We start from the raw sequence: 72,089 nt of genomic DNA, 5'->3' as shown, positions 1-72,089 counted from the left end.
ACAACGTGACACACCCAAAAGACCTCTACATTGAAAATGTGACTCCACACTGATCAAGTCTAGCTGTGACAATAACAAACATGTAAAAAGATCTGATTGCTTACACAACCAATGGATAACATACTAATGTAATCAAGGTGTCTACACAAGTGCTGATATAAAATTACATATAATACGTGCAGATTACAATCAATAACATATTTCCTATAATAGAGAGAGAGATAGAGAGAGAGAGAGAGAGAGAGAGAGAGAGAGAGAGAGAGAGAGAGAGGAAAGGACTGAGAGAAACAGAGAGGGAGAGAGAGAGAGAGAGTCAGAGAGAGTCAGAGAGAGTGAGAGTATGCAAAACAGCCATTGCTTTCGCAGTAACATCCGTGCAATTAGATATGGAAGTGAAAACCCCCCAATAATTGAGACTTATTTATGTGTATTCCTCTGGGAAAAAGTCTTCCATGGACCTCTATTCCTCCGAGCATCCGCCGTTATCACCGGTCGCCTGACTGACAGCATCAATTGGAAATTAGCCATGCTACTCGCAATGACATCCAGCACTTGTCATATAAAAATAGTACATAAGCATAATACAATAACATAACATCATAATACAAACAACAAACAACATATCAAATACATGGATTACGTATATGTAAATTATCTTGCTAATAATATTGATACGCAGGGTTAAAAAAACTAAACGGATGTTAGAATCTAATGTTATAACAGTTTAAACTAACCTAACAGGCCGCCTGTGCTACCTTATCTATCAAAGCTTCATTGTATTGTATTTATTTATTCTTTATTGAGTGACTTAAACAAGGTTAATACGGTTAGTCGTCTTCAGTTCGTGTGCTTGTTTTGAATGAGTTCCTGGACACGTAGCAAAACAAAAAAAGAGTCCATCCCAATCACGGGGCTCCTTTTCATGTGGCATTAGTCTGTAGCACACGCATGAGTCCATGGACGTGTCCAGGCGGTCGGGGATCAGCCCTTCGGTTGGCTGCTGTCTGATGTCATCCATCTGTACATTGTCCCCACAATCCACCTTTTTAAAATAGGGAAAAACGCAACACACAAACAAAAAGATTACAATCAACGTTATCACCAAAATTATTCCTGTTTTGGCGGCTAAAGCACCCCATTCCCCTAAAATTTCTTCCAGACTTTTCCACGACCAGTTGTTTCTACCAGCATTCTCTTTTACTTCTTCTCTAAGTTACATAAGTTTAGCCATTACTACCCTGAACGAACCTTTAGGAGCTGTGTTCATGGGAATATATGTACAGCACTGATTACCAAACATGTGACAAACACCTCCCTTACTTGCTAAAAGCCAATCTAAAGCTTGCCTGTTTTGTATTGCCATTCTACTTGTTTCATGTAATTGATCTCCCAGTGCCATGAATCCTTCTACCGTGAAATTTATCATCCTTTGCTGATTATAGTAAATGTAATTAATCCATTGAACATTTTTATTAATAGTAATTTGAGGCAAAATAGACTCAAAATATGCTTTAACTTCATGTTGTGCTTTAAATTCATCTGGAATTCCTCTTGGTTGACCAATAAGATTTAAATAAACTTCTTCATTTAATCCGTAATCTCCTAGACTCCGACGAGACCTAGTTTTACCTGTTTCAATTTGAGCTTATTCTTTTACCCCTTCATACACTAAAGTTATCGGTACTTTCATTCGTACTAATGCACAAAGTCCTACCCACTTAAGTGGTAAGGTGTTCATTAGCATGTCATCACCACACATCCAGTAACTGTCTGCCACTGGATACGTTTGATCTCCTAAAAAGAAAAGTTTGTGAAAAGTCATAGTTATGTTTTCTACAGTCCTCTTCTACAAAATCTGGGTTTTCAAACCAAACGGGCTTTGTAACAAACACTGGTGTTACATTTGCATGCTTAAACCAAGATAATACCCAGGTTACATTACATTTTACAGTGGTGTTTCCTACATTAATTCCTTCATTGTCCTCAAAACCTCCACTAACGAAACATTCGTAGTCTGCATCATAATCTATGTCATAATCAGTAGGTGGAACATTATCTGTAGTACTGATGTTAAATTCTGCACACAATGATTCTAATTTATACCCTTTCCATTTTTTTAAATATTGATTAGAGTTTCTTGAACCATATAAGAGTCTTCAACTCAAACCACACATAGGTAATTTAAAAAATGACACTGCGTCTTCTCTTGAAGTGAACTCACCATTGCTACATTTTTTACGCTGCACAACTGCACATTCTTTTGACGTGTATTTTTCTGGAATAACCATAGGTACTGCTCCTGGAGCAACAGTACAGATTACGCAATCGTTTTTAGTTAACTCCCTGATGGTATACCATTATGATGTATACCATGTGTTATGTAAGGCTCTTTGCCATAAAGGATCACCCCTTGGTCTGGTTCCATGCCATTTAATATCCTGTAATGTATTTATTGGTCTTGGTGTAGCTACTTTTGGATGCCGTTTTTCATAGAACTGATCTAAACCTTCAGAGAAATCTATACATCCTTCCTTTTCAGAGCATTCATTTTGGATCCGGTTCTGTGAATTCTAATATTAGCTTGTTGTCCTGATTTGATGTTACCTCAATCGGAGAAGGTACTGTTGTAATTAATCTCATTAGTGAAGGTTTAGTAGTTTTTAAAACTTCCTTCATGGATTTAATTGTATTTGAAACTACTGCTATTTTAGGTTTAACTGTAGTTGACACTACTGTCTGTGGATTTGCTTTAGTCGTGGCGATTGTTGGAGGTTCAGTTATGCTATTTTCAGGTCGACTCACCGTAGGTTTTATTTGGTCCTATTTGGTCCTGATTTTGTTACTTTTGTAGGTAAAGTCACCTTTCCACTAGGGACGGTAATTTTCTTTGCTTCTACTGTAGTTCTAGTAGCCATAGTCGTTGGGGGATAACAATTTACTTCTTCTGGTAAAGCCTCTTTTTTCGGTAAGTTCCATAAGTCATTTTGTGATTCTGTCAATTTTACACAGTTAATCAACTCTCCCACTCGTTTAAATCTTAAGTGCCATGAGAAATCCACATTAATTGATTTAATTTTGACTAATATCCTGCACAAATTTTCTGCTGTTGGTGTTTTTTGCAATGACCTAAGTGACCACTGCGTTATCACTGCTGTAAGGAATACTAAGTTGCCAAAAGGTAAACCTCGTGTAATATGTAAGAGGAATCTCAAAAAAATTAATGAACAGGGCTTTTGCCATGATTTGTTTAATTGTGATTGGAGTAGAATAGAGCTGATTCCCGATGTGGAGTCAGCCTGGATCTTTTTCCGGGATAGTTTTCTGCAAGTAATAAATAAACACCCCACTAAAGAGATTCAGAGTTAAGGGGTGGGATAATCCCTGGTTTTCCTCTGAGCTTGGAGATATTCTTCATGACCACAATTTAGCTTGGGCCAAAGCAAGAAAAACGAGCTCTTCGTCTGATTGGCTTGTTTTTAGACATCTAAGAAATTAATAGAAGAAGAAATTTTCTTCTTCTATTAAGAAAGCAAAATCTTAAATGACCCCAGAATATTCTGGAAGGCTATAAAATTACTTTCTCCTAACAAAGATAGTATTAATGTTCCTTCTTCTATTATGAAAGAGTCTGTAGTAGTTAATGACAAGCTGGAGATATTGAATCATTTTAATGAGCATTTTATTAAGTTGGGTTCTTTGTTTGACACTGCTTGTCCTTATACTGTGACACCCTGTAGAGATGTACCAGTCACTACAAGTGTCTTCAATCTCGCTCCATTTTCAGTGGCTGATGTTCAAAAAGCCCTAAAAGGACTGGTTCCTGAAAAAACCCCAGGACCTGATCTTATAGAACCCTATTTCTTAAAAATAGCTGCTGATTGTGTAGCACAGCCTCTAATGTACCTTTTTAACCTTACTTTAGAGAGCAACACTATTCCCAAAATCTGAAAATGTGCATTTGTTTGTCCATTACTGAAAGGGGGTGACCCGTCAAACTTAAATAATTATAGACCAATTTCTAATTTGTCTGTTTTGGCCAAAACGCTTGATTCCCTGGTGAGTGATCAGATGAAAGACTTCTTGCATGCACAGGACATTTTATCCCCAGTTCAGTCAGGTTTTAGGAAAAAACATAGTACCATCACAGCTGCAATGAAGGTGATAAATCATATCTCTGTTGCTCGTGACAAGAAGCAGCACTGTGCATCACTTTTTATTGATTTGTTAAAAGCTTTTGACACGGTTGATGATAATGTTTTAAAGATTAGGCTTCTTAAATCAGGGTTTTCAAAGAAAACTGTCTCTCGGTTCTCAAACTATCTTAGTGACAGAACTCAGTGCAATAAGCATGATGGTGTTCAATCTGGTATTTTACCAATCTCTAAAGGGGTTCCACAAGGCTCTGTATTAGGCCCTGTTTTGTTTACTATTTATATAAATTATCTTAATCGGCATGTGTCTAATGCAAACTTTCATTTTTATGCAGATGACTCATTTACTGCTGTGCACCCTCTCTTAAACAAGCCATTGCACACTTACAGAATGCTTTCAATGTGGTCCAAATACTTTGCTACAGCTGAAACTTGTGCTCAATGCAGACAAAACTAAATGTATGCTTTTCACAGACCTTCGGAACAGGCCGCTGAATGTTCCCTCAGTGGTTACTCTTGATGGACGTGAAATACAGACTGTTACAACTTATAAGTATCTTGGTATTGTTATTGATGACTGCCTATCATTTAAGCCTCATGTTCACTGTCTAGTGAGAAAGTTGAGACTAAAATTGGGTTTTTACTTTCGAAATAAGCTGTGCTTTTCTTTTAATGTAAAAAAACGGTTAGTGGCATCCACTTTTTTAACTGTGCTGGATTATGGTGATATATTATATATGCATTCATCTGCTCAATGCCTTCAGATGATTGACGCAGCCCATGACGCATCGTTGAGATTTATTACTAATTGTAAAGCTCGCACCCATCACTGTGAGCTGTATTCTCGTGTAGGGTGGTCTGCTTTGGCTACCAGGAGGCTTTGTCATTGGTATACATTTATATATAAGGCTATTCTTGGTGCGCTTCCATCTTATTTATGTTCACTTCTTATGAAAAAGAGTACTGGTCATTACTCTCTCCGTTCTCAGGCTGTTGTCTTGTTTTCTGTCCCACGTGTCAGTACTGAGCTGGGTAAAAAGGCCTTTGCTTACTCTGCTCCCTCTACATGGAATTTGCTGCAAAACAACTTGAAACTTAGTAAATTGGTTCCTTTGAGTATTTTTAAGCTGAGAATGAGATGCTTTGAGTTAGACTCCCTCACATGTCAATGTTTTAGTATAGATTTAATTGTAAGTGCATATTTGGCTTTCTTGTGTGTGTCTTACGTATGTAATGATGTGATGTAATTTTGATGTCTATCTTGGCCAGGTCTCCCTTGCAAAAGAGATTTTTAATCTTAATGGGTATTATCTGGTTAAATAAAGTATAAATAAAAAAAATAAAAAAATAATATAGTTGAATCTACTTTTCCACTCGAGGTGATGTCTTCAAATTTTAACTCATATGTTTTGTCAATCCGGAAGGCTATTACGTCTGCTTCAATAATCCAACCACAATCTACATTCCAAACAGTCATTTTACAATTAACGTTTTCTTGATTTTGACTTGCTAATTGATGGCTTATACTAGCATGAGAATTACACATCCTTCGTCTGTCACCTTTTTGTAGTAATCTAGAGATAATCACGTTTCTTTCAACCAAGTCATATTTATCACTGTCTGGCTCAACATGTATCCTAATTCGGTCATTAAACATTTGAACTGTAGCAGTTAACTCCTTGTTTCCTATTTGTTCTAACTCACCATTTCCTGATATTACATTGGGGTTTTCTAAATTCTTCATTGTTAACTCATATTTGTAATTGTCCTCGGGCTCCCTATGGGATTCTAATTTGATTTCTACCTCAAAACCATCATCCGTTATGTACAGAATAATTGAGCACTGGTTTATCCCATACTCTGTATACTCCTTTTTTACACTTTTTCCACACAGTTTTTGATCATTGTAATAAATGTTCACCTCAAACTCCGTATCTAATTTTGTACGAAATCCTGTATCGGTTACCGTTGCTTTCCATTTGAATTCAGCATGGGTCTCTCTTTTCTTACGCATCCTTTTTGTTTTTACTCTTAATTGTTCTCTAAGACCTATTTGAGTCATTAACTTTAGTTCAGCTGGCAAAAACACTGGTGTGTACTTGTTCAAACCCATTAACGTTGTGTTGTTCTTATCTTGTTCTACAAGGGTGGATTTCCCTTTATAGACTACAGACTAGACCTCACCTGGACTGTGAACACCACGTCACTGGTGAAGAGGGCACAGAAGCGACTGTACTTTCTGCGGAGGATGAGGAGAGCCCGCCTGCCCCCGCCCATCCTCACGACCTTCTACAGAAGCACCATAGAGAGTATTTTGACCAGCTGTGTCTCTGTGTGGTGTGGAGGCTGCAGTGCCTCCGACTGGAAGAACGTGAGGAGAGTGGTGAGGACAGCAGAAGGGATCATCGGGGCTCCTCTTCCCTCCATTAAAGACATTTCATCGCAGCGCTGTGTGTCTCGAGCCCGTAACATCATCAGGGACCCCTCACACCCCCACCATAGACTATTCTCCCTGCTGCCCTCTAGAAAGAGGTTCCGCAGCATCCGCTGCAGGTCCACCAGGTTCTGCAAAAGCTTTTTCCCTGCTGCCATCAGACTGTTGAACTGCTAAACTGCTGAAGTATAAAAACGGACTGTGTACCACACTCGACTCGCTGATTTGCACATTTGCACATTTGTATCGTATCCTGCAAAATTGCTGCTGCACCTTACCCAGAAACGTACTGCAAAACTGTTTACAATGCAACTGTCTACTTTTAAATCACTGCTGCACCTTACTGCATATTTGTTTACATTTGTTTTACATTGTTTACATTTCAACTGCCTACTGTTCACTGCTGCACTTTATCCGGAAGTCAATTGAAACTTATCCAGTAAGTGACTGCGATTTATCACTGCACTTTATCCTGTACTGTAATTCACTGTCAGGTATCCTGTAGAGTTACTGCAATCTTTCTGAGCTGTGTGAAAACGAAATTTCGTTCTGTATGCACTCTGTGTATACAAAATGACAGTAAAGAAAGTCTAAGTCTAAAGTCCCACAGTTCATGGTTGCATGTCGAACGTCTCGACCCACATTACTTGTTGCTCTCTCCATTCGTGGTTGAGCTGACGTTGGCTGACGCAGTGGTGCTGGCTGCAGGCTGTGAGAGTTCATCTCCGGCCTCACTGTTGTTAGGCTCACCACCTCTGCCAACATCCACAGGTGAAATGTCATTAATACTAGTCTCATTGCTGCAAATCGTCTGTTCACACTTTTTCCCAATGTCTGTCTTCGCACTGTCTGGCTTCACTGTGTCTCTGGCGTGTACTTTAGTACAATGAGTCAAATGAAACCACGTATCACTTCCCTGAACTTGGACGGCGGTTGCGGTTGCTCGTTTGACCTCAAAGGGTCCATCCCATCTCGAGCCGTTCCATTTTCGTCTGAACACCTTCACGTACACCAGGTCTCCTGGTTCGACCGGTCTCTTCACCACCGACAACTTCTGGCTTTTTCCTGCAGATAGATAGCAGTTAGTTGATCCATATATGCTTTCAACTCTGTTTGTAGCTGTTCAAGTACCGGGCCTTTGAATGGAAGCCTCTATTCAGGCACTGGCATTGTTCTGCTTGTTAGCATTTCATGCGGGGTTAAATGTGTGCTGCAACTGCATGCGATAGCTCATTAGCGCAACCGGCAAAGCATCAATCCAGTTTAGTTTAGTAGAAGCACAGATTTTATTCAGCTTAGCTTTCAAAGTTCCATTGATCCTCTCAACAATACCCTGACTCTGAGGGTGATAGACTGCTCCTAAGCGTTGTTTAATTCCTAGCTTTAACAAAACACCTTTCAACACCTTTTGGATAAATGCTGAACCGTTATCTGAGCTGATTTCTGATGGGATGCCAAATCTCGGAATCACCTCTCTTGTCAGAAACTTAATCACTGTATCAGCTCCCAATGTCTTTGATGGGACTGCTTCAACCCATCGGCTAAATCGATCGATCACAACCAGCATGTACCTTTTCCCTTGTACTGGCTTTATCATGTCAACATAATCTATCACAAGATGTTTAAAGGGTCCCTCAGGGACCGGAATGTGACCAATCGGTGATTTTATGCCTTTACGAACATTGTTTTCTGCACATATTTCACATTGGCTCAAGATTTCATCCACCATTCCTTGCATGTAAGGTGACCAATAACCTTGCCTTTTCAACTTCTCCATCACTTTACCTCTACTGCAGTGATCCAAACCATGAGCTTCTGAGATCAACATTGTCAGCAATGCTACTGGTGCAACTAAATGTCCACTTTGTGATCTCCACAAACCACTTTCACTCATTGTCGCACCTCTCTGCACCCAGAGAGCGTGCTCACTTGCACCTGCATCCTGCTGCATCAGAATAATGTCTTCTGGTGTCACCATTGGTTCCAAGGTGACCACTGTTGCCAAGATAGCCATCTGGCACTTAGATGCTAGTTTTGCTGCCTCATCTGCGGCATTGTTCCCCATAATGTTTAAATCATTACCTTTACGATGCGCATTGCATTTTATTATTGCCAATTTTGATGGCATCATCATTGATGTGATCAGTTCTTTTAGCTGTTCTTGATGTAGTACTGGACTGCCGTGTGCTCGTTTGAACCCTCATTGTTTCCAAACAGCAGCAAACAGATAACACACCCCATGGGCATAAGCCGAGTCTGTGTATGTGTTTGCTACTTTTCCTTTTGCTAGTTTGCATGCTTCTGTTAATGCTTTTAGTTCTGCTTTTTGAGCTGAGCATGGTTGCTCGCATTTTTCTGCTTTGACTGTTACAAAATTGTCTCCTGCTTGTTCTACCACGGCATAACCTACATGGTTTCCAAGATGATCTCTGAAACATGACCCGTCAACAAAATAAGTAACTTCAGCATTCATTATCTGAGTTGACTCTAAATCGGGTCTTAGTCTTGTGTATTTCATTGTTTCTGCAAGACACTCGTGTGGTTCTCCTTCACAATCCAGAGGTACCATGTCAGCAGGGTTGTTTGTTGTGCACTTTTGCACAGTTACGTCTGGATATGTTAAAAGTGGCATGTACTGTAAGCATCTTGCCTGAGTCATCACAAATTTTCCTTGATTTATCAGTTCGGTGATTTTGTGGTAGGTCTGTATTATGACCGGGTAACCCATTGTTATGGTTGATGCTTTTTCATAAGCGTAGTAGACTGCTGCTAGACCTTGATAACATGGTGGCCAGCCTTGGGCCACATTGTCTAGTTTAGTGCTGTAATAAGCAATTGCTTGCTTTCGTCGTCCTACGCAGGTTTCTTGCATTAGTACAGCTGACGCGTACATGTTTTTTCTGTTGGCTACATACAGGTAGAATTCTTTATCATAGTCTGGCAATGCCAAAGTTGGTGCCATTTGCATTTCCTGTTTTAGTGTTTCAAAAGCTATTTTTGCTTCAGTTGTCCATTTTAACACTGCTTTCAACAACTGGTTTCCTGCTTCTTTTATGAGTTCTCTAAGCGGTGCTGTTTGTTCCGCATAGTTTTCAATCCAGTCTGCATTGAATACTGTCATTCCCAAAAATGTCATCATTTCGCCGAATGTCCATGGACTTGGAGCTTTGCTGACACCTTCCAGTTTAGAAGGTGAAATGCCAACTGTTCCTTGTGATATTTGTCTCCCTAGGTAATCTACCTGTGGGTGACAATACTGTAGTTTTTGTTTGGAGACCTTGTGTCCTCCCTCTGCTAATCTTTGTAGAACTTTGATTGAGTCCTGATGACAGTCATTTAGTGTGTTTCCACAGATTAACAAATCATCCACATACTGTAACACAGTACCAGTTAAATCGAGTCCTTCCAAATAATTTTTTAGCGCCTGATTAAATATGTGCAGGCTGAGTTTAAACCCTTGAGGCAATCGGGTAAAACTGAGTTTTTTTACCTCTGTAGGTAAATGCAAATAGATGTTGTGACTCTTCTGCTAGCGGAATGCTGAAAAACGCTGAACAGAGATCAATAACGGTAAAAAAACGAGCTTCAGTTGGTATTGAATTTAAAAGAGTGTTTGGATTTGTCACGTCCGATTCTGCGTCTACTATTATCTTGTTTATCTCTCTTAAGTCATGAACAAGAAGAAATTAGTTTTTGTCTGCTTTCATAACTGGAAAAATTGGAGTGTTGCATTGACTTTCTACTTCCACCAGTACACCTGCTTGCATCAATCCATCAATGGTTTTCTGGATGCCTTGTTCTGCTTCTGGTTTTAATGGGTTTGCTGCCGAAAAGGAAACCGTGCATTTGGTTTTATTTGAACTGACACTGGCTCTGCAGATTTTACTAAGCCCACATCTGTGTCATGTTTAGACCATAAGTGCTCAGAGACATGTTTTAGCATGTCCTGCATTAATGGTTAATCTTCAGAGGAACCATCTTCCTCAGACTGATCTTTAAGATCAACAGGCACTCTCACAACTTGCTGTCATTGTCACTTCACATAGGATCTTGATCGTTGTTCCATCACATGATTGTGAAATTAATGGGTTATCTGTGTCTTCCCATGTTGTTTCAGTTGCAAGTTTCATCATTGGTCCCAGATCTTTTGCATGAAATCCTTTATTTACAAACAATGTAATGTGTGGTACTGAGTCTGGAACATTGTACCACTCTGAAATGAAATCATTTGTTTCACATTTAAAGCTGCACCTTGGTTACCAATAACAATGCATTGTGTTTCAAGGTTAACAATTCTGTTTTTTGTAGAACTGTCCCATTTTTCTTCAAACTCCATGCTCTTTGAAATGTCATAGAACATGGTGCAGTGGTAATCTAGAAAAGGTTTTCTGGCTTCTGGAATTTGAGCTTTAGTGTACCGGCCCCAGTTAGTGACTACATCTTCAACTGGGCCTGAAATGTCTCCTAGCCAATAAACTTCAGCTTCATGTGTTTGCATGTACATTTGAAGATCCAGACCTGTTTTGTCAACATACAACCCCTGAGGAGAACACCAAATTTTCAATTTCATCCTGCATAATGCATCTCTTCCCAAAAGGTTAATTGGTGTTTGGTCAGAGACAAGGATGGGTATTCGTATCTCATCAACGTCAGTTGCCAGTCGTACAGGAGCTGTCATTTGTATTAACTGTCTTATTCCCGAGAACCCTACTGTTGAAATGAATTTATCAGACATGGGGAGGTGCTTTGCATAATTTGGATTTACACATGTGTAAGCTACTCCTGTATCGACCAGCACCGGTGTTTCTTTTTCTTCAATTAGAATTTTTAACATAGGTTAATTTTCAGCACCGTCGCTTACGATCGGGCACTGGTTCTCCCCTGTAAGGTTCTCTGGGGCCCCCTGTAACAAAAATTTGGTGGGTTTACAAGACGTCTCGTCTGACCTGGACAGAACCGGCCACGCGATTGCCTTCGGTAGGTGCTGTTGCCTCTTGGGCAATGCTCGGCACGATGTCCAAGTTCATTGCATGTCCAACATGCTCCCATTATTCCATGTGCACCAGGCCTGCCTCTGTTAGTCCAGGCGGGACCTCTTTGTTGTCGCCCGCGAGGTCCGTATGGCTGTGAGTTAAATGCTTGAGGATAGACATTCACCACCGGTTGTTGCAGCTGTGTTGGTTGAGGAGCCGGAAAACTCCTTTGTGCCTGATTTGTCACATCAGGTACAGGTTCTGAAAATCCTTGGGGTGGTGGTGCCACATGTTCAGTCACTTTAATCATTGTGGCCTGAGTCTTTGCTTTGTTTTTTCCTGACAGTTCTCCAAGCTGCATTTGCATTTCGGAGGGCTTCCCACATTGCTGTGCGAAATAAATTGAATCCGATTCCATGTGCTCTCTGTTGGAGCATCCATGCAAAACGTTCCTTCAAGACATTTCCCATGGTATGTGTTCCCATGCACTGTGCAAGGACAGCCTTTAGATCCCCAATAGCCAACATTTTCCCCACATTTAACTCTTCAAACACCTTTATCCACTTACTGGCACCCTCGTTAATGTCTGGCAATTTTGCGACCATTCCGACCAAGTCTTGGTTAGCCCATGGTAAATAGTTTGTGACATTCCCTTTTACTAATATTGGTAATTGTTTATTATTGGTGTCTCTCTCAGGTGAATGCACGTTTGGATGATATCTTAGATTAAAATCACTTCTCCTTCTAGTAGTGGCTTGTGCTCCTGCTCCAGGATCTTGTAATGCGAGTTGGTCTGCTATTAGTGGATTTTCCACTAAGGACTCGCTGGGATTTCCTGGTACAATATTTTGTCTTATGGCTTCCTCTTCAATTTCCTGTTCCAACTCTTCAATTTTGGTGCGATCAATTTCTCTTTTCAAATCTATCCCTTCGTGATCTAGGTTTACCCAAAATGAATCACCCTTTCGCTTTCCAGCGTAGTCAGCATAACAGTCTACCCCACCCATAGGCTTCAAAGTCAACGACCTTCTGACATCATTAGATGTTATCTTTTTTGTTGTGCTACAATGCTTTGGTGCTAAATCATCTGCATAAACAGGGGAACCTGAGTTTATTGGGCCTTCATTATTCTGATGGTTTGCAACTGAAGCAGCAGGTGATCCTGACTTATGCACACACGAATATATGTTTACTGAGGCGGGATCATTTTTATGAGGAGACCCTTCTGCGCTTGTAACACTGATGTGTGAGGCTTTAGTCATAATCTCTTTATGTGCTGTAGAACCCTCTTCAGTTCTATCCCCTTCTCTCATCGCATCTAAGATCAGAGAATCCTTGTTCTTGTACTGGAAATCTCCCATTATGTTGACCGTCTCAGAAAGGCTTGGAAAAATTCCAGCAGTTTTGTCTGCCTTATCATTTACAGATTGCTGTTTCATTTCCATATATTTCTGCTTTAAAGCACGTCTATAAGCCTCTCCTTCTGTTTTAAAGACGTTTAAAATCTTCAGCTCGAGGTCACGTTTCTCCTTTCTTTTTTTAGTATTGCTGTTTGCTTTGTAATCCAGAACTCTGACTTCCATTTGCTCACAGAGAGCCGTCTCAAAACTGCCTTGTTCCGGCCATGGGGAACTTAAACGTTCTGTCCTTTTACTCCATTTCTTTGAAATCTTTTGAATTTTTGACGCAATTTCGGGGTTCTTTAAACCTATGACAACAATTGGAATGTTTGCCATTTTATTCTGTATTAGTTTCGTTAATCCAAATTAAGAAAACAAAAATTAAGAGATTCTGCGGGGTTAACTTCTCTTCGCAGAAAAAAAGGAAAACTCTTGCAGTCTGAACTGCCTTCTCTCAAAGTTTCCTTTGTCTCTCCGCAGGCGGGGGAGAGAATAGAGAGGAGGAGCGCTCCGAGCAGGGTGTGGAAAAGTGTTGGATTTATTATAGTTATTCTACTTTTAATCTATATTCTAGTTATATTATATTTCACTTATAACAACTAAATCACTATGCAATCTTATATTTTACTAATAACATTCTTGATCATTTACAATATTATATTATACTTATTACTGAAGTGTTATTTCTCCTTATATCAGAACACAAGCATGCGAGCAGTTGCAGGTTGCACCCAATTGTATCTTGCAGCTCCTGTGGAAGATAAAGAAGTTACTCCCATAACAATGAATGCTGTTGTTGTGTATTGGTTCCCTGCCTAATAGATTTCAACTGGTTTGTTCCCCTTCCCTCAGCAGTTGAAATCCTGTGTAACTAGGGCGTTCCAATTTTCAATAAAAAGCCTGGCGAGCGGAGACTGGATCAGAGTGGTTTGGAGGATTGTAAACTGAGCAGTCTCCGAGCCCCTCTCCTTGCAAGATCAATTTAACTGATTCTCTGTGTCTTCTTTGTGCAGGTTGCTGAATAAGATGTTTGGTGTTTAAACCTAACAAAAAGCTTTGTGTGTTTGGTTCTCCTTGCCTGAGGAGAACTCTGTGTATGGGTCCTGCTCTGCCTGATGAGCTGTGTGTGTGTGTTTCCTCCTTTGTGTGTAAGATTTTCCTTCGGGTGGGGCTGAGCAGCTTGGCAGCTGCTGACTGACGGCTAAAAAATAACTCAGCCTGCTGTGTTTTCTCTCCCACTGACAGACAAAAAGCAGAGAAGTTCGCAGATCCTATTGCCAAAAGTTTTCGCACCAGCACAATCTCTTGCACAATTATCCAACTTTCACAAAGCACAAAGTTTAAGTATCTGCACCCACATCTTTTCAACAAAACAGCTTAATTAGGTATACACTTTGGTCCACCAAGATTTCTTTACAAAAAATAAAAGTTTCCAAGCACTGTTTACCTCATCAACCTAGAAAATATTACCTCAGACAGTGGAACTTTGAATTAAAATAAAACAGAGCAAAAGCAACCATCCAGTTTCAAACATGTGTTTTAGTCAGACAATAGAGCTCTCATCTTTTATAATCACACATAGATGTCTGTCTCACAACTACAACAATCACTCATTCTTAATCATACTTTCTCAACATTCCCACATTATCACGTTTTTTTTCCCTTTCACTCTCACTCTCCCGGGGAACTTATTTTTTTCCTACTTAATGGTCCAAATGCTCAATGTTCCTGGATTTTAGCTGTGCGCACAGAAAATTTAAAACAAGTTTTTGTGGGACCAAGAGCAAATAAAAAAGTAAAAAATAAACATTTTTACTTCACGTGCTCAGAGCAAGGCCTTATTGCTTCAAATTTGATAGGAGACTCTTTCACCTCGTTTGCCTAAACCTGGAGTACTCAACCAAAACAGACTGCAGTCAACTCTTTAGTTTACATTTCAAAAGGGCTTCCACACGGAATAACCCCAGAAGTGCCTTTTTTCTCTTCAAGCGCTTACACCAACAGGGCCGCGCCCTAAAAGGACTCCGACCAGCCGAACATTTATAAGATCAATCTCTCACATTGATCTTTTTGATTCTAAAAAGTTATATATATTAGAAAAACTTCAGCATAGACCCGTCATGGTCCGATCCATTTTCTATATGCCATCACTTCTAACGTCATATTTGATGGGACATCCGATCAAAGCGGCTGGGAGTACAAATCTCTTCCTTTTAAGTTGTCGCGTGTGCTCAATTTTGGAGGAATGTCATATCATTCCAAATTTTTTGATGTTTAGGACAACTTTTTTTCTGCGCAGAAAAATACCGATAGATGGCAAGACAAAGGAACAACCACTCCATATGTCAAACAATCAAAAAAGCACTCTTCCCAACTCAAATCTCACAGGCGGCAATTTTGTCTTTAACAAGCGGAGAAGAGAAGACAGAGAGCACTACAAAAATGTATTTACACTCACCTCTGTCCTCTCTCCTCCACCACAGCGCGGAGGGGCCAGCTCCGAGCGGGGGAAAGCAGATCTCCCTTTTTCTATCACGTCGAGGTTCACCAATTTATGTTGGAGAATTATTTAACTATAAAACCTTTAAAAGAAAGAAAGAAGACTCGAGAGATGGCGTTCCTTTGTCTTGTCAATGAGAACTCAATTTATTCCATTTCATCTTCGCACGTACAACGGGTGTGAAGCGTTTACATTTCAAAAGGGCTTCCACACGGAATAACCCCAGAAGTGCCTTTTTTCTCTTCAAGCGCTTACACCAACAGGGCCGCGCCCTAAAAGGACTCCGACCAGCCGAACATTTATAAGATCAATCTCTCACATTGATCTTTTTGATTCTAAAAAGTTATATATATTAGAAAAACTTCAGCATAGACCCGTCATGGTCCGATCCATTTTCTATATGCCATCACTTCTAACGTCATATTTGATGGGACATCCGATCAAAGCGGCTGGGAGTACAAATCTCTTCCTTTTAAGTTGTCGCGTGTGCTCAATTTTGGAGGAATGTCATATCATTCCAAATTTTTTGATGTTTAGGACAACTTTTTTTCTGCGCAGAAAAATACCGATAGATGGCAAGACAAAGGAACAACCACTCCATATGTCAAACAATCAAAAAAGCACTCTTCCCAACTCAAATCTCACAGGCGGCAATTTTGTCATTAACAAGCGGAGAAGAGAAGACAGAGAGCACTACAAAAATGTATTTACACTCACCTCTGTCCTCTCTCCTCCACCACAGCGCGGAGGGGCCAGCTCCGAGCGGGGGAAAGCAGATCTCCCTTTTTCTATCACGTCGAGGTTCACCAATTTATGTTGGAGAATTATTTAACTATAAAACCTTTAAAAGAAAGAAAGAAGACTCGAGAGATGGCGTTCCTTTGTCTTGTCAATGAGAACTCAATTTATTCCATTTCATCTTCGCACGTACAACGGGTGTGAAGCGTGAGTTCTAACATTCATTACAATGAGCTGGCCTTTATGGCCAAGGGATGTGTGTGCGTTAAACACAAGAGTCTGTGTGTCTTTATTGGTGTGTGTGTGTGTGTGTGTGTGTGTGTGTGTGTGTGTGTGTGTGTGTGTGTTGCAAGCTAATGACGTCCAAGTCTTGGCAACTGGACTTACAATTCTGGTAAATAACAGTACAAAACAGAGCGATTAATTCTGCTACTTGACAGATCTTGGAACATTACAGCTAAACAATGATATCCAGATGTTTCCTTTTCCTACTGGCCCCAGCAATCCGACAATAATAATAATCATCCAGGTGATCTCCATCCTGCAACAGAGAGATCTGAATTACAGACGTGAAATTGTGTATGGGCGGTTATTTATTAGTGCATGTTTGAATGCCCTGGTTTAACATGCACTTTGTCCTATTTAATGCTATGCATTGTTCTCTTCGGCGGGGCGGAGTTAGGCTCTGTTCCCTGTGAGTAGAGTTTGGTGGACGGCTTAATTTGGTTCGCATGAACCCATTTGTATTCTGGACTTTGCCGGGGCTTTGGGATTCTTATCCGGTAATCTACCGGTGAGAGTTTTCCAACGATTTCGAAAGGACCTGCCCAGCTTGGAAGAAACTTCCTGGACCGACCAGATGGCTGGGTAAAACGGAAATAGAAAACCTTGTCTCCTATCTCGTATTCCCTATGGGACGTTTTCCGATCGTAATAGGCTTTGGCACCTTGCATTCTGGTTCCTAGGTTCTTTTGAGCCCACGCGAAAGTCGTTCGGAGATGGTCTTTTAAATCGGTACTGGTGTGCCGTGCAGGTGGTTGTCAAACTGACGTCTTAGGGCTGGTAGATGAGATGCAGGGGAAAGGTCATTTGTTTCCCTGTCATCATCTCGAAAGTTGTCACCCCTGTGTAGCATTGTGGGGTCAAGCAGATGGCCATTAGGACCAGGGGAAGCTTTATGTCCCAGACCCTGTCATGGCTGTTGACATATTTCTTTAACATGCCGACCACGGCAAAAGAAGGATGAGCGCAGCGCGTCCATCGCTTATAAAACCCTCCATAGTAACGTTATCTTGTTGCTTCGTTGTTAGGGTCGGCGGCCATTTTGGGCCGTGTTGCATAATGGGAGTTGGTGGCCATGTTGACCACATTGCATCATGGGAATTGCAGTCTGTCACGTCCCGAACTGCCGTTACAGTGTTCTTCTCTAATTTAGCTAATATGAAAATGCCCTAGTGTTCACATGTGCCTCACTCAATATGCCTGTTTTTACAAGACGTGTGTATCTCCATGTGTGCCAGATAGTGCTGATGTAGTCCCATTGTTTGGTGTGATAGCACATTTCACATGCTTGTTGCCAGAATTTACATCTGCTTTGGAGCAGCAGCCTCTTGCTGCTCTTCACAACATTCTCCTCGCATTCATCCCTGCCTAGGCTTTGCATTATGAGTCACTGTGGCTGTGCTGTTTGGTAGATATTAAATTTAGAACACAGCTAGGGGCCATGGTGCTCTCACATATTCAACCAGTGTTTTTAGTTTCATGCAGTTTAAAGCTTTGTGTACTGCACAGTCTACTCGGAGTCATTCAGTAAAACACTGCATAACACTAAAGCTAGGTGTGTTGGCTGCATCTCTGATCAGTGCTCTCCTTGTTTGGCCTATAAGCAGACCCAGCTGCAGAAACAAATTACAGGGGGGGCATTAATTTTTTTTAGGGGGGCACACTTTAAAAAGAAAAAAAACTGTATATATATATATATATATATATATATATATACATACTACTGTAACAAACACACAAATAGCAATGGTGTAGTCAGTGTTGCCAAATTAGGCAGGTTTCCAACCAATTAGGCTTTTGAACACATTGAGCTGGAAAAAAATAGCTTATGGGCAGATTGTAAAAAAATTCGGAAGCTTTTCATAACATTTGTTGGGCTTTTAGAAAGAATTACTAACAAAATATATCAAAATAGTCATTTATTTTTTAAATAAGTTGAATCTGACGATCTGACATCATCAATGAATAATAGTTATAATGAATAATATTGTTATAATAAAACAAGAAAAGAATAATGGTTAATCAAGTGTTTTGTCAGTGCAAATGCCCAAGAGGGGTTGAGTTCTACTTATCAACTTAAAAATACAAACTCTCCTAGCTAACCCTCCTAGCTGCCCTAGCTAACCCTCCTAGCTGTCTAGCTAACCCTCCTAGTGTAAATGTTTACTCCAGGTTAGACTTCAGTGCTGACGTTTCAAACTGAAATTTATAGCGCTCCTTCCAGTTCGCTCTCTGCTTCGTTGTCACTTCTTGTAATTATTTGGTAATCAGACCAAATTTCCTTCCCACTCTACCGACACCAACGGTGACCACAGCCGAACCGCGGCGTCGACTGAAGGCTATGACTCAGTGTCCCGCCCCACTCCAGCTGTGATTGGCCAGCATGTTGTCGTCAGTCGTTGATAGGATTGGTTAAATTGTATGATTGACACATCAAAGACAGTACTAAAAGGACAATGGCCACTTCGAGGTTAAAAATAAATAAAGACAGCTTCCAGTCCAGGGCGGGCACAGCTGGCTCACAGGGCGGGCACGGCCCCCCAATGCCCACCCATGCCGCCGGGTCTGCCTATAAGTTTAGGTGATCGGCCTTGTCGTGGTAGGGTTACAGTTGTGCCATACTCTTTCCATTTCCAGATGATGGATTGAGCAGTGTTCTATGAGATGTTCAAAGCGTGAGAAATATTTTTATAGTCTAAGGTTTTTTAGCCCTAGGTGTCTTCCTTGGACTTAATGATGCTGCTCGCTCCCTAATATTCTCTTAATCAACCTCTAAGACTGCCGCAGAGCGGCTGTATTTGTACTGAGATTAGAATAAACATAGGTTAACATAGGTCAATTTAGTCATTAGCAATCATCAGGCAACTTCTAAAGACAATTGGTTCCACTCAGAGAAAAGGGGCAGAATACATTTGCACACCACCCTTTTCAGTTTTTGATTTGTAACCAAAAAAAAGTTTTAAATCCTTTATAATTTTACTTCTACTTCAATTTAATTCAAATGAATTATATTTATATAGCACCAATTCACAAAACTTCATCTCAAGGCACTTTACTCACTCAAATGTTTCCTACCTAAGGAAACCCAGCAGATTGCATGAGTCTTGACAAGCAGCATTCACTCCTCATTAAAGAACGTAGACCCACAGTGAACAGTTGTCTGCATTTTCAATGGCTTTGCAGCAATCCGTCATACTGAGCATGCATGAAGCGACAGTGGAGAGGAAACCCCCCCTATAACAGGGAGGAAAAACCTCCAGCAGAACCAGGCTCAGTGTGAACAGTTATCTGCCTCAACCGACTGGGGGTTAGAGAAGACAGAACAAAGACACACAAAAAAAGCGCAGAAGCACACATTGATCCAGGAGTCCTTTCCATGTTATATGGTAATGAAAGATGATCTGCCACCCTGGATGATGTCACAACTAACAGAACACCCGAGCAAGTGTACCTACTAGGAAGAGAAAAAAGACAGAGAAACATAAAGTGAAAAGTTGGGGAACAATAGATAGAAAAATAGATCTTGATGTCCTCCTGCAGCCTAAGCCTATAGCAGCATAACTTAAGAGTTAGGCCAGGAAAACCTTTGCTACTCTAACTATAAGCTTTGTCATAAAGAAATGTTTTATGCCTAGTCTTAAAAGTAGACAGGGTGTCCAAAATTGGGAGTTGGTTCCACAGGAGAGGAGCCTGATAGCTAAAGGATCTGCCTCCCATTCTACTTTTAGAGACTCTAGGATCCAGACCGGCAGTCTGAGAGCAACGTGCTCGGAACATATGGGGTAATCAGATCTCTATTATGTGATGGAGCTTGATTATTAAGGGTTTTATATGTGAGAGGGAGAACTTTAAAATATATTCTTGATTTAACATCGAGCCAATGAAGGGAAGTTAAATCTGGAGAATTATGACCTCTGTTGTTGATTATCATCAGAAGTTTTGCTGCAGAATTTTGGGTTCAGCTAAAGGCTTCGAACTGCATTTTGTGGACTTCCTGATAGTAAAGAATTACAATAGTCCAGCCTTGAAGTAACAAATGCATGGATTAGTTCTTCAGCGTCACTCCAGACAAAATATTTCTAATTTTGGCGATATTCCAGAGGTGAAAAAAGGAAACCCTGAACACATGTTTACTGTTTAATGCCATCACCAGATTAGGTGATGGCATTAAGTTATATTTCACAATTGTATATCACTTTGTGTGGGTCTTTCTAATAAAATTTCAATAAAATATATTTGTTTGTGGTTGTATTGTGACAGTATGTGGAACATTTAGAGGGGGATGAATACTTTTGCAAGCCACTGTATGTTAAGAAAGCAGAGTCCTCATGGTTCGCTGAATCTTCTAAAATAATAATTAAAAGAATGAACAGAAACTGTCAGGACTTTTCCACTTTAGAGGTACCAGTTGTTAACCAGTGCTGGTCCTACAGCCACTTTCTAACCGGTTCTTTAAACAAACCGGTCTGCTTTTCTAGCACCCTCACTGTTAAATACACTTCATTCTAAATATGTCATCCAGGTATTGGTTGATCCTTTCCGTTTTATTCTATTTTTATGGAGATTTGTAGTGTGTGGAGACAATTTAACCACACAAATACTTTTATTTATCACAGTATCCCAGCAAACGGATTTTCTAATATGACTGCCTTGATTTATTAAAGGAACTATACCTGATCCTGCACAAATTTGAACTGTGAGTATGGAGAACAGTTTAGGTTAAACTATAAGACCCGCCCCAGACAGTTTTTTTTCCCAATGAGAAACCCTTCTCTCCCTTCCGATCTCTCCTCCAAGTTGACATGCACCAGACTTAACACGCACCTCAAGCTTATGCACAATCCTGCGGAGGAAACGAGGCTTTATCGGGGGACATTGTTTTCTTTGACATTAATGGCTATGTCTCAATTAAATGTTATTTTATTATGCGAATGGTCAACACTTACATGCATGCCATGCTGTTCCGTTTACCTATCCTGTAGTGCACATGCTTGAGAAGCAGGCTGATAAGCAATGGCTCCACACCCCATTGTGCCATTGGCAGAGAAAGTTGTCCCAGTTTGCTGTTTATTCCTACTAAAAAAAAGTCTGCACACAAGTCAATAGTCAATTGTTATGTGTTCTGTGGACAAGGAAACATTTGTGACTCCATGTCCCAACAGGCTTTGCAGCTGCTGTCCTGGACTGTGCCTACCATAGACATTATATACATAGACGGCCCATTGGACGCTGCCGGCTGCTAGGCCGATGTGTCTATGGGGCGGCCATCTTGGGTCAGACCACAGATCAGACAGCTGCTGTCAGAATTAATAAGAGGCAGCTCAGATCTCATTTTAATTATATGTTCACAATGCTCATGACCTTTCAGTCATATTGCACATATTTATTCATACCAAAGCGATTTAAACTGAAGTCAAACTGGATGATATATATACTCACAATTATATATTTTGCAGTTACATATTAATATAATAAACACACAAAGTATACACACATATCTCTCTCTCTCATATATATATATATATATATATATATATATATATATATATATATATATATATATATATATATATATATATACGCTTTTTCAGAAGCTGACCGATAGCCGTCCCCCTGCAAGCTGCGTAGTACCACTCCACAACTGTACAAAAAACAGATACTCATCAGTGACCATCTGCCACTTTTTAAGAGTACGTGATGACACTGATCTACAAACTATATACAGACAAGTGAGAGCAGATGTGCCAATAGCAGCATTTATGATATAATACAAACCGCAATATGGAAGAAAAAGAAAGAAATCAACAAAAAACTAAATAATGCATCTTAGAATCAAAGAGATTACAAAATCATAGCAAAAAGAAAAATACCCTGTTATTTTTTCCCCATAAATCATGTTTGTCCAGTAATTTAGGACCATTTTGTTTGTTTTCTTTATATATATATATATATATATATTGTAATGATGCCCACACTGCAGCCGAAGTACCGTCAACAGGGTTTATTGGAAATATGAGCTGCTATTTCCTGAGGCTGCAGCCCACGCCTCTAACAGAACTGCAAGTGTTCAACTCCCGAGCTTGCGGCTAACAACAACACACGCACACGCTTGAACACCACTTCCTTGTCCTAGTCATCGCGCTCCTGATCTCCCCGCCCACATGGCATCATAAACCTATCACATGTGGTGCGGGGGCGAGCAGCGTCAGACAAGGAAAACCCACGACGCTCACATTCAACAATAAGGGTTGTAATGCAACTCATAACAAATGCATAATGATAAGGAACCCTAAAATCTTACTTATGGAAGGAAATTCCCCCGGATGTGGTTTGTAGTGTTCTTTTATTTGCGCACCCATAAGCAGAGTAAAAGTCGGGCATCCTGGGAAGCTCTGGAAGTTTGCTAATTGTCAAAACAAAATCGAAATTATGTATTAAGCTGGACTATCAATCATTTAATTCAATCAATTGGTCCCATGTAGCCCCTAAAAAGGTGACGTTTTCAGTCAGCTAATTTATCTGGAAATCGGGTGAGAATTCACCTGTTATGCCAGAAGCTGGTTGAATATGCTTATTATTATTATTAATTATAATTTGGTATTATAATTTAAATAATAAATCGTTCAACTCAAAATTCCGCTATAACACAATATAGTTCAAATGGTGGTGATGTTAGCTATAAGCTTGTAAGAATTTATACCACTAATGCTTTAGTTAATTTGCTGTTATGAACTCATTTATACTGGAATAAATGATCTGGTCGGACTGTTAACCGACGAGGTTTATCCAGCAGGTTGTGAGAACCCCAATGTAACTGCAATTAGAGTTTAAATCCTTATTCCTTATCACCATCCAATGATATGTCTCTGTATTAATATCAGATGTTAACTCTTCTTACTCACTACTAAAAACTAAAACATGCAAAATATATATGTGGAAATAAAAGAACAAAACAAAAATAAACAATGGATTAAAATGAGCGGTTAGCAGATCTTAACTCAACTCACAGTTGTTTAACACTGCCCTCAAAACACCGGCATTTGACGTATCAGCATTGACAGACAGAACAGCTTCGGGAATCTCACTGGACGCTTTGATGTCTTACCAAAAGCTAGTTCAGCTAAGCTCCCTACAGTTCAGATACACGTCACCCTCCCAAGATGGCTGCTACGATGACGTATGAGGGGAGGTCCTAATGACATAACCACGCTTACGCTGATGGGATAATGCCTCGCTTCGAGAGGGCGCGGCTAACTGGGAGTTTAAACACACCCGCGAATCGAGCTCGGACAAAGAGATTAACTGATAAGAAGAAGCGAAAAGAGAGAGGGGGGAAAGCAGGGAAGAAGATGGAAAAGAACTGAAACAGTGACCCACGGCGGGGTTATTGATGAATCACAAATCAACACAGCAAAATCAATTGTAAAATGCATGCACATACAAAGAAAAACATTCAGCAAAATAATTCCAACTTCGTCGTGGAATAAAAGCATTAACCAACACCTACAAAGTTCTACGCCTGCCCAGGCACTTCTAAACACCCTGTTGGTGAGACAGAAATAAAAGGGGAGACCCCGTTACATTGAGGTGCCTCGGGGCTGGTCCGGAGCGCTCCGAGTAGTGTGGCTTTCTGGACACGTCTTGACGAACGCAGTTGTCCGCAGGCTGCAGCGGGACGGGGAAGAAGCTGCTTCGTTTCTTCCTCCGGGTTCACAGTCGCTTGGCTCGGCCCAGCACAAGCGTAGTCCTCTTTCGATCACTGGGAGATAAGGCGGCTTCCAGTATTTGATCAGAGGGAATTAAAAGTACCTTTTTAAGTCGACCTCCTGTTAAGCAAACAGGGAATAACGTTGCTCCGAGAAATCTCGGTCCAGCGAGAAACTCGAGCACGTGGCGTGGGATTGCCCCAACGAAGTGAAACAGCTGTGTGTCTTCTCGGGTTGGCAGGGCGCCAGGGAAGAAGGCAGATTGTCCTGCGTGGCCGAGTTTTATCAACTTTTACCTAGCAACGTTATCTCTCCACTCCGTTGTTAGGGCGGCGGCCATTTTGGGCCGTGTTGCATGATGGGAGTTGGTGGCCATTTTGACCACATTGCATCATGGGTAATGCGGTCCGTCACGTCCCGAATTAATGCCGTTTTTGTCACGTCCCGTAATGGCATAACACACCGGATTCAGAGTATCTGAAAACATAATGTACCACTGTCCTGAATTGACGTGTATTCTCTCTGAGCGCAGCTTGGTCTGACCTAAGATGGCCGCTCTGCCGGCATGCCTCTCACCCGACGACGGGGCGTCTACGTATATGATGTCTATGGTGACTACCCCAAGCAGTCGTAGCTCCTCCCACACAAAACAAAGGAGAATTCAAAGCCTGCAGCAATGCTCTTTCCCTCCATAACGTCCCTTTGCGTTGCTTTATGAGAACAAATTCTAACTTGGTTTAAAAAAACCTGTTGGCAAGTTGCACATGGCTCATTCCTTCAAGGAAGAAAGCTCTGTTCAGCTTTGGAATCCAGCTGTGCAGAACCAGCCGATTCCCAACTCTATTCCCAATTGAAGACCAGACCCAAAGCAGACCCTGGTATTAGAAAATCCAAAGGAGATTTTCCCGAGGACACAAAGGCATCCTTGTTTTTGTTCCCCAGTCCACTAACTATGGTTTTCATCATTTTTGCTTCTTCAACTGAAGTAAAACTGTGCTGATCTGAGACCAACGGATGACTTGTACCTCAAAATCTGACCTTAGAAACCTTTCCCAGCCAGCAGAAAAAGCAACAAGTAAATTAGTTTTACTTTTCTTTCTAGCTTAGGCAGGATAAAGTAGGTTTTAGAAGTAGGATGGTCCTAAACAGTCACTGTGTGATTGAAATAATAAACTTTTGACTCAGACTACGAGCTGAGTTTTCAAGCAGGGATTGCTTATTTGTTTTTATTTCAGTGTCTGCGTTAATGGTAACTATAGCAACCGGGAGATGTAAACAATTGGTGTAATTTAGTGTTGGGAATATAAGCGCATTTAGTTTTTCTTTCTTTTCAGAAAGAAAAGGGTGCTTTGAAACATAAGCTCATACACAGAATGTCTTTCAGAGATGTAAGGCAATGCAAGTTTCTTTGTTTAGCACAATGCATACAAAAGCTAGTTTTTACATTCAAAGTAAAGGAAGGAACGCTCCCACTGATCTCTATTTATTCACTGGATTGCGCATTGGCCGTATATAATACAAGTCCCTGTGAAGCCACCAGCCGCCATATTGTTACTCCCTATTTTCCCCCAGTAACTAGGGAATATGTGCGCTACAGCATCGAACAACAATGATTTTCTCATGTTCAAGGGGGGCATAAGACTTTTAAAATGTCAAATGCCATATGCTTTTATGTTATGTACTAAAACTGTCAAGTACTGAGAAAGTCATGTGCTGAAATATTTTGCATATTTATTTATATGTGTATAAACAACATTTATAAATATATATATATATAAATAACAATATACAAAAACATAAATGTATGGATACACACACACACACATATAGATATATACACACACACACACACACACTATATATATATATATATATATATATATATATATATATATATATATATACACACACACACACACACACACCTATATATAAATATTTTAGCACATCATTTCCTAGTAGTTGATAGTGTTAGTACATCCACTGACTGTAGAATTACCTCTGAAACGTTTTCACACAGCTAGAAAACTGCTTGTTATTGCAACCAAATCCTATGGGGTTCTGTGAGAGTAGGGAGTAGTAAAATGGCGGCCAGTGGCTTCAGTTTTTCAGGCAAATCAGCAATCCAGTGAATCAATAGAGATCAGTGAACACTCCCTCCAAAAGTAATACAATTACAATTACAATTATAGGACACTTACCAACAGACCAAGGATTATTTGATTTAACATTAAATAACTTCAAAGCATGTAATTACACAATTGTTTTATTGGCATCAGATTTCTCAAGGCTTTAGATGTTAGACTGTAATCTGATATCCATAAGAAACATGAGATGGCCAGCACGACAACTCCTGGCTTCTACAAAACCGTCTCCCAGGATCAAATCTCTTTTTCCACTCCTAAACAGCACTGGAGAGACACAGCTCTCTGTTTGCACACTCTGAAAGGCAACGCAGTGTTTCTGTGCAATCAGACATCTAGGCAGTTAGGGTGAAACTGGCTGTTTGTGATCATTTGCACAGCTTTTTCAGAAGCTGACCGATAGCCGTCCCCCTGCAAGCTGCGTAGTGCCACCCCACAAGTGCCTAAGTGAGCACTATAGATCCTCAATGTGGCAGCCTTTATAAGCCAGCCAAAGGAACGCGCTGAGCACGGCCCCACCGGAGATCTGTGCAGATCTTGCCCAAAGCACCTGTACCCCTAAACAAGAGCTTTCCATGCAACAACTCATTGCTACTTGATGCCCCAGTCACCAGAACAGGACACAAATTGATGAGGTTTGGCAGCGAGAACATGAAAAGTTAGTTTGGGATAAAACAATTTGGATTGTTTACTTCTAATGTGCTTTCACTGTGTTTTTAAGGTTTAAATGAGGTACATGAAGTTTACAGGCTAAGCTACCTGCTAGCGAGTTTAAGAAACAAAGCTATGCTAATGTGTTTTAGGTTCGGTTTTGAAGTTTTTAACAAATGTTATTTCCATGAGGGGTTTTAAACACTGATGGGGACATGGTCTGGGCTACTAGTAAAAGCTAAATAAATGCTAAATAAATTAACTGAATGCTAAAATAATAAATTGCTAACCTGAAAATTGATAGAGGGACCGCAAAACTCACTATTAAAACTCTAACTTGCTGTAGAGGCACAAGACGGAGCTGCTTTTTTACCCCTCAGCGGCAGAACTGCTGACATGTCAGTTTCTCCAAGTTACGTCACAAATTAGGGCTGTCAAAATAACGCGTTAATTTCGATTAATTAATTTAAAAAATAATAACGGATTAAAAAAAAAATAACGCAGATTAATCGGTGAGGCGCGCCTCCCCGGGGGGGGGGGGGGGGGGGGGCGCCAAAAGAGTGAAAGACATTTTCTCTTATTTTTTCAGAACATTCATGAGTAATTTTTTTACAAGACAAGTGTCAAGTCTATAAACATTCTGTATATAAAACTATAGGTTATAACTTATTTGTATGTTACTAACATTTAAGAATTCCTTATTACTCTTAATTACTAAATGTAAATATTAATTTATGTTGAAATTAAAAGTGGAGAGGTATCTGAAAGAATTAGGGCTGTCAAAATAACGCGTAAATTTTGATTAGTTAATTTTAAAAAAATAACGGATTAAAAAAAAAACCCAGATCAATCGGTGAGGCGCGCCTCCCCTGGGGGGCGCCAAAGAGTCACAGGGGAGGCGTGAGAAGACAGAGAAGAAGACAGCGCTGCCGCTCAACTCTGTGAAACAGTGTAGCGATATTCGTGCCTTCTGTTTGAGCGTGCAGGAACCAATCCAAGCGCGCAGTGCAAAAACTCTCAACGCTCAAAACCGGTCTGGCACGGTCTGATAAAGTCTTCTCAACCCGCTGTCATCGCGGTGAGTTCTATCTCTGCTCGCGCACACCTGCACATCAGCTGTGCGCTCGCTCGGCAGTTAAAGCCAATCACAGACAGTTTTTTTTTCATCCAGAGTATGGCTTGCAAATACTGCATTCAGATGAATTAAATCAAAATGCTGCAGCCTTTGGCAGAAATTACTAAACATCACAGAGGGATTGAAGAAAAACAAATAAAAAGTGTCACATTTTAGCCTAAAATATTTAGGCTAAAGTATTTAGACTAAAATATTAGCGTTAGTAAGTGAGGTGTAAAAAAGAGACAAAATGTTTTTGTCTCTTTTCTTTCCAGCTTCTGGGAGGTGATGGAAAAGTTTATTCTGATCATAATCATCATGAATGTCATCATTATTTAAAGAGCACTTTAACACGAGGTAAAACAAAGTGCCAAACATCAGAAATACATCAGATAAGAGATAACAACTAATAAAATAGCAATAGGTCTCAATTGTGTATATTAGCCTAAAAAGTAGATTGGAATATGGAATATGTTGACGTCTGTTAAATTCAGGTTATCTTTTTTTATTATTATTTCAGTTAATGTCTCCTGTTGACGTGAGTTCAGTTTGACATTGGCATCTGTTTAGTTCAGTTTGTCTGCTGTTGAAAACAATTGTTTATGAATTTGATCTAATGACAGCTCAATTTTAAAACTAAGCCCTCTGTCCGTGATGTTTCAGTAAAAGTAGCATGTAAGATGGAATTATTTGGATGGATATTTTATGAATAGGCCTTTTTTATGAAACGACGAGTTCTCGACGTATTTTTCTTCTTTAGATAACGTATCACAAGATCGTTTTAAGAGTAAGTTGATGGTATAAGATTGCCAGATACCATCCAGATACTGTCCAGATAACGAGTCTGTGACTGCTGGACAAACGATTTAGTCCAGCCCGGTGGCCAAATGCATTATCAGTATTCAACGGATAATGCATTAGATACAGCCGATACTTTAATGTATCTAATGCTGATTATTCATTGAATCATTTGAATTTAAATATTTAAAATACTTTTACAGCAAAAATTATATGCGATTAATTTAGATTAATTAATTACAGAGTATGTAATTAATTAGATAAAATTTTTTAATCGATTGACAGCCCTATCACAAATACATTTGAACCGATAGCAATACTGACAATAACTTAAAAGTAATTGCCGAAGATGTTGTTTAAACAGGGTGATACATTTTCTCAAAAATGTTACCTTTTTATTGTTCTGCGGAAATGTTGAAGTTCTTGAATTCCTCTTGAGTGTAAGAGAGAAGAAAAATAAGATAAACACAATTCATAAAATATGAATTAACACTTTCACACTTTGTGACTTTGTATTCAAAAGCTCTGACTTTAGTTTTGCCATAGTGCTGCGTGTGAGGACAAGTGAGTGGATAGTCTGGGAAACAGTGATAACTTTAATGTTGACTTGTCTAACTGTAGCTCTGTGGAGATACTAGCACTATATCAAACAAAAGACAGTGTTTCCCGCAGGAATTTGCTTAGGCGAGGCGGTGAGTTGGGGGGAACGACAAATTCTGCGCGGCGGACCGACTCGCAGAGCGGGGGTGGGGGGGATGGGGGAGGGGACGACAAGTTCTGCGCAGACCGACTCGCAGAGCGGGGACGACTGCCATTCACGCACGCGCGAAAGCAACAACAAAAAAAGCGCGTGTTAACGTCACATAACCATGCAAGCATGAGTTAGTTTTTTTTTTCTTTTTTTTATTTAAATTTTATTTTTTTTGGAATGTTGGCGAGGCGGTAGCGTGAGTTTGGCGAGGCGGCCGCCTCGCCAAGATAGCGCTGCGGGAAACCCTGAAACATGCATTACAAATATACACACAACTACATATATACGCATATGTATGTACATACATATGCAGTTCAAATTATATGTTTATAGCCACAGTATGAAAAGACAAAACCTTTTTTTCTCAATGTTGGACGTTAAATCAGTCTGAACTTTTCTTGTTGATGTCAGATAGAATTTAACCTGACAACAGCCAGATGCATGTCTCGCTCTGCCTAGCTCCACTCACATACATCTGGGACATCGCCCATTTAAAGTGATTTCCCCAACCAAATTTATGGTCTGGCCAATCAGGACGCAGGGCGGGTGTTTCCTGGATGTGACGTAGCGGAGAAGCGACCGTGAGATTCCAACAACAATGGCGGCTCGCATCGAGGAAGCAAGCGTTAACATTGATGCTGCTATTTCTTCCGTGTCGTCCAATCTACCTAATATTGTTTCATTAAAAGAACATCAGAGAACGGCTCTGAAGGCTTTTGTTGGTGGAAACGATGTTTTCGCCCTTCTCCCAACCGGATTTGGCAAGCGGTTAGCCGCTAACGAGCGGTTAGCGCAAACCATATTAGGTGGCCTTTAGCCCTCAACGCGGTCCGCCCGGGATCGACTCCGACCCACGGCGCTTTGCCGCCTGTCTCCCCCCCCCCCCTCTTCCTGTCAGCTCACTGTCAAATTTTTTTCCCTGCGCCACTCTCATCAGCGTCACGGGTTAGCTTCGGTGTGAGTGGTTGAAATAGCACGTCGATAAAGATGACAGACAAGTGGCTTATCCAATCATATGCAAGAATTTTTGATAAGGCCCAGCCTTCAATAAAGGCAATTCCTATGGCGGTGTCCCAGGTGTATGTGAGTGGAGCTAGGCGGAGCGAGACATGCATCTGGCTGTTGTCAGGTTAGATAGAATTAGCTAAATATTTATTTGTGCTAAATTACAGAATAAGAGACAGAAATATGCATGAACCTACTTTACTTATTTGTTTTCAAAGAAACTATATGATGATGTCATAGCTTTGTGAACTTCTGATAATTCTACTTATTTACAACATCTCAGATACTGGGAGGCACAACAGTTTAAAGCAACAGCGTAAACACTCTGCTTACTTGTGTGAGATTAGGGAAAGATCTAAATAAACAAGCCTAGATATTAGGGCTGCACAATTATAAAGTCTTCTGATGTGAGTATCAGCTGCAATATATGCCTGTTTGTCTTCTTTCTTCTCTAGGTTCATCTAGGCTTCTATCATTTCATGTAGCATCTTGGGCTATGTCATTTGTGTCTAGTATTGGCATATGGTGTTGTGAGACTATGTCCAACTGAGAAAATATGACATTAGTATTAACAAAGCAAGTTCATAAGACTTGGAATGTATAAACCAACAGTTATTGTGCTCCAGAAGTCACTCATGTTGTGATGACGATATATTTGCAATATATTGTGCTGTTCTACAAAATATCAGGACGGCAAATGTGGAACTCTGAAAGCCTAGTTCTTCCTTAATGGAAGAAGACAAACTTCTCCTCCAGAACTACAGGCCCATCTCAAACCTCCCCTTTATCAGTAAGATTATTGAAAAAGCTGTATTTCAACAATTAAACCTATTCTTAACAACGACCAGCCGCTTTGACGTATTCCAGTCTGGCTTCCGTGTTCACCACAGTACAGAGACCGCCCTTATCAAGGTGTTTAATGACATCCATATAAATACAGACTGTGGAAGAAACACCGTGCTGGTACTATTGGACCTCAGTGCAGCATTTGATACTGTCGATCACTCTATCCTGTTAGAACGCCTGGAGAACTGGGTCGGCCTCTCTGGTACAGCTCTCCACTGGTTTAAATCCTACTTAAAGGACAGGGACTTTTTTTTGTGTCAGTAGGTAACTTTACATGAAAGATGACAAAAATTACATGTGGGGTTCCCCAAGGGTCCATCCTGGGTCCCCTCCTCTTCAATATCTACATGCTCCCTCTAGCTCAGATAATGAAAAACAACAACATCAGCTACCATAACTATGCAGACGACACACAGCTTTACATCACCATGTCACCAGGTGGCTATAAACCAGTTCAAGCACTGAGTAAATGCCTAGAAGAAATCAATACGTGGATGTGCCAAAATTTTCTTCAGTTGAATAAAAACAAAACAGAAGTAATAATATTTGGACCAATAGAGGAGAGATCAAAGGTTAGCACACAGCTTCAGTCACTTCAGCTAGGAACCACTAATCAGGCCCGAAATCTGGGTGTAGTGATGGACTCAGACCTGAACCTCCAAAAGCATCTAAAGACAATTACTAGTTCGTCTTTCTATCACCTGAGGAACATTTCCAGGATTAAAGGACTAATGTCTCAGAAGGATCAGGAAAAACTAATCCATGCGTTTATATTTAGTCGAATTGATTACTGCAACGGTGTTTTCACAGGTCTGCCTAAAAAGTGGATCAGACAGCTGCAGCTGATACAGAACGCTGCTGCCCACGTCCTCACTAAGACTAAGAAAGTAGAGCACATCACCCCAGTTCTAAAGTCATTACACTGGCTCCCTGTATCTCAGACAATAGACTTTAAAATACTTCTGTTAGTTTATAAATCCCTAATGGCTTAGCACCTAAATACATCACAGACTTGTTATCAGTGTATCAACTTTCCAGACCACTAAGGTCTTCTGGCTCCAGCCTTCTCTGCATACCTAGAACACGAACCAAACATGGAGAAGCAGCATTTAGTTCCTATGCTCCGCTTATCTGGAACAAACTTCCAGAAAACTGTAAAAGTGCAGAAAGCCTGATTTCTTTTAAATCAAGATTAAAAACACATTTGTTTAGAATTGCCTTTGACTGTTCTAGTTAAACTGTTTTACTGTTTTTAATGTTCTTTTTTGTTTCTACATTCTATTCCTTCTTGCTTTTATTCTGTTTTATTTTCCAATATTTTAATCATGACATACAGAGACATTGCATTGTCTCTGTACTGAATTGTGCTATATAAATACATTTGCCTTGCCTTGCTTGCCTAGCAAGACAAGGCAAGTTTAGTTGTAAAGCACTTCTTAGTAACAAGACAGTTCAAAGTGCTGTACATGAACAAAACAAAAAAACAAACAGAGGAAAGAAAAGCATTACAGAGACAGAGGAAAGAACAATACAGAGAAAAGCCCATTGCATGGAATAGTCCCAGCAGGTCAGATACAGTATGAGACAATTTGGACCCCAATTTCCACATTAGCATTTAAAGGCACCCTCCTCATCACAAGAGGTTGAGAGTCACATATGTAGATATGTAGATAGCACTATAAGACAACCATGTTAACAGTTTTTTCTTTAGCAAATAAGTTGATTTGGGGATGAGTTACCCTTTAAATGGTGCAGATACACCGTTTCCCCATTTAACCAGCATCACTTCCTGAGCAAACCAATATGTTAAGATTCTTAAGATAAAATTGGGCACATGCTTTTGAATTAATTTCATAAACAATTTTCCATGATTGACTCGATCAAAGTCATTGGAAGAATCCAAAAAAGACATAAAAACGGAGGAGATTTGACTCATTAATTAAGCAACAATTTCTTTAAGAGTACATATATCTGCCCATCTTAGGTTTAAAGCTAAACTGGCTACCTGAAGATACAACAAATGTTGAGATGTTTTCCAGCAGAATGGTTTCAACAGACACAACACTGGCTAACGCTACTGTAATTCTCCAAACTGCAAGTTTTTCAGCTGTATCTTTAATAACAGGGACTAACAAGACAATTAGCATAGAATGATGGTGTTAAGAAAAAGCTGTAAAAAAAGCTGTGATGCAGATAGAGAGCAGAAGAGCTAACCCCCCACTTGCTAACTTTAAGTGGTCAGCTGAGACACCATCTACACAGTGGCTTTATTATTTGACAGCTTTATGATAGCTTTACAGACTTCATGACACATAAGGCCCGTTTACACTACACGTTTTTTAACCGAGCCGAGACCAGTCTGAGCATGGATCAGTTAACCAAGCCAAGACGACCGTTTACACACCACACTATCCCGGTTCCTTGGTTGCTCCTCGCCTCCTAGTGACGATCTGCGGTACCGCTCTCTGGGATTGAAGGCGGAAGCAGCAAAACAACACGGCGGCGCCCGTAACATTCAGAATGTTATGGTTAGACAGAGTCGACTTTTGGGACGTGGATAAGACAAACAAACGTCTAATAAGGATTTACAGACACAGGAAACAACGACAGACACTAAGGTTCATCACACTGCTAAGCAGAATCATCTCTGGAAATCGTGTGGCATGGTAAGGAAAATAGTATTATAATGAATGTCTGAAATTTGTCTGAATGTAGTGTAAATCGGGACGTGCAGCCAGACACGGCGGAAAAAACGCGGACAGTCAGCTGACTGTAAGGGGATGACGCGGTCTGCTCATGCGCTCTTTATCAGATTACCGGGCCAGAAAAAAAACAGGCCGAGACCTACTCAGGAACTGGTCTGCAGTTAGCGCGGTCCGGCTATGTTTAGCGGTTCAGTCTGCTGACCGTTTACACACAAGAGTTATCTCGGTTACCGAGCTCGGACTGGTCTCGGCTCAGTTAAAAAGTGTAGTGCGACGTGGCACAGAGGTTAGGGAGTTCGTCTTGCAATTGCCGGTTTGCCGGTTCGATCCCCCGCACTGATTGTCTCTGTCGTTGTGTCCTTGGGCAAGAAACTTCACCCGCATTGCCTGCTGGCGGTGGTCAGAGGGCATGGTGGCGCCGGTGCATGGCAGCCTCGCCTCTGTCAGTCTGCCCCAGGGCAGCTGTAGCTACTAACATAGCTCACCACCGTCAGGGTGTGAATGTGTGTGTGAATGGGTGAATGACTGAACTGTAGTGTAAAGCGCTTTGGAGGTCGTCAAGACTAGTTAAAGCGCTATACAAGTACAAGCCATTTACCATTTAGTGTAAACGGGCCTTTAATTGCATCTAAGCTATCAACATCATTCACACTACAAAAATCACTCTGAACACTAGTAAATAGCCATAATGTTGCTGCCACAGTTCTAGGATATTATCTTTACCAGAGAAACCATCAACAACAGATGGCAGAAAAAAATTTGTTTTCATGGCCCTAACTTTTTTCCAAAATTCATATGCACTTTCATACTGCAGTTTTCCAGCCACTGAGTCAGGTCCACGCCTCTGCAACATGGAGTCTTTAGGGTCATTGTTGGTTCTTCAAAATAAATGTAATCTATGTTTTAGGATTCTTTCTAGGGCTGTCAATCGATTAAAAAAATATATCTAATTAATTACATACTCTGTAATTAATTAATCTAAATTAATCGCATATAATTTTTGCTGTGAAAGTATTTTAAATATTTAAATTCAAATGATTCAATGAATAATCAGCATTAGATACATTAAAGTATCGGCTGTATCTAATGCATTATCCGTTGAATACTGATAATGCATTTGGCCACCGGGCCGGACTAAATCGTTTGTCCAGCAGTCACAGACTCGCTATCTGGACGGTATCTGGCAATCTGATACCATCAACTTACTCTTAAAACGATCTTGTGATACATTATCTAAAGAAGAAAAATACGTCGAACTCGTCGTTTGCTCTGTTTGCGTCTGCCACTGTGCTCACCTTCTGCCTTCCAGTCCAGCGCGCAGGCGCGAAAAAACCGGATGAAAACAATAGCAGTGAACTACCCTATACCAGGGCTTTTCAAATTCATTGAATGTGAGCCTCCCCTTGGAAAAGGTAAAGAAAACCAAGCCCCCCCCCCCCCCCCCCCAACCACAAACCTACCCCACACAGGTCCCTGCAGTAAATGCATCTTTCTTTTGTGTTCCTAGAATGCTGTGTTTCAAAAACAACTGATAGCCCAACACGTTTTTTTATTGTATTTCTTTTAACAAAGTACATTCATAAAAAAGGCCTATTCATAAAATATCCATCCAAATATTTCCATCTTACATGCTACTTCTACTGAAACATCACAGACAGAGGGCTTAGTTTTAAAATTGAGCTCTCATTAGATCAAATTCATAAACAATTGTTTTCAACAGCAGACAAACTGAACTAAACAGATGCCAATGTTGATAGGGTTATTAAAGATAACCCCTTTTATCCTAGAATGAAAAGCACACAACACGTTTTAAAAATTTCTATAGAAAAGGACAGAGGATACCCAAACGGAGAACTACACTCCCTTAAGGTTCAGGAACGTCTGCGCCGGGTCATCTCTGTCCTTCTGCCTTTATTATCACACATCAAAGAGGGGGTCAGGAGGTTTGGGTCAGGAGGTTTCAGGAATTTTACAGCATGGGGGTTAAAAACGGTCAGGAGGTTAAAAGCAAAGAAGGAAACAATTGGATTTCTCATCAGCTTCATGCACAGCCGGATAAGGGAGACATTCCTTATCTGTACCATTTGTTCTTCCTGCCTAGGGGTAAATACAACAAAACCTTCCTGAAAGCAAATTCTTAAACAAACCAAATGGCTGTAACTTGATAAAAAATAAAATGATTACATTCACATTTTCCTAACAAATGTCAAACTGAACTCACGTCAACAGGAGACATTAACTGAAATAATAATAAAAAAAAGATAACCTGAATTTAACAGACGTCAACATATTCCATATTCCAATCTACTTTTTAGGCTAATTATACACAATTGAGACCTATTGCTATTTTATTAGTTGTTATCTCTTATCTGATGTATTTCTGATGTTTGGGACTTTGTTTTACCTCGTGTAAAAGTGCTCTTTAAATAATGATGACATTCATGATGATTATGATCAGAATAAACTTTTCCATCACCTCCCAGAAGCTGGAAAGAAAAGAGACAAAAACATTTTGTCTCTTTTTCACACCTCACTTACTAACGCTAATATTTTAGTCTAAATACTTTAGCCTAAATATTTTAGGCTAAAATGTGACACTTTTTATTTGTTTTTCTTCAATCCCTATGATGATGTTTAGTAATTTCTGCCAAAGGCTGCAGCATTTTGATTTAATTCATCTGAATGCAGTATTTGCAAGCTGTACTCTGATTGGATGAAAAAAAACTGTCTGTGATTGGCTTTAACTGCCGAGCGAGCGCACAGCTGGTGTTGAGCGTGGAATGAGCAGGTACGCGCGAGCAAAGTAGTGCGTGAGCAGAGATGGAACTCACGGCGAGGACAGCGGGTTGAGAAGAGTTTATCAGACCGTGCCAGACCGGTTCTGAGCGTTGAGAGTTGTCTCACTGCGCGCTTGGATTGGTTCCTGCGCGCTCAAACAGAAGGCACGAATATCGCTACACTTTTTCACAGAGTTGAGCAGCAGCGCTGTCTTCTTCTCTGTCTTCTCACGCCTCCCCTGTGACTCTTTGGCGCCCCCCCAGGGGAGGCACGCCTCACCGATTAATCTGTGTTTTTTTTTAATCCGTTAGTTTTTTTTTTATTAACTAATCAAAATTTACGCGTTATTTTGACAGCCCTAATTCTTTCATATACCTCTCCACTTTTAATTTCAACATAAATTAATATTTACATTTAGTAATTAAGAGTAATAAGGAATTCTTAAATGTTAGTAACATACAAATAAGTTATAACCTATAGTTTTATATACAGAATGTTTATAGACTTGACACTTGTCTTGTAAAAAAATTACTCATGAACGTTCTGAAAAAATAAGAGAAAATGTCAAATGTGCTAAAGCAATCATACAGTCACAATATTAGCCCTAGCATAGTGATTTATTTTCAAAACAAGATCTATAAATATGCATATAATGTTAGACCACTGATTTTAGCAATATAGTTGTCATGTGTGTTTATTTCATATGTTACCTCTCTTTTTTTTTTTTCCCCAGGAGTGTATGCCTTTGGCCTCTTTACTGTTGACATCTTCGTCAATGCAGGGCAGGTAGTTACAGGGAACCTGGCACCATATTTCCTGACGGTTTGCAAGCCAAACTACACAGCACTTGGCTGCCAACAAGCCTTGCGCTACATCAGCCACCAAGAGGCCTGCACAGGGAACCAAAATGATGTCCTGCGGGCCCGAAAGACTTTTCCCTCAAAGGAGGCTGCTCTCAGTGTCTACGCTGCTCTCTATCTCACCGTGAGTTCCTTTTTCTGATCTGTGGGCCAAATGAACAATACTCTGTGTAAAATGGTGTAAATTTACACCAGACGTATTCCCTCCTTAAGGTAAGCAGATTTGATTTCTCTAATGAAAACAGGGGCCTCTTGTTGTGCTAAACTTTTTTACTCCATCATGATACACTAAAATTGGGAACTCTAGCCCCCAGTCAGTCGAGGCAGATGAATGTTCACACTGAGCCTTGTTCTGCTGGAGGTTTTTCTCCCTGTTAAAGGGAGTTTTCCTCTCCACTGTCGCTTCATGCATGCTCAGCATGAGGGATTGCTGCAAAGCCATCGACAATGCAGACGACTGCCCCCTGTGGCTCTATGCTCTTTCATGAGGAGTGAATGCTGTTTGTCAAGACTTGATGCAATCTACTAGGTTTCCTTATGTAACCTGGATATGTGTCCCTACCTCTTATGAAAGAAATCTATACTGCTGACCCTGGGTATGACATCTACAGTATCCAAATCTAGGCTTGTATCAATTATCTTAACCCTAGGATCCTTCAGTACGGGATCACTCAGATTTGCGCTCACTGGTCTACTAGGTTTGGAAAGGAGATTGGCATTAGCAGGCTATGTAAGAGATTAATTAAGACCTCAAACCTACACAACACACAGGACCACAGGTATATGAAATAAAAATGCATCTTTATGTATTTGAATATCCTGTTCAGTTTCATTTACTTTTCTTTTTACATGCATATTATTAAGTAAAATAAATAACTCAAATACACCACAAAAATAATCTACACAACCCAAATGGATGTGGACAAATAAACAACAACAACAAAAATTTCCAATACACCAAAAAGATTTGGAAAAGGAAAATGTACATGTATATGTAGTGATACCACTTCACTAGTACCTGGTTGTTGACCTTCAGTTCTTATGTCAGTTCAAATATTTGTGTATCTTAGGCCCAAGAACAAAAAACAACCTGAATCGCAGGTGGAGGAAGTAACAAAAACAACTAGAACTGCAAGCAATTATTAACGGGTTTCAAACCCACCCACGCCCCGTCCCTTTGAACATGCTCCTGGACTTCAGTTCAGTGTTCAACACCCTCATCCCACAGCATCTGGTGGAAAAACTGAAATATCTGGGCTTTAACACACCCCTTCGGGTCAGGCAGAACACCTCTGATGTCATCACCCTCAGCACGGGCTCCCCTCAGGGCTGTGTCCTGAGCCCCCTGCTGTTCACTCTGATAACACACGACTGCATCCCCAGGTTCACCACCAATCACATCGTGAAGTTTGCAGACGACACAACGGTGGTGGGCCTGATCAGAGACGACAACGACCAGGACTACAGAGAGGAGGTGGAGCAGCTGGTGGGCTGGTGCAGAGACAACAGCCTGATCCTGAACGTGGAGAAGACGAAGGAGATCATCGTCGACTTCAGGAAGAACCGGTCATGCCATGCTCCACTGCTCATCAACAGCTCAGCTGTGGTTCCTCAGGGTGCACATCAGAGACAACCTCACCGGGTCTGTAAACACCACGTCACTTGTGAAGAGGGCACAGTTGCGCTTGTACTTCCTGAGGAGGATGAGGAGAGCCCACCTGTCCCCGCCCATTCTCAAAACCTTCTACAGAAGCATCATAGAGAGCATTGTGACTAGCTGTCTCTCTGTGTGGTGTGGAGGCTGCAGTGCCTCTGGCTACAGGAAAGTGGTGGAGGAGAGTGGTGAGGACTGCAGAAGGGATCATTGGGGCTCCTCTCCCCTCCATTAAGGACATTTCATCCCAGCGCATGCATGTCCCGAGCCCATAACATATTCAGAGACCCCTCACACCCACAGCATGGACCATTCTCCCTGCTGCCCACTGGGAAAAGGTTCGGCAGTGTTGTGCAATTATACATTGTTTAAAGTTATTTAATGCTTATTAAATAACCCTCTGTCTGTTAAGTATTGTCTGGTGATGATCAGCTCTTAAGCTGATATCAAGACAATTGTTGAAAGGGATGAATTTGAGCACTAGCGATCTTTTTAACAGCAAAACCTGCACACACATAGAATAAAGGAGGATGGTTGACCCCCTCTCCTTCTGACCACACCCTGGGGGCAATAAAACGCCATGTTATTCTACCCAGCAACAGAGGGGAGACACACCTTCTGCCTGACTAAGATATTTTCTTAACAATTTCCCTCTGTTTTGATCCAACAGATCAAACTAATAACTAGGCCAAACTAAGGTTATATCTGGGAACAAAATGTAAATGGTAAGATGCAATAATGTAACCCACTGTCCCCTTTGTTGGCGACTTATGAAATCAAATTAAGTTCAAATTTACCCCTTAAATGTAAAATAACCCAAGTATAAGCTAATAAGCTACCAAACCTATCTGAATCTCAAGCATACTAGAATTAAGAAAAGTATGCACCTTTATCAAGGAGGTGCAAGGCTAAGATAACTTTGCAACTACCACAAAACTGTTATATGAGCTAAATATGACTCTAGGAGTCCTAACCTAGATTAGCAAAATGTCTTTTTAGAAATCAATATAACCTGTGAAAGCACTACACTCAGATGAAACCACAGAATACAGACCAAATTATCATGCAATGCAAAACCAAGATTCTAACAATACTAGCATTTAACATCTTAGGAATATGTAATTTATAAGACAAAAACTGATAGGGTTATTAAAGATAACCCCTTTTATCCTAGAATGAAAAGCACACAACACAAGTTTTAAACATTTCTATAGAAAAGGACAGAAGACACCCAAACGGAGAACTACACTCCCTTAAGGTTTAGGAACGTCTACGCCGGGTCATCTCTGTCCTTCTGTCTTTATTATCACACATCAAAGAGGGGGTCAGGAGGGTTGGGTCAGGAGGTTTCAGGAATTTACAGCATGTGGGTGGAAAACAAACATGGGAGCAAGCTTTGTTGCGGCCTGATCTGGGAGAACCATTTGTTCTCCCTGTCTAAGGTTAAATACAACAGAACCTTCCTGAAAGCAAACTCTTAAACAAACTAAATACCTGTAACTTGATAGAAATAAAATTATTACATTCACATCTCTCCAACATTTCCCCTCGTTTAATCATTTTATTAAAAGCTTAACTTAACCTACTTCAAGTATTCTTTTCTTGCATTCTGCATTTTCAATGAGACTGTCATTTTGTTAAGCATTTAACAAGGAAAAAGTTAAACTACGGGGTGTACTTCTTCAAGAGGGATTTGTGAAAGCATTTGATATTGAAACATTACATTTAGCAATCACAGACTTTAGGCATGGGATTACACAAGCAGTAAAAACACAAAAAATAATAAGAGCAATAATAATGGGTGTCATTATTTTCAGCAAGAGATGCCACCATGATCCTGAAAAGAACCAGGAGAAGAAGTTCATACTTAGAGGAACAACATGCTGGGACATTGCTTGTTGCAGATTCTTTAAAGCAGACATAGCTTCAGTAATATGAGTTTCATTTGCGTCAGAAATGTACGTACAGCAGGAAATTCCAATCATTACACATACGCCACCTTGGCTAGCAGTGTACATGTCCAAAACCATTCTGTTTTGTAGTACCATTATACACATTTCACTTAATTGTTTGTTTTGTCCTTTGTTGATGTCCTTTGTTGATGTCCATCGTCATGTTCACTAGAGTCTTCATTCTATAGTCCAGTGTCTTAATCATCAGCATAGATTTACCAACTCCAAACCACGGGAAAGTGAAAGTCCTATTTTACTCCCTGTACGCCAGTGCTTATGTGCAGAGGGAATGTTGGAACCCCACATGGGATCATGGGGTTGGAAAACTGAGCTGGAGCTGAGTTCTCTTCTCCTCCTATTAGAAGGATGATTTTCATTCACAGCTTGAGCTGAGATGATGACAGTGTGGTCAGAAACAAACACAGGTGCAAGGGCTGTCCTCAGGAGACACGTTCCGTCTCCTGCCGGCATGCTCTTAGCATACAGGGTGGGTTGTCTGGTGGATTTGGGCATCACTGAGCATACGTAACATATACTCATGTTCTTCTCTTCAGCCAACATCGTCACATACATCTGCCACAAGTTCTCTGGGTGATGGTCTGGGAGATTTCCCAGCCAAATCTTCATGGCAGCCATTTTTCTAGGTTAGCAGAGATGTTAATTTTACCCAGAACTCTAAAGAACAGGGATTATTTGATTTCTTCACCGACGTTGAGACGAGTGGCCCTAAAAAACCAAACCCCTTTGTAGTCGGACGTCCCCATTGTTCCAACCTTTTAGGTATTTAATGTAACTTCCAGTGGCTGAGGTGAATCCAGGAAGGTCTGTCAGCGATCTTCACAGCTGTTGGCGTGGTCAGGAGCTCTTGGAATGGTCCTTCCCACCTTTGGCTCGCCCAGTCCTTTCTTCTAATGATTTTGATGAACACCCAGTCTCCTGGTCTCACTGCTTGTGGATCCTGTGGAGACAAAAGTTCTCCTGGCAGTAAATTTGCATTGGACACTTTTTTAAACTGCATCATTTCTCTCATATAGTCTTTCCTTCCTCTTTAGGTGGTGTCTGTTTTGTGAACAGCGTTAATTTATATGGTCTGCCATATATTATTTCAAATGGAGTCAAACCACTGCTCGTTGGAGTTATTCTCATGTACAGTTTTACTAGGTCCAGACATTCTGGCCATGGCCTCTTTGTTTCTTCCATGCACTTTTTAAGTCTGGATTTAAATGTCCCATTTGTCCTTTTCACAAGTTCTGCACTTTGTGGCACGGTGTGTTTCTTTAAGGTTATCAGTAACCTGCTTGCCAATTTGCTGAATCACCTGATTCAGAAAATGTGGACCATTTTCACTGTAAATTTTCTGTGGGATGCTAAACCTTTGCATATATCTTTTAGCTACTGTCAGTGCATCTGTTTGCTTTGCTGGAACTATTTCAACCCATTTTGAAAATGCATCAATCATTACCAGACAGTATTTGTAAGGGCCACTTTGTGAGTTCAATAAAATCCATATGCATCATTTCAAAAGGTTCCTTTAGTTCTGGAAACCTTCACTGTTCTGATATAAAATTAACCTGAGGGTAATTTTTAACACAGATCTTACAGGCTTTACAAAAAATATTTTTTTTGTATGAATTAAATCCTATGAAATAAATCCATATGTTGCTGTATTATAGTTATCCCTCCCTTTTTGAGACATGGCAATTGCCCATGGCTCAAAATAGCTGCTGCTTGGAATAAGCTTTTAGGGAGAACTGCTTTGTCACAAACTATAGAATCCTTCTGATTCATTGTTGCTCCATTTTTTACCCACATTTGTTTTTCTACAGTTGCCGCTGTTTGTCTAATTAACAACACTTCTAGAACAATGATTTGCTCTGTTTTTTGCTCTAGGTAAATATCAGAAAGACCAAATTGTAATACATCTACTACATGGGGGTCTAGTGGTTGAATGAAACCAGACCACTTCAGCTGAACTTCCTACAGCCATGGTAGTTGCTCAAACTGCTAACATACATGGGGGTAGCGCTGCTGCTTAAGGTTTGAGCTTATCACCACGGGGCTTTAAACAACACAGAAGTCGTAAAACTAGAGCTAAGACAGTTGCTGAGATAAGTTTTACTTTTAGCTCTGTGAATTGCTGCTCTGCTTCTGAGGTCCACTGGATAGTGTCTGACATGGCCATCGGCATGTCATGAATAAGATTTAAGAAAGCTAAGTTTTCTCTACATAATGTCAAATCCAAACTCTTCAATAATTACACAATTCTAAAAAAGACATCATTTGTTTTTTAGGCTCACTTACTATAGCAATTCTTCACTTCCTGTATCTTTTTACCTTCTTCTGAGATAACATGGCCTAAGTAACGGACTTGTTTCTGCACCCACTGCATTTTATCTTTGCTAACTTTGTTTCCCATTTTAGCCAAAATGATTTAGCAGCTGTTTTAAATGCAATTAGAAAGCCACCTATGTACATTAATACTTTACTTCCATGCTTTAGATTAAAGCTCTTTAAGCATGTTAAAATAGCCTGGATGAAAATTGTAGAACTGTCTACAAATCCCTGTGGCAGACGTGTCTACGTATATTTTTCCCTTCCTTGAAAGTAAAAACTGAGAATCTGGACGTGGTCTAATTATTCCTGCATCCAATGAAATGTTTATAACTGCCATTGTACCCTCCTGTTCTTCATATTTTAGCCCGTACTGTTTTATCCACGGCCTGAACTTTAATTTAGGAACTATTTTAACTGGTTCTACTGTTGTCAATAATCCTACATCAGTTGGTCCTGTAAACCACAAAGCATTTGGAACACCTTTTAAATAATTTTCCTCGGATTCTGATAGCAAAGAATGTTGGATTATTTTGTCTCATGCCAAATCTTGAACAAGAGGTTCTGCATCGAACAGAACTTTGTAAGGCTGTTTTCATAGTTCTGTACTAGGGCTATAAAGCCAGCCTGTTTTATGTGCTAAAACAGCTAAAAATCAGACGGTCTTTCTGCAGCTTTTAAACGCGGGCCTGTGTCTCTCCACTGCTCTTTACTGGTCTTAAACAATGACAAAAAATTTCCCATGGTAAGCCATACAATTGTTGCATCTGTGTAGAAAGCATAACAGTAACTGCTGCAAAATAACTCCCATCTGTATACATATTTTGTATAGCCACAATTGGAGTTTCCTGTTTTTCAAACTTTTCATCTGAGGTTAAGCACACATTCATAGTGGTTTGTAGATCAGCTAACCGAGTTTCATCCTCTGGTTTGACAATGTGCTTCTAGCATTTTGCATAAGTTTACTTTTTCTTTTATGTGGAGCAGAGACGGTAAGCATAGTGCATAAAACACAGGAGGATTTTATTGCAACGACATTACATGTTCCACATGGACAGCTTTCATTCCATCCTGCGTTGGGAAAACTGCAATACCTAATTTTTCCATTAAATCCTGTCCTAACAGATTAATGGAGCAAGTTGGTGACATTACTACAGGAGCATACAACCTTTCTTCCTGTTTGAGGGTCTTTTATTTCTATTACTTTTAACATCCATTCTTGGGATGTTTGACCATTTGCTGATTTGACAAAAATTGAAATTTTAGATGCCTTTACCCCTAGATTATCTTTTATACATGTTTTATAGGCTCATGAATCGCATAGAAGAGTAACTGGCTGTCCATTAATTGTAAGCACTATGTATGGTTTTTCTTTTAATGCATTTAAAAGCTCCCATGCTCCATACACATCTACTGTTTTTAATGGCTCTGGATCACAATTTACTCTCGCCCCTAGTCACATTTTATATGAAGAACTGCCCCTGCGGCCTCTTCCTTGTCCCTGCAGATGAGGTGCTTGTATCTGATTGGGACATTCCCTGGACCAAATTGTCGGGTGACCCACAATTCCAGCACCCCCCATCTGTTTTTACAGATTTGGGCTGAAAGCCCCCTCGGTCGCTAGGACCGCCCCTGCCTCCTCGGAAACCTCCTCGACGCTGTCAAGGCGGTCCGGTAGCTTGGAAAGCAAATATTTCTTCTGGATCACATGAAGGATCTGCCCAGAAAATGTGTCCCCCCCCCCCCTCCAGACGCACCACCTCCCTTTTTAGCGTGTTTCTCGGCGTGACGCACACATAGACCTATTCCATAACTGTGGTTACATTAGACGTTATCAGTGTAACTAAGTGTTTTTTGTTTTTTTTTATCCACTCAGATATATGCGGCTGGAAACCTTCCATTAACAAATATAAGTATTTTTATTGTTTTATGGATCCCAAAATTCCAATTATCTGCCCTCCTGCGAAAACTGCTCCCGCGGCGTCTGCTGCTGTTCCCCATTTACGCTTCATGTTCAAATATTCCGCCTTGTGGGGTTCTGCCTGTATAATTCGCCCTTATTTTTTCCCAATGTTTTCCCACTGACAACTGTAAGGATTGTCCGAACTCATGTCCATTTAAACCATATGAGTTATAAATTCCCTCCATGTCTTGGATCCATAATTCTGGATCTTCCTGCGGAGAAATTACACCTTCTACAGTCTTTCTAGCTTCTTATAACGACCACGGACAGAAAACTAGGATTGTTTAAGGCTGCTGTGTTCCTACATTAGGATTTGCGACCTGCACCATAGGGTACAATCCTTTGGACCGGTCTGTTGATAACGAATGATCTGATTTAGCTGCTCAGTCCATCTAGGTCTGCATACAGATCTGAAATATCCTTGGGAGGGTTTAAGAGATTATACGGTGGTGGTCTGCCTTCTTCAGTTGCTACTTGCTACCATAGTTTGCGTTACTTTAGTATTGTTCTGGCGAGTTCTTTTTTATTTAGAACCTAATTTTGTGGGAGATCAACAGGTGTTGGGGGAAGGTTGTCAGCCGGACGCAGCGGCGCTGCAGTCGCCGCCGTTCCTCGAACCCAGGACCCAGAAGGTCCTGGGTTCGAGTACACCCCTGGGTCTTTCTGCAGGGAGTTTGCATGTTCTCCCTGTGCATGTGTGGGTTCTCTCCGGGTACTCCGGCTTCCTCCCACAGACCAAAAACATGACTGTTAGGTTAATTGGCTTCTCCAAATTGTCCTTAGGTGTGAGTGTGTGCGTGAATGGTTGTTTGTCCTGTTTGTCTCTGTGTTGCCCTGCGACAGACTGGCGACCTGTCCAGGGTGTATCCCGCCTCTCGCCCAGTGAACGCTGGAGATAGGCACCAGCAACCCCCGCGACCCCATGAGGGATAACGCGGTTCGGAAAATGGATGGATATATGATAATATTTATTGCAATAACATTTTAAATTTACTTGGATACACAAACTTTTCATCCCCTCTGGGATTTCCCTTTCTGCTTTGTGCTGAACCCATCCTAATTACTTTTGCGTTGTGTTTATCTACCTTCCAGGAGCTTAATCCTGTTTTTTTTTCTTTTAAGGTACTGTTCAGGACTTTAACCTGAGTTTTTTAGCTACCTTTAATTCTACGACGGACTGAAAACCGGTCGTATTGCTTCGAGGGACTCAAACCTCTCGATTTAACTTCTCGGGGATTTTTTTTTAATCACCAGTTGCAAGGGACTAAAACCGATTGCACACCTGTTCGGGGAACTTTTAATCACCCGAAACCCTGAACGACGGACTTTAACCGATCGCTTTAAAACTTACTTGCTGTGGTGTGCCTTTCTCCCGGTCGGATCCCGTCAATCCCTCATTGGCGAAAGGAGTTAACCTATGACGCTGGCCCAGCGAGGAAGTTACCTCCCGGGACTTTAGACAGGTCCTTGACTCAGACCACCGGTGGGTTTCAGCGTGTCCGCTCCTTTCGTCAGCGAGCTGATATGTTGGGATCCGCGTCACGGCACCAGGCTGATAGGGTTATTAAAGATAACCCCTTTTATCCTAGAATGAAAAGCACACAACACAAGTTTTAAACATTTCTATAGAAAAGGACAGAAGACACCCAAACGGAGAACTACACTCCCTTAAGGTTTGGGAACGTCTGCGCCGGGTCATCTCTGTCCTTTTGTCTTTATTATCACTCATCAAAGAGGGGGTCAGGAGGGTTGGGTCAGAAGGAATGGGTCAGGAGGTTTCAGGAATTTACAGCATGGGGGTGGAAAACAAACATGGGAGTAAGCTTTGTTGCGGCCTGATCTGGGAGAACCATTTCTTCTCCCTGTCTAAGGTTAAATACAACAGAACCTTTCTGAAAGCAAACTCTTAAAACAAACCAAATACTTGTAACTTGATAGAAATAAAATGATTACATTCACATTTTTCTAACAAAAACAGTGATTACAAAATTAAATTTTTTTACACAATGCATTCAACTGTTGTCATGATGTCTTGCATCTCAGAGATGTCTTCTTCTCGCCCTTAAAGATAATGGTTTGTAGAGTCATTGTTCCAACTGCCGATCCTCACCCATCTGTATGTTAATCTTTATTAAAAGTAAAAAATGAAAACAAAATAAAAATCCAGCAGCCTCATCCGTGAGTGGCAATTCGGCGTTTCAACTGGCTCCAGTGATGTTTTCCTGGAACCCTCTGGTGGCTGGTACTCACGGCTCCTGGAATCTGAAGGGCCTCCCGACCCTTTGGCCCACCACATCTGCCTGTCGATGACCTTAGCATGCACTCATTCGAGGTCGGGGGGTCGGTGGACTACCCTCACATTCCTGGACTCGCCAAGTTTTTATGTCTCCAACACAACCTGAAACTTACATGACAATCTTTAGATATCAAATGTTGTGTGCGACCTGTAAATCCGGTAGCTGACATCGGCCCCGAAAAGCTCCTTTCAGTCATATGGAATTGTATCCTGTAATGAAATTAACTGAACACTCCCACAAGAAACAAACATCAAAGCTTTTTACCCCATTTTCAATTTAGTCTGTGCACAGATTTTAGCCAATTGTTTTTTTTTTTTTTTTATTCCCATTACCCCTTACCACCTTCCATTGTTCCATCTTCATCCTATCGGGAAACCTATGTCAGAAATGTAATATTTAATGAGACACTTTATCACAGTTTATCTGTGCTTTTCCTTTCACAGGCCTCTGGTGGGGACCTCCATGTCTGTAAAATCAAAAATTAGTTAATTCGGTTTTGAAATTAAAGCACATTTTCCTGTAAGAATGTCAGAATGTTCTTTGGATTAAAGTGACCACACATCGCACCACTCCACACAAAACCTTTTAGCACACCAGATCTAATAGTATGTCACCACTCTATTAAATTCTGTACCCTTTACTCAATACTCAGATGTCCTACTCTGTGTGGTTCAGAAAAAGTACCTATTTTTAATCTGAGAGAAAAAGCAAACCCCCATCAGGTCATTTGTTTACCTTTAAGAGATACTATCCTCAAATTAAAAAGTCCTGCATCCACATCTGTCTATCAAGTTGTTACAAATCCTGACACAGTAATGATTTTAAACTACTTACTTAAAAAGGGCCTGTAATAGAACTAGCTTAGATATGCATTAAGTTACCCTCTGTTTTTCTATTTTATCCAGTTTTTTCTATTTTATGTAGTTGTTCTATTTTATTTATTCACTTATTGTACTGCTAAATCTGTTTAAGCCTGTTTCAAAGAACCTAGAGGGGGCTGAGCTGACCCCCTTACCGAGTCTTTCTCCAGCAGATACGTGCTTGTCTGACACTTCGCCCATTAAATCTAATTTATGGTCCCGGCCTGTTTCTTAGGAGTCGACTGAACAAACATTCAGAGAGCCATGGGAGAGCTCTTTCGGGTTTTCTTTAAACAACCGTTATATAATTTGTTATCTAATTTACAACGCAGTCATATACCTCCCACTGGGTCCTGCAAAAGAACCCCTCATCCAAGTCACTGTTCTCTATCCCTCTGTTTGAGAATAAAATTTATGTTGTTACAAAACATTAACAAAGAACAGTATGTAGTAGGGATGCAAACGGTTAATCGACTTTAGATTAATTGTCGATCAAGAGGTTGCTCGATCAAAATTTATTAATCACGATTAACCACTAGAGGGTGCTAGCGCTTTACTGTAACTTGAACACAGCGTGAGAACAAGAACACGCCTCGTGTCGCGAGAGAGACCAGGGTTGAAAACAAAATGAAGCGGGCGAAAAGAAGTGCGGTGTGGGACCACTTCAATATTGTTAATTCAGGCAAAGAAGTCAAATGTTCTCTTTGTAATGCGGTATTGAAATACAACAGTTCCACTAGCTCACTCAGTTATCATTTGAACACTGTGCATGCTGCTGTCTTGCATGGCACCACCAGTTCACCTGGTCAACCTAAAATCACAGCTACCATTGGAAGGCGAGCGTGTGATGAGAGAAGGGCGGAGGGCATTACAGAGAAGATTTGCAGCATGATCGAGAGGGATTAGATGCCAATCAACACAGTTGACGGTGCAGGATTTCAGGATCTCATTGGGTTCATGGAGCCAGGTTACAACATCCCTTCGAGAACATCAATAACTTCTCGCCTCGAAGCTCGGTTCGAAAAAAAGAAAAGTGAGGTAAAAACAAAGCTCGCCGCTGTTACAGCTGTAGCATTAACAACAGACTGTTGGACGGCTCTCACAACAGAAAGTTACATCACAGTTACCTGCCACTACACCGACGAAAACTGGCTGTTAAAATCTGCAATCCTGATTACGACGAGCATGTCTGACAGACACACCGCCGACAACTTGGCTGAGAAGCTGAATTATATAGTGGAGACTTGGGGACTTTCCGGGCGCGTTACAGCATGTGTCCACGACAATGCTAGGAATATTGTCCAAGCGAACAATCCTACACGAGTCAGCTGGAAATCAGTAGCGTGTTTCGCGCACACCCTGAATCTCGCTGTCAATGATGGTTTTGCTTCTGCTGGGGTCGACAGAGCAATCGCGGCAGCGGGAAGGTTGGTCAAACATTTCCACCACAGCACAATCGCAACCAAAGCCCTGGAAGAAAAGCAACACCAAATGTCGCTTCCTCCGCATCGCCTCATTCAATCCTGTAAAACCAGGTGGAATTCAGTCTGCGACATGTTTGAGCGCCTGGTTGAACAGCGATGGGCTGTGTCAGCCGTGCTATCAGACCGATCCGTGACAAAACTGGCAGACGCGAGGAGGCTGGAGCTGAGAGACGACTACTGGCAGCTAATGGAAGATATGGCACCTGTGTTGGGAACATTGAAGTGTGCAACTACGGTGATGTCTGCGGAGTCGGAGGTGTCAATCTCAAACACGTACCCCATCAAGTTCAGTCTAATCAACACTCACCTCAGCGCTTCAGACGAGGACAGCCCCAAAGTCGCAGACTTCAAGGAAAAAGTGCGAGATTCGCTGGGCGAGCGCATGAAGGTATGCATCCATTAATTATTAAAACTACCTATAGGGTCTATGCAATAGACTAATAATAATGATGAATAAAATAAAAAATGATGCAAATAGGTCGTAATTGTCATTCAATTGTATCGTTTTTATATGTGTAATTGTAGGCCTATGCCTATTCTTTCTATTTTCAACAGATTCAGTCTGATGACCTCAACACATCCACCCCTATGATCGCAACAATGCTTGACCCTCGTCACAAACACCTGGGATTTCTTCCTCCAGCTACCAGGAAGTCAGCTCATTCCACGCTGCTTCAAATGGCTACAGCCGAACGCGACAGCATCACTGCAGGTGCCGCCACCGCTGGAGACGACGGTAACACTGTCCATACAGCAGGGCCTCGGCGACATGGGGCTAAGCCTACATCCGCTATGAGTTTACTTCTGGGTGAAACCTATTCCGATGCCCGCAAAGGTGACGTGGAGAGTGAAGTGGATATGTACTTAAAGGACCCTCCTGCACCACTTGAGTCGAGCCCCACGTGCTGGTGGAAAGTGAATGAAAGGAGGTTTCCGACGCTGGCAACACTAGCAAAGCGGTATTTGTGTACGCCAGGCACATCAGTCCCCTCTGAGCGTGTGTTTTCAGTAGCTGGGCTCACTGTAAACAGGCTACGTACACGCCTTACCCCAGAGCACGTTAACATGCTTATTTTCTTGAACAAAAATATATAGAACCTAGGCCTAGGTCAAGTTTTGATGTGCCACATTTCAGTTAGGAGAGGGTAATATTGAATCACCACTTTATTTGATTGTTCTGGTTTGAGGCCCTGTAATGTTATGCTATGTTGTTGTGTTCAGTGACCCTGTGAACGTTTCATTCTATTTTGCTGTAACCCTATACAAATTGAGGTAGAAATATGTTGCGGATGTTTCATTTTAGGATTGTTGAGGATTACCCAATTAATAGCCTATGCAGTTTCTTTCTAACCTATAGGCTCAATAATATTCTGTTTGGCTCTCTATTTAATTTCTTCTATTCTCTTTTTATGTCTGTTTCAAATGCAAGAACTGAGCCAGGTTTTTTTTTAATTAAAGATTTTGTTTTACCTTAAAAACGTGTCTGCTTTCTTCTCCTAATGCATAATCACTTGAGGAATGTATAATATATTACAATATAATTATGGTATCATAATGTTGGCTAATGTAATATAATACCTCAATTACATTAAGGCCCTATTGAAGCCCTGAAACTCAGGTGAAAAACGCCGCTTATCAATTAATCGAAAGTCGATCGATAAGATAATCAACTAATGATTAATGAATTAATCGATAATTTGCATCCCTAGTATGTAGTCATCCTAGGGAGTGCTGAGAAGACCTAGGCCCGTTCATGTACCTACAGACCATCTCATTCATTCCGGTTCAAAATAAAAATATCACATGCGGTGTGGGCAACCAATCCCATGTCCGTGGGATTGGTTGCCCAGAGTTGTGATGGGAGAGCATCCAACATCTCTGCTGCTCTATGATGGTCGGTACGTTCCCTGCCATGGTGTCGAGTTAAAAGCTCATGTTTCAAAAGAACTTTGTCAGTTACATCACAGAAAATCTGATAAGTATCGGTAGAGTTTGAAAACAACAAAACTGCAACACTGGTAGGTGCCCAGTCAGTGGCCTTGATGGAACGTTTAACCATTCCGCCTAAGACCTTGGCTTGATGCTCAGAATAGAGAGAAAGAGAAATATCAGGAAATGCTTCATCTGACATCATATACCATTGCTGTTGTTCAGGAGTTGACATCACTGCGGCTGCCACCCCTCAGGGGCCACATATATGTTCTTAGATATGACTGTCCATGCGTTACCTTCAAGTTCTGCAGCAAATGATTCCTGATACCAGTCTGTGTGATTCCTGTCGTAGAACAGAGTGACGTGTGGTGGATCAGGTGGAGTCAGGTAGGAACTTAGGCTTTGAATCCAAGGCTTCCAAAGCTGGAACACCGAGAGAACACCAGCTTCAGCAGGTTCTGTTAAGAGTCCCCAGTAGATGTCAACAAACTCCTTCCCCACGGGTTGAACCAGATATTGTCCATTCTGAAAAGTGTGACCACATGCTTGGGAAGAACCGTCTTGAAAGGTAACAGTAAAACCTTGAGGTCCACAAAGCACTGCGGCTCCCAGTTTAACCAACAAGTCTCTTCCCAACAAATTGACAGGTGTAGAAGGAGACTATACAAATGAATGATGCAGTTTCTGGTTTCCTACTTCCCACCGGAATTGGTAAAGTCAACGGCAGACGCTGTTCCTTCCCTGAGAAACCCATTAGTGACACAGTCTTAGTTGACAGCACAGAGGCAGATGGCTGGTTGATAATAGTGGAATATGTGGCCCCAGTGTCGACTAAAACGTTCATGTGGTCCTCTCCAAATTTTGCTTGCAGCATTGGGTCTGCGGTACTCATGCTGCTGGAGTCATTCTCAGGGATGTGTCAAAATTGTCCAAAAGATTTTTCCCCATGCTGCGGGTACTGACCTTGTGGAGGCAAGGCCATATTAGGGTTCGGTAGCACAATATCACCTGCCAGTGGGGCAGGACAATCCCTCGCCCAGTGCCTAACATGTCCACAGTTGAAGCAAATGTCGACAGGTGCTCTCAAAGGTCCGCCATATCCACCTCGTCCTCTCAGACCACGGCCCCAACCTGACCGTCCACGCTGTCCACCAAATCGCCATCTTAATCCATGTGCAGAACCAGCAGACCTGTAGTTACATGGAGGATAAAAACCAGGAGGGGGGAGACCTCCCCCTTGTATTGGATTAAACTGAGGTGTCATCATCGGGGATGGAGCCCCAGGAGATGCAACTGCTGAGACCATAACATGCTCAGTTTTTTCTGGTTTACGTCTATTCAACTGACGTCTTGCGTCTAATTATTGCAATCTGATTAATTGATCATGGATGTCCTCTTTCTCTTGTTTTTTCTTTTCTCCGCATCCTGAGCAACATGCAAATGATGTACAATATGTTTTTCCCAGCGAGCATATTCACAACCAGGCATCTCAGGATTCTGTTTCATCAGCTGTGACACCAAAGAAGGCACTCCTTTAAAGACTGCTTCCCTGAATAATTCACCCAAGTTAGATCTATCCCCTTTTGGATTTACACCTGTGTGTTTGATCCAGCTCTCTTCAGCTTGAGTGATGTAGTCCTTTGGGTGCTGTAATGGGAAATGGACTCTTATTGCATTCCCCAATTGAGTGATAACTGTAGAGAATAAGTAAGTTTCATCCCTAATGGTGGACGTTTGAGCCTCATATTCAATGTCATCTGCAGTTGAACCAGGAAAACAACGTCCTAAAATGGCTCTAAAATCACCCAAAGCCAGTTTTGTTCCTTTAGTTAGATTATCGAGTTTGGCAAGCCACAATCTGCCACCAGCTGCAATACTAGGCAATTTGTCCACCAGGGCTTGCACATCATCAAATGAGTAAGGGGCATAGTTTTCTGTGTCCATATTATTTTGTAATAAAGGCATCTGCACTCTAGTGGGACCTTGAGAACGTGTTGTCATTGGATGCATGCTGTGAAAGCTGTCCTTTAAATTTCTCCTCACACCACGAGTGCGTGATGCCCTCTGTCTTCTGGCAAATTCTGCTTTTTCAGTAGAATGATAAAACCCATTATTATCTACCATACATTCTTCAGCATTTGTTTCTCCTTCAAAGGAGAAATCCAACAGTGGCACGTTTAACAATTCAGTGGAGTTGTCCTCATGCCAAACACCTTTAAAGGTATACTATGCAACCGGGGTTGATTTTCCAGCTAGGCTCCCCCCAGAGGGCGAAAGTAAAAGTGCACTGTCATAAAGATGCTCAGCTGTTCTGGTTTCTCCGTCAAGCCAGGCGCGGTTGTTTTGAGCTTAGCAGACAGGCGAACACAACAAAAGGAAAAAAAAAACGGCAGTACAAACAATGACTAACACAGTGAAAGTATGAACATCAGGCTTCCCGCAGCGCTATCTTGGTGAGGCGGCCGCCTCGCCAAACTCACACTACCGCCTCGCCAACTTTCAAAAAAAAAAAACTTGATATGCTCGCATGTTTATTTGACGTTAACACGCGGTTCTTTGTTGTTGCTTCCGCGCGTGCATATAGTGAATGGCAGGGTAAAAACGCATAGAGTTCTCGCCGTAAAGCAAGACCGACTCTCGCGGCCTTGCACGAGACTGCTAGGCCTGTGGGTGCGGGCCGAGGGCTCCTGCAATTGCAAGTGCGGTATTTCCCTCACAGACCACCAGGGCGGCCCAGAAATCCTTTGTTCGACCTGAAATGACTCATTTAATCATCCAAAACGGTATGGAAAACATTAATTAACTGAAAAATGTTGCATAGTATGCCTTTAAGCGACATTTTAACATTAATCTCTGGTTCTGCTGACTGTTGGTTATTAAATCTGACATCAGTCAAAGCTGCTGGTGATCTAATCCCTGTTTTATCAAGATCAACTTGATTTAAACCTGTTGCTTGTTGTGTGTCCTCTGAACATACAGAAGGACTGCCCCTAGAGGGTGATCTTACTCCAGGTTCCTGAGTCCTCAACGCGTGCTCATCAGGGCCTGCTTTCGTCATCTGAAAAATGGGATGGGCAATAGGCAGGGAGGATGGCCTATTAACAGACTGAGACGAGGTCTCGCAAGCAGCTCGAGCGAGAAAAGCCCCACATGACTTCAAAGGGGTGAGGGATATGGGTGGAGCATTAAATGACGTATGTGGGTGTTGAGTGTTGTCTAAAAATGTGTCGCCCCTGGGGGTGTATCCCAGTAGCGTTTCTACCACTAATTCTCCGCCCCTTACATCCAAGACCGGATACAGTCCAGAAGAAGGAGTGTTTAAATTATATGGGGGTGGAGATTGTGCTGTTTCTTTTTTTGTTTCAAACAAATGTTTAATTCCCTGCCAAATTACCAACAATTTTTCCCATGATTTAACCTCTCTGTCTACCTTTTCCTGGTCGCGTTTCCCAAAATGCAAAAAACCAACTGATTACTTTTAGCATATTGTTTCACCAAATACTTGCCCCGGGGGTTCACTATGTCTCAGTCGTTTCTCCTCTGCCATGACAGCTCCGAGAACTTTCTGTCTCCACGCCGATTACGTCTTTTTGTCGAAGTTTTCATGCGTTTCAACAAAACCCATCAGGGCATCGACCTGTTTTCGTAAGGGCTTCCAAGGAGCAGACCCCCATGCGTCGTCCTGAAAATCCTGATCAAATGCCCCTGCCATGATCCTGGCTATTGTTACAGGCTACACTCAACTTCCTGACTCAGTACATTTCCACCGTAACAATAACACGTGCAAAGCAATTCACAGTCAAACATACGCATGCGTAACCACACGCTCACACACACACAAGAGACTTCGAAGCCGCGCACACACACAGAGACATACTCAGACCGGAGCCATGGACCGCTCCTGATTCTCACCACATGGATCCCATTTTTACCAAAACAAACAGAAACAGAACAGGACAAACATAGATTTTAAGACAGCTGCGCGCACAGAAGGACATTTTTTCGCCCTTTCTGTTTCAGCGGAACACTTTGTTTAAAATCGCCTTGTCTAACCGCTGTGCAATCAGAATCCCCGTTCTGATGCTAGAAAACAACCCAAGTTGTTCTCCTGGGGCCCCTTTTTAATCAATCTCTATTTCTTCTATAAATAGCTCACCTTTTAGGGTCCTGCTGTTCTTCGGCCTCAACTTTTAAAGGTATAAATGTATCTTGGCCGGTCCTATCACTACGTTTCTTTGGAGAGTCTCCTTTCTCCGAGATAACGTTTTCATCTCAGTCCTAACGATCCCCAGACTTGTCAGCCGTGGAGGGGGAGCGACCAGACTCCGAGACTTTTTTTTTATTCTTTGTTTTTATTGTTTTTATTGTTTTTTATTTTACAGTCTCACCAGTTAAGTTTCTCGACTGTATGTTTTCTATTTCCTCGTTTATATTTTATTTTACGTTTTTCTGACAGACATACACATAAGCCCATTCAATCTTATTTGTACTGCTCAACCTCTGATATTTTGAGAAGAGAGTATCTTAAACCACAGCACCACTTAATTTAGCCTACACATCAAACATTTTGCCAATGTAGAATAAAAATCTCCTTACCTTTTTTTCGGTCGACCTCTGGTGCTGCAGAAAAGTCCTCTTTTCGTGTCCAATGTTCAAAAGGTCCTCCACTTACTTGCCAAATCCGCAGTCACGGCACCATTTTGCTGAGACGACCTAGGCCTGTTCATGTACCTACGGACCGTCTCATTCATTCCGGTTCGAATTTTTGGCAAAAAGAGAAGAGACAGTGAATAGTTTAAGTAAAAGTTTAACATATATTTATTACAATTTGGAATTCCAAAGTGGGAGACACTTACAAGTTTTATCACAGCCGCAGATACCTTAACCTTCTCTGCCCGTGTCATAAGTGTGTCTCAGCGCTTCATACGTTTGTATCATGCTTTTAACCCACGGACGGCTCCAGAAGGTGGCCGGACCAACCTTTTCCTGAGTTGCCTCCCAGTGTAACTGTAGACACTAAGTCTGTTGAAAACATATGTTTCCTGACCCTTGACCGTTAGATGTCTATTACCTTAGCTCGGTTCCTGGGAGTTAACTGAAATAACATTGAAACCTTGAGAAAAGAACTTTAAAAGCGTTATCTGCTCACAAGGCTGTCATAAATCTCCCGTTCCATCCTGTGGCTGGTACACGCTTGCTGAAGTCTGAATCCACCTTTTGTTCTGCACACATTCTCATCTTTAGGTTACTGGGTTAAAGTTGATATCTGTATTACTTTAAAATACACTATTATCATATAAGTGATTATATATTTCCATAACATGAGTCAATTAACTGCAAATGCTCACCCGTGGTAAAGCAGGCAGAAGTTGCATAAGATCAGTGTATCTAAATGAAATAATAACTATGAGTTTATGTTCTCAGTGGCACATAGCAATTGGCTTTGTGAGAATGCTGGATGTTCCAAGTTATTTACATACTGAGACAGGGTAGTCTATCTAGGCAAAAGACATATAAAACATTGTTTTTAACCTGAATAAAACACCTGTTAATATAGCAAATCCTGGTGAAAAGATGGTTTAACATAGCTGGCAACTGTTATATATAACAGACAAGGAATAACCTAAAAGATTGTTTAACCTAAAAAGTGTGATCATCCGTGGCCTATATGGGCTTTGTTATGTTTATGTGTGAGAAATGCCATGTGTTGCGTTTGAGCGAGTGAAGTCAGTGAAATACGTGTGTCACACGGTTAATGCGTGAGAATTGACAGCCCTGTCTCTCACCAATGTTTATAGAAATGTATTTTCTCATGTGTTAACTGGAGAACTGCTCGCTTGACGGCAGAGTGTAGTTTTCTCTCCCTCTTTCCCTCCCGTTATTTTCCATTTCCTGGCAGAGACGGCTAGTTTGTTTTTCTTCGTCTCCCTCTCTTGCTTCATTACATGATCTCTGAGTCTGCATTTATTGCACCACTAGATGGCTGTAAATCTTACACACTGGGCTTTAAAATCTTAACATCAGCCATCATATTTAATACGTCTATGAATAAAAGACAATGTGACAGCACAAAACAACACATAAAAAAATATTTTATCTTAAAAGGCACAACAGAATGTCAAACCAAACTCCACTAAAAATGGCTGTATGATTAGCATGTGAATGATTTCTAGCTGTTTCTGATGGCCACTGTTTTTGATAATTAATTAAAGGTTCAATTTAAATTTTAGCTGTTCTGATTAACTAATATTAGACCTATCTAATTTAAGTTGACTGTCGTTTGCATGTTTTTTTTAAATACTTGGATATATTATTTCTATTCACACTGCCTTTTTGTTCCCTAGGAAACTAATAAAGCTGTTTGTCATTCAGTGACATGCTTTTTATTTTTGATTAAAAAAATACAGAAACAACAATAATAAGCAAAACAGCAACAAGAATAATAATATTAAGACTATTAATTGCAAGTAGCGTACATTTTATTTGATCGAAGGCATTAAGGGACCTGAATAATGGATGAGGTTTGCTGGTATACAAATTATTATCCAATAATTAATCATAAGGTAGTTGTTTGTATCCCTTTCCCAAACAGAGTTATGATAAACCATGTTGGATATCATGTATTTTAACTTCATTAGGCGCCCGCCTATGCATTGAAAATGCATGGCGGAGGCCTTATGCTATGCACCTAATAAGGGTTTCTTTATTATTATTATTATTATTATAGTACCGTTAATACAGCCCGAACCGTAGGGTCGACCCCCACATACTATATATCGAAACGTTGGTCTCGATGCCGCGATCAGGTCTTTTTGTACTTGACGCCGTTTCGACTTACATTTGGAACAAAATTCGCAAAAAACACTTCTTAACACAATTGACCTCTCAATAAAGCTCGGCTGAGCACGACACTGGTGTTTTGGTCGAGTGGGTTAGGTGTCGGGCTGCAAAGCAGAAGATCGAAAGTTCGAATCCAAGCTGTGCCAATTTTAGAGAATTACATTTTCACCCAATATTTCATTTCCCTTTGACTTTAAAAAACGATTTTTCAATTTAAATCAATACAGTTCACCTCATGCCTTTAACTTTTTTATTCACATATTTTATTTTTTCATGCTACATTGAAGTATTTAATCATGTTTTAATAACACCAATTTTCCATGCTGCTTCGATGCAGACCTTCTCCTGTTGGCTGTTGGCTCATTAGCAGCCTCATTTGTTGTGGTCTGTTGTCATTCACACAGAACAATAAACCGTGCCAGCCGACATGAGTTTTACAAACGGCAAAGCTTTGTCTTAAGCAGTAACGTGCCTCTACTCCGCGCTGCGTTCTCAGACCAGTGTGATGCGTTCCCGAGCGTCAGAAAGCTGCATTTAGGAGCATGGGACATTTCTAATTTACAATAATATTTTTTTTTTTTACAAGTAACAATTAAATAACTTGAACAACTGGTATAAATGAATGATGATAAAGGAATTTATTTAACATGTTTTGGGACAGTTTGTATTCAGACGTTTTAAGAAAACATTAAAGTATTTTATGTATTGTTTATTAATTTATTTTATATTATACTTAATCTCCTCCTTTTCCTGTATAATCCTGCCTCAAGCATTTCGCTGGCTCTCCTTATTATTGTAAACTTTGTAATGTAACGAGAGTTCAGGGACATCCTACAATCAGGTTTAGGCTACTGGAGGACATCAGGGCCAGTTTTTCTCACTCTACTGATTTCTACTGTTCTCCAGTTTTGCATTGCATTGCATTGAAATGAAAGTCACATTTCCTGCCACAGTTGTTTGCTGCTTCTCCACCGAAGCCAGGCCTGCAAGCTCTCCACCATCAGCCATCACTTATCAGTTACCCTCCTTCACTGCCTTGAATTTTAGTCATACTCAAAAACTGCTAGTTGAAAGAATAATTAATTTCATTATTATTTTCTGTTTAAATATCCAGTCATATTCACTGAATTAGAACATCTTTTTAGAATGTTTTTTAGTCTGAAAATGACAAGTACCTTTTGAAATTAACCTTAATGCAGGTACCAAACTTGTCCTTAAACCACAATAATTGTATTTATTTTACTACTATAATGTACTATTTTAATCTTAAATCTTATTTTTATTAGTTGGGATGGCTGCCAGCACAACACTGCATTATGTCCTCGTGACAGAAATCATCGCTAGAAAAATGCATTATCATCATTCAACAATGATTACTGAAAAAGACGTACTTCGTTCCTGCAGTTCCTATACTGTCCACGAGTGGCGCTGTGTGAGCAGACAACAAGCAGTACTCTTTGAGTTCCGGGTCAGAGGTGAACTCCTCCGTCTTGTGGCTGCTATTGCTTGCTGTGCTGTGCTGTGCTGCCGTTTTTCCTAAATTACTGAAGGATATTGTTGAATCAAGTCCAATTTACCCAGACGAAGGGTGTTCCATTGGGTGTTTTCCTTGCAACTACGTGACGGTGAGTCGTTTATTTAGTGTCGGTTTTATATTATGGTAGAAATGCGGTGGCTAGGCTGCACGCCACTGAGCTATATGCTACATGTAAAAGCCTAACAGCAGCGCGATCTCTCCTCCGCTGCAGGTAAAGAGCCGGGTGAAGCTGACACCCCACCCACAGAAAAAAACTCTGTTAAATAGACGGAATGGTTAGTGCTTCGTTTGTGCAGGTTTGTGCCATTAAAATTAGCGTTTGTGCTGTTTTGGTTTTGAAGATATTAAAGAATATTTGTTAAGGTCATCCAGAATTCACCATCTCCCCATTTTGCTTCGAATCCGATCAAACTGGGCTACTTTTTTTAGTGCTTCGTTTGTGCAGGTTTGTGCCGTTAAAATTATCGTTTATGCTGCTTTGGTTTCGGAGATATTATGAATTTTAATTTCAACCGATGACGTCATCCCAGCCCGCCGCTTCAAAATAAAGTGCTACGGTAAATCATATGTTATTGCCGTCACTGGAAAAAACGTAAGTCTTTTTAATATATTTCTACTGATAAATCAGTAACATTACTATGAAGTTGTGTCATCTACCGAGCCCCCCCCCCCCCCCTACAGCATTCTTATAAAATGATTTATATATTCCTGCTTATTGGCAAAGATCTCTTGGGACACATGTTTTTGTTTGTTTTTTTTAGTTTCCTGACTGAGGGGAGAGGCTGGAACAGTCTCTGTGCAGGATGGCTGGCGTCCTTAATGATGTTCCTCATTTGTGTAAAAAGATGTGGTCAGATCTACCGTTTGGTCTCAACACTTTTCTCAAGAAAGCAGTTATTAATTTTATATTTTTCTTTTATCATGCAAGTTGTTTTAGCTGCTATTGTAAAATGTGTGTTATATTGTTTTGTACTTTATTCCTGAATAAATATTGCGATTTATTTTGTCTCATTTAAAGAACTTTACTTTAGATAGCAATGTCAAGTGACATTGCCAAAAAAGGCATTTCATTTATTAGAATGTTCAACTGTTTTCATAAAGTCTATTTTTCCTAATCAGAAGGGTTTATTCTTCTTCGAGAGTATAATGTTTATAACATTTTCAAACAATAACTTGGTTATAGTTAATCTTAGTAGTCATAGTTCATTACTCCTCTGAATTAATTAGAATAGCAAACCTTTATTGCTCTACAATAGGGAGATTTGGGGGTGTCTGCACCTAACAAAAGGGCAATTAAAGTATACAGGCTTATATAACGCAGAAAACATACCCAAACTAAAATCAATAACAGAAAAACTGCAAAAAATAAATCACACTGGTCAGCCTATAAAGTATAACAACATTAAAATTCATAATATCTCCGAAACCATAGTAGCACAAACGTTAATTTTAACTGCACAAACATGCACAAACACAGCACTAAAGAAGTTGACCACTCTGGTTTGCTTTGGCTCCAGCTCAGCACCAGCAAAGGAATAACAATGTAGCGCTTTATTTTGCAGCGGCGACCTGTGGTGACGTCACCGGCCGGAATTAAAACTTATATTATCTGCGAAACCAAAGCAGCATAAACGCTAATTTTAACGGCACAAATTTGCACAAACGAAGCACTAAAGAAGTTGACCAGCTTGGTTGGATTCAAAGCAAAATGATGGGATGGTGAACTCTAGATGAACTTAACAAATATTCTTTAATATCTTCAAAACCAAAACAGCACAAACGCTAATTTTAACGGCACAAATGTGCACAAACCAAGCACTAACCATTCCGTCTATTTAACTGAGTTTTTTCTGTGAGTGGGGTGTCAGCATCTGACACATGGCCTTTGGTGAGCTTTGGTGACATTAAGTATTGGCACCCTTTTTGAGGAACTTCCCAGTACAGGATTTGGACCAAACTAACAGAGTACAATCACCCGGTGATACTGGACACAACCATAGACATATATAAAGAGTAGACCCCGCATCGACCGCTCTCGCCTATAGGCGCTGACGAGATTTAGGGGCGCCATCTTGGGGCGGTCGACAACTCCGCTCAGTCTAATGTGTTAACCAGGTGCAGAATCAATTTTAATCAACTATAACTCGTTTAATGTTGAACTAATTTTCACATTTGTTTAGCTTAAAACTTTAAAACTATAGCTATTATAACAAATGGTCCAGTGCGTTTAAATAATCTTAGTGGGGTTAAAAGTAATAGAATATTCTGACATGATGTATGTATGTTTCAAAACACAGCCACGCACACATTTTTTATAATTTTTTTTATTGCTATATAAACAAACACATTTGTACATGTACATATGTACATATACTTCCCAAAAAGAACCCGTGATGGGCGAAATCTGTAAAGTAGTAACCTTTATTTTTTTTACAATTATTATATACAATTAAATACACTATAGTATATTGAAACCATAGAACAAAACCTTTTTACCGGCCCAAGCATTTGTTTAACAAATGAAAGTACTATATAAACGTTTTTTTTTTATTATTATTTACAAATAAGCTGTAAAATAATAATTTTAATCAATACGAACTGAAGGCTTCAAATTGCGGAGATCAGCGTGGCCCACCGCGACCCGAGTCATTGGATTAGAACGGGAGAAAATTAAAAATTATTATAAAAAAAATACAAAGTACAGTAGGACAAATAGTGACTCGTGTGTATTTCACTGCTCTTTTGACTGAGGCGCTGCATCCGTGACTCCGCTCTGTAGCGTTTTTTTCTTCTAAAGCCCGCGGTGCAGGTGAGTTTTTTTTTTTCGGGAGAAGAACACATTTTTATCGGTAGTTGTCACTCTTTTTTCAAAAAAGATTCTTATAAACCGACACGCCACCTGATGAGAACTGTAATGAACGGCTCATCAATGCAAATCCGTGAAGCAGCGAGACCGTGAAAGGTGAACCGCAATATAGCGAGGGTTCACTATATATATATATATATATATATATATATATATATATGTATATATATATATATATATATATATATATTATATATGCTGTTTATTCACTAATGTCTAACAACAACTTTGTATCTCCTAGTATTAGAAAACTTACATTCTGATCAAAAATATAAACAATGTCTTTTCATCTTGCTTGTGAAAAGTTATCCCTCGAGCCCTGACATAAATAATCCCTCGATTTAAACAAAAATGAGCCGCACAGTGCTGAGGCATCATTAGTGTGTCAGCTTGAATCAGCAGGATTAGGTATCAAGTCGACCACCCCAAGGTGGCGCCCGTAATTCCTGCGCAGCGACAGTCAATGCGGGGTCTACTCTTATATTATGTCTATGGACACAACCATGTTAGCGGCTAACGCTTAGCATGTTGCTAACCGGAAGTAGCTCTAGGAAGGTCTCACCAACTTCTGCTTCACAGAGTTTGTACTTCCTTTAGTAGTTTGTAATGCCTTTAACATTTTTATTCACATATTTCATTTTTTCATGTTACATTGAAGTATTTAATCATGTTTTAATAACACCAATTTTCCATGCTGCTTAGATGCAGACCTTCTCCTGTCGACTGTTTTTTTTGGGGAGGCTTAGTTGCTAAAGGAGGCCGATCTGACACATGGCCTTTGGTGAGCTTTGGTGACATTAAGTATTGGCACCCTTTTTGAGGAACTTCCCAGTACAGGATTTGGACCAAACTAACAGAGTACAATCACCCGGTGATACTGGACACAACCATGTTAGCAGCTAACGCTTAACATGTTGCTAACCGGAAGTAGCTCTAGGAAGGTCTCACCAACTTCTGCTTCACAGAGTTTGTACTTCCTTTAGTAGTTTGTAATGCCTTTATCATTTTTATTCACATATTTCATTTTTTCATGCTACATTGAAGTATTTAATCATGTTTTAATAACACCAATTTTCCATGCTGCTTGGATGCAGACCTTCTCCTGTCGGCTGGTTTTGACGAAGACAAATCCTTTTCACACTCAGAAGATTTGATTTAAAATCCCCAAGTGATAAAAGCCTACGACCAAGGAACTCGGAAGCTTTGCCTTTGACGGTTACGCGCACCACCAGGCGGGCGCCTTCTTCAACTTCTTCAGAAGTTGAACGTTTCTAGTTTTCAAAATTTTCCTCACAACCCTGTCCTATCTGACCATTTTTTAATAACTTTTGAGTTTAATCTAACTGAGTTCTCCATCCCCAAAAGAGCGTTCCATTATAGTAGATCTTTATCGGATAATGCTGTATCAAAACTTAAAGAGTCTGTCCCCCTTTTATCATCCTCAGTATTGCAGAAATGCCCTGCCTTCCCATTCACAAATCGACACCTTTGTTAACGGTGTGACTTCCTCATTGCGTTCTGCATTAGATAATGTAGCTCCCTTGAAAAAGAACCTGATAATTCACAGGAAGCTGGCTCCCTGGTTTAATTCAGAGCTGTGTTCCTTGAAGCACATTGTTAGGAAATTGGAGAGAAAATGGCGCTCTACACACCAAGAGGAATACTACCTAATCTGGAAAGACAGTCTATTGTTGTATAAAAAGAGCTTTCACAGAGTTAGAGCAGAATATTTTTCATCATTAATTGAGGATAATAAAAAATAATCCTAGATTTCTCTTTAGTACAGTTGCCAAACTCACCCAGAGCCACAGCTCTGTTGATCCATCCATTCCCTTAGCTCTTAGCAGTAATGACTTTATGGGATTCTTCATAAATAAAATTAAAAATAAAATTTAAAAATAAAATAATTGGCATCCTCCCAAACATGATTACCTCGTCCTCAGTAAGTGAGGCAGCATTGGAGGAATCCTTAGAACCTGCGCAGTGTCTGAACTGTTTAGAAGCAGTAGAGCTTTCTGAGCTATCTAAAATTTTAGCTTCATCTAAACCTTCTACCTGTATGTTAGACCCAATCCCAACCAAGTTGTTTAAGGAGGTATTCCCTCTGATCAGTGGCACTATTTTAGACATGATTAATCTAACCTTAGTAAATGGATATGTACCACAGGCTTTTAAAGTAGCTGTTATTAAACATTTACTTAAGAAACCTTCTCTTGATCAAGATGAGTTAGGAAAAATCTTGTTGTTGTTTTCGACCAAGACATGTCATTTAAATCCCATATTAAACAGGTTTCCAGAGTTTCCTTTTTTCACCTCCGGAATATCGCCAAAATTAGAAGCATTCTGTCCAGGAGTGATGCTGAAAAACTAGTCCATGCATTTGTTACTTCAAGGCTGGACTATTGTAATTCTTTACTATCAGGAAGTCCACAAAATGCAGTTCAAAGCCTTCGGCTGATCCAAAATGCTGCAGCAAGAGTTCTGATGAAAATCAACAAGAAGGATCATATTTCTCCAATTTTAGCTTCCCTTCATTGGCTTCCTGTTAAATCAAGAATATAATTTAAAATTTTTCTTCTAGCGTATAAAGCCCTTAATAATCAAACTCCATCATATATGAGAGCTCTGATTACCCCGTATGTTCCTAACGGAGCACTTCGCTCTCAGACTGCAGGTCTGCTGGTGGTTCCTAGAGTCTCTAAAAGTAGAATGGGAGGCAGATCCTTTAGCTATCAGGCTCCTCTCCTGTGGAACCAACTCCCAGTTTTGGTCCGTGAAGCAGACAGACACCCTGTCTACTTTTAAGACTAATCTTAAAACTTTCCTTTTTGACAAAGCTTATAACTAGAGTGGCTTATGTTGCCCTGACCTACCTATGGGGATGTGCTTCTATGGGCTTAGACTACTGGAGAACATCAGGATCTACTTTTCTCACTCTATCGAGTTCTACTGTTCTTCAATTATGCATTGCTTGTCATCATTTCTGCTTATAACTTTTTTGTTCTCTTTTTTTTCTCCATTGTACATCTGGTCTGGCATTCTATTATCTGAGACATCATCCAGAGAAGACAGCTCACCCGCTATTATCATCTAATATAGAACAGATTACTGGATCAATGTTTGCTTATGAGCTTTTTTGTCTGTCTTGCTGTGTCTCTGCTCTGTCTCCTGTAACCCCCAGTCGGTCGAGGCAGATGACCGTTCATACAGAGCCCGGTTTTGCTGGAGGTTTTTCCTTCCCGCTAATGGGTGGTTTTTCTTTCCACTGTCGCTTCATGCTTGTTCAGTATGAGGGATTGCTGCAAAGTCATGGACAATGCAGACGAATTTCCCTGTAGCTCTACACTTCTCCAGGAGTGAATGCTGCTTGTCGGGACTTTGATGCAATCAACTGGTTCCCTAATATAGGAATTTTTTGACCAATCTGTATAATATGATTGATTTTGACTTTGTAAAGTGCCTCGAGATGACATGTTTCATGAATTGGCGCTATATAAGTAAAATTGAATTGAATTCAATTGAATAGTGAGCAGAAGTTAACAGGACGAACCGACAAGGAAGAGCTGAATATAGGGAGCTTAAATAGGAAGGATGACAGGTGTGATGAGTACTGGCTTAATTAGTGGCTGACAGGTGTAGATGATTACTGAGGTGGAGAGGAGACTGGGGTGTATGGAGGGTGAAAAGTGCCCTGAATATGTGCATGATGCAGCAGACAAAGCTGCACCATGACATCTTTTTGCCCATACAACCCATATCCTTCTTTTTCATGGCAATGTGAACGGCCCAATTTCGATCTTTTCACCCCAAAAAAATCTATTTTTGCCACTTCCATATGTGGTACTAATTCGGATACATATTAGATACTTTTCAAAGTGTCTGATGTTTGAACGGTTATGTCACATGTGTAGTGAGAGACTCCTGTGAACATAACACTATAAAAACTCAAGGTTTCTCAGAGAAAATGTATCTTGGTTATATAGTTGAAATTAGACTTCAAACATATGAGTTGCCCAGATTTGCCCTACACCTTACACCTACAACTACTTCCTGCATCTCGGTTAAGGCGGACGCTTTTCTTTTCTCTCCTCTCTTTGTTTCTGTCATGATTTGTCTTGGATGAACCCGGACACAGCACACACACACACACACACACACACACACACACACACACACACACACACACACACACACACACACACACACACACACACACACACACAGAGCTGGTTTCCAGAGTTTATTGAAACAGCAGGAAGTGGACGATGAAAAGCCAGAGTCATTTTACCAGACGGGGTTGTAGGGTGCAGGAACTGGCAGACGGAAACAGACCGGAGCAGACAGAGCAGGACCTGGAGGCAAACAGGAACTGGACATGCATGATGTTCTGAAGACTGAGTACGAACCGGTAACCACGGACAGACTAAGGTGAGTTTATATAGTGGTGTGAGCAGGTGGAATGAGTCCAAGGTTAATTGCAGCCTGACAGGTGTTCCCAATCAGGGCTGCACTGGAGAAGGAGCCAGAAATGTGCACAGTGCAGCCTTCAGGCTGCATCATAACAGGTTATTTTTCTCCTCTTCCTTCCCCACCTACCTGCTTGCTTCTATCAATCTTTTTGGAGCCTCATTTTACATCTTCCAAACTGTCATGTTTCGAGGTTGGGTTGATGGTTGAACCCAAACGAAGAGACCCAGGCAGGGAGCGGATATTGGTGAGTTTAATAAAGAAAATCCAAAAACTTACAAAAAAACACTGGAGAACTCAAGAGCAAAAACCAAAACATAAACCTGGGGTGGAACACGAGGAAGCGATGAGGCAAAGTGGCAGGCAGCAGCAGTGGGCACAGGAGTAGTAACAGGAGGTAGTGCAGTTGGAACAGGTGAAGCAGTGCAGAGCAGAACAGAGAAACCAGCAGTGAGTGGAGAAACGAGAGGAGCTTAAATACTGTGAGGAGAGGAACAGGAACAAAGGCAGGGGAAGATTGGTAAATTAAGCACAGGTGTGGAAAAGGAGCTGGGTCAGAGTTCAAAAAGTAAAAAAAACACACAAAACAACCTAACCGAACTAAGGGCTCAGGTGGGCGTCCTGGAGGCAGACCTCGGTGTGGCATGATCTCTGCTGGGCATCCCGGAGGACCGCCCCAGCGTGGCGCCGTCTCGGCTGGGCGTCCCGGAGGACGTGATCGAAGAACCTCAAGGCAATGCAGGACCCTTGGCGGCTGGCGACAAAGCAGGGCCCTTGGCGGCTGGCGACGAAGCAGGACCCCACCTCGCAGGACACTGGAGCACCGATGGCCAGTGGGTCCACCTGGACCGCCACCTCACAGGACACTGGGGAGCAGATGGGAGGCGGGCCACCTGGACCATCACCTCGCAGGCAGGGGCACCAGCTACCATCACACCCTCGCAGGCAGGGGCACCAGCTACCGTCGCCCCCGCGCAGGCAGGGGCACCAGTGACCATTTCACCCTCGCAGGCTGGACCCGAGGCTTCAGCCAGATCCAGAACTGAAACTGCGGCGTCTTCCTCTGGATGGGCTGGCCCAGAGATATTTTCTTGGGGGGGGCGGAGGAGGGAACAGGAGCAGGTGAGAGAGGGAATAGGTCATCTCTGTCCCCATAGAAAAAGTCCCACAGGTGAGACTCGGTAATGTGAGGAGCTTTGGCTGGAGAAGGAGTGCTCTTCAGAACTAGTCTTACACGTGGAGAAATCTGTGAGTCAAGGAGGTGGTGACACAGATGACGGGGAAAAGAGAAGTGCCTAGGCTGACCCACTGGAGGTGCGTTCACGTTGGGCCGACCCGCCGGTGCATCCTCGGTGGCGTCGGGCCGACCTGCTGGCGAAGGTGAAGCTGCCAATCTTGGTGCAGATACCAAATCTTCAGAAGCTTAAAGGTATAAGCAACCACAATGTGGAACCATGAGGTGAAGAGTGACTGTCTGACAGCTCCATATAAACCCAGCAGCTTGATGGCATAACCGGGGACAGGTGAGACCCTGATTATGTTAGGCCACACCCTTTAGTCGAAAACTTCAGAGAGCAGGAGAACTTACTCAGCCATAAATGAACAAACACACACACCACACACACACACACACACACACACATGCACGCACACACACACACCACACACACGCACACACCAGGATAATGAATCGTAATTCATTAACATGACAATCTGCTGAATTAAGTAACTGTTTGTTGTAAAAGTATGTGGCAGAATAAACTCAGCATTGACTTTGTCATTTTTTTACTTTAAAGGAATTATAACCATTATGGTTACTGAAGGTGTCAGTCAAAACCTTGAAAGATTTGTTTAAATGGGAAACAGGGTCCAATTTTTGAACTGGTAACAAGCATTGTTGTGTGTTTTTTTTGTTTCTTGTTTTCAGATATTTAAGACAAACCTCGTGAAAATAAACCAATGACCTCTTTCTTATCCCTCTTTTTTCCGCATGCTAGGAAATAAGAAGAGGAGATAAGAAGTGGGTCACTGAATGGCTTACGGAAACATGGACTATTACCATGACAGCTGCTTAATAGAGCATAATGTGTCAAAACATATCAGCAATGATAATGCAAACATTGTCCGTTTAGGAGAGAAGAGCTTAAATAACAATGGATCAGTATATTTGGTCATATTCAATCATTTGCCCTGGCAAGGAGAAATTGCACAGACATTTTCAATAACCATCCCTAAATAAAACACAGCATATAGATCCATTCTACATAGACTGATGTTTTCAAGCCTTTATTCCCATCAATTAGCATGATTATGTTCTCACAACTAATGAAAACATGACATTTAGGATTATAATATTACATCAGACTAAAACAAAATTATTTTAATTCTGAAAACTGATCTTAATGGCCACATTTCACTGTGAGAGAAAAACAGAACCATTCTGGATAATAATGAGAGGAAGAATAAATTAAAGAGATAAAATACAGTTTTAGTTGGCTTTACAGGAAAGTTGGCGCTCAAACGAATGTAATTATTTCCTTTGAGGCTATGTGCTACTTCAACACGAGAAATTAGTAATTAGAGCCAAACAGACGCACCCTTTTTCAGACATATGTGTCTCTCTGCCTCTCCTCTCTGCAGAATTCTCTCTACTGGCAGTAAATCAAGGCCATATTTGTTATTAACATGCATGTGTGACATAGTTTTGTTGAAGAAAAAGCTCCCATGATGAACTTGCTCCAGTGATGAGAGAAAACTTTCAGATCAGGAGGTTTGTCAAATGCTGCCACATCTAAAAACTGCACAGCTTTTTAATAAACCTATTCAGATGATGATTCAACGGTAATTGGATATGTTTTACTGTGCAGATAATTTAGTTTATGAAATGTATTCTGTTTATTTTTTGATTCATCTGGTGTCTTTCATGTTTTCTGTTCCTTTGTTGGGAGTTTTTATTAGATTGTTTGGAATTCTGCCTCCTTTGGGAATCTTGCCTCCTCTGTTATGTTGCAAAAGGTTTAACTCTTCTTTCTGATCTCTCTAGCCCCCCCCCCAATTTCAAAGTAACAATCTCCTGGTTTTTATTTCAGCTTTTAACTTGATGTCCCTTTGGGACTTGAACGACCCTTTGAAGTGAGAAAAATAATCAAAAACATTTTCTGATCGTGTTCCAGTGAATAACTGTGTAAGGCAAAAGTTGGAGGAGGACCTTGAGATAGATCTGCTAGGACTCAACTTGAATGCCAGGTGGTGGTCAAATCAAACTCCCAGGTTTGTTGCTGAGGAGGAGAGAGGAATGATTTGTCCATCGAAGGTAAGTTGAGATATAAGTGAGAAGAGAACCTGATGAGTGGTATCAATAAGGATAGCTTCCATTTCATTGCTATTCAGCTGGAGGGAGTTACCATCATCCATGCCTTGAATTCCTCAAGGCAGGAGGTAAGGAATGACAGTGCTGTGGAAGGGTTTGGGGTGGTTTTGATATATAGTTGTGTGTCATCAGCATAATAGTGGAAGGAGAGTCCGTGTTAGCTGATGACTTGACCAAGGGGAACCATGTAAATGGTAAAAAGGATGGGGGCAAGGACTGACCCCTTGGGAATGCCACAGGTGACATGGAGCGGCCTTGACTCCTCTGAGCGAGACATATTCAGCCCTATCTGAAAGATAGGACTCAAAGCATTGCAGTGTGTGGTCTGTCAGTTGAATGATGTTGTAGAGATGCTCGAGGAGGATGGTGTGGTCCATGGTGTCGAAAGCTGCTGTCAGATCCAAGAAGATAAGGAGTGAAGAGGAGCATAAACATCAGAAGGTCATTTGTCACCCTGAGCAGAGCTGTCTCAGTGCTATTGGCGGAATGAAAGCAGCAGTCAGGACAGCCCTAAAAAAAGATAGATTCAGAAAGAAACATAAAAGGGGAATGTTACGGAAGGACATGCAACCCTGATAATTTGATCTAATCATTGTCTAAAATGAGATTCAAACAAGGTGCTGGTAATCCAAAAGGCCTCAAATTGTTTCTGGGAAAAGAAAAAAAACATAGAATTGAAACAAATCGAAAATTACGCGTT

At 40.9% G+C, this 72,089-nt stretch overlaps 1 protein-coding gene and 1 long non-coding RNA gene across 2 annotated transcripts; one reads left to right on the top strand and one right to left on the bottom strand.

The window, feature by feature from the left end:
- Nucleotides 1-41,579: 41,579 nt before the first annotated feature.
- LOC118558127 lies at nt 41,580-54,561 on the bottom strand. The gene is made up of 2 exons (XR_004928162.1): nt 54,523-54,561; nt 41,580-42,717 (listed from the first exon to the last, which is right to left on the bottom strand). It is a non-coding gene; the product is annotated as an uncharacterized LOC118558127 (long non-coding RNA).
- On the top strand, nt 50,287-51,645 carry LOC118558126 (zinc finger BED domain-containing protein 1-like). The gene is made up of 2 exons (XM_036128597.1): nt 50,287-50,765; nt 50,933-51,645. Exons 1-2 carry the CDS (start codon nt 50,385-50,387, stop codon nt 51,470-51,472), a joined length of 921 nt encoding a protein of 306 aa, XP_035984490.1. The 5' UTR covers nt 50,287-50,384; the 3' UTR covers nt 51,473-51,645.
- Nucleotides 54,562-72,089: the final 17,528 nt, after the last annotated feature.

This window comes from Fundulus heteroclitus, unplaced genomic scaffold (genome assembly GCF_011125445.2).
Source record: "Fundulus heteroclitus isolate FHET01 unplaced genomic scaffold, MU-UCD_Fhet_4.1 scaffold_101, whole genome shotgun sequence".
NCBI classification, from domain to species: Eukaryota; Metazoa; Chordata; class Actinopteri; order Cyprinodontiformes; family Fundulidae; genus Fundulus; species Fundulus heteroclitus.
This window is presented reverse-complemented; position numbering and strand designations above follow the sequence as displayed.

Coding starts and splice junctions, on each gene's coding strand:
- LOC118558126 (XM_036128597.1), top strand. CDS start 50,385: ATGTCGCTTCCTCCGCATCGCCTCATTCAATCCTGTAAAACCAGGTGG. Junction 50,766..50,932: donor CGCTGGGCGAGCGCATGAAG/GTATGCATCCAT, acceptor TATTTTCAACAG/ATTCAGTCTGATGACCTCAA.